At 41.7% G+C, this 72,089-nt stretch overlaps 2 protein-coding genes across 3 annotated transcripts in view; both read right to left on the bottom strand.

Moving 5' to 3' along the window:
* Positions 1-309, bottom strand: part of LOC143038758 (uncharacterized) — a 1,346-nt gene extending 1,037 nt beyond the window's left edge. The window contains exon 1 of the mRNA XM_076208287.1: positions 1-309. This exon is cut by the window's left edge and continues 434 nt beyond it. Within this exon, the coding sequence (XP_076064402.1) occupies positions 1-198 (198 nt within the window). The 5' untranslated portion in view covers positions 199-309.
* A 13,331-nt stretch (positions 310-13,640) lies between these two features.
* Gcn2 (eukaryotic translation initiation factor 2 alpha kinase Gcn2) lies at positions 13,641-69,506 on the bottom strand. 2 transcript variants are annotated; one of them, XM_076208574.1, is made up of 22 exons: positions 69,408-69,506; positions 62,777-62,859; positions 61,938-62,107; positions 56,464-56,605; positions 55,917-56,176; positions 54,989-55,751; positions 54,571-54,744; positions 50,478-50,663; positions 49,936-50,103; positions 48,203-48,335; positions 40,926-41,055; positions 39,193-39,390; positions 37,797-39,045; positions 37,457-37,705; positions 32,863-33,017; positions 23,668-23,816; positions 23,211-23,341; positions 18,897-19,003; positions 18,624-18,769; positions 16,606-16,697; positions 16,177-16,352; positions 13,641-15,529 (listed from the first exon to the last, which is right to left on the bottom strand). In XM_076208574.1, exons 2-22 carry the CDS (start codon positions 62,828-62,830, stop codon positions 15,391-15,393), a joined length of 4,971 nt encoding a protein of 1,656 aa, XP_076064689.1. In that variant the 5' UTR covers positions 62,831-62,859; positions 69,408-69,506; the 3' UTR covers positions 13,641-15,390. The 2 variants fall into 2 exon arrangements, with proteins under 2 accessions (XP_076064689.1, XP_076064690.1); XM_076208575.1 differs by lacking the exon at positions 69,408-69,506 and adding an exon at positions 68,935-69,026.
* Positions 69,507-72,089: the final 2,583 nt, after the last annotated feature.

The raw sequence follows: 72,089 nt of genomic DNA, 5'->3' as shown, positions 1-72,089 counted from the left end.
ACCAAGTGATGGTGCATCGCAAATATTAACCCATTCACCAAGACGTTCTGGTGGACGTCTATCTCTATTGGACCGCCTAACATGCATTTCAGGAGCTTCATTTTCATTTTTCTCATCCTTATCTACAGGAATGGAAATATCAACTTTTTCAACTGAAACAGAATCAACATTAGCACACTCCATCTCAAGAAAATACATTTGAGATTCATTGAAAATTACATCCCTGTGCTTACCTACCAAGTCGCAAGTTCACTCCAGGGCACATCTCCAAGCAGCAGTCCTCTCTAAGCTTCAAGTTCCCCTTCGCTCTCAAACTACAACCTTCCCTCGAACTTAGTGTTCATTAAAAACCCGAGTGCCATAGTGTTATTGTGAATTTCATTTCCCTGGCTTGTCCGAACCATATCACAACAAAGTGGTGACCCTGGAGTGACGATGGCTGTCTTCTGGATGTCCTCTGGTGCCACAGGAATCTGGTGGAACACCCTAACAAGGTCGATATTGGAGAAGACTTGCTTCCCGGAGAGCTTGAAATAGAAGTCTTGGGAGTGCGGTATGGGATAGCGGTCAGCCTTGGTGATGCGGTTAAGTTGGCGATAGTCACCGCAGGCCCACCACTGGTTGGGTGGTGGAGGTGTCTTGGGGACCATGTGGAGTGGCGATGCCCACGCAATCTCCCATGGGCGGATGATGTCTTGGACCAGGAGGTCTTGGAACTCTTGTTTGGCGGCGACCAACTTCTCTGGGGAGAGGCGTCGAGGCTTGCTGTAGACCGGTGGACCAATTGTTTGAATATGATACACAATGTTGTGGGGACGGGTAGTGGTGGCCTTGCATGGAAACGTCAGATGGGGAAAATCTTGCAGGATACGTGCGTATTCGCCAGCTGGCTGAAGGGAAGATACTTTAGGAGAAGTGGCGTTGGTGGTAGTTCCTGGTATGCGTCTAGTTGCATGGTACAAACAGTTATCCTTGGCGCTGACTGCCATTTTATAGCATTGTGGGAAGTCGTAGCCAAGAATGGGTTGACGGACATCTGGGATAACAAAGGTCCAAGGAAATTTGCCATTCTGGAGGTTCAGGATGCTGTAGTGGCTGCCGTACGTGGCGATGGTTGTACCGTTGGCTGCAAGCAGGTCGTACGACGGAAGTTTTGTACCTTGGCTCGGGTCTTCCGTCGGAGGCATGATGCTGACGATTGAGACCGTGTCCACCAGGAAGGATAGGCCAGTATGGCTATCACGCACTGAGAGGAGGATGTGGACATGGTTAGCGGGGTGGGAGTGCTTACCGACCCCCGCGTCTGGAGTTTCCCGACCAACTACAAGGTTGTGCATACTTGAGTGCCTTGTTGCCGAAACGGGTATGGTACCAGCAGGGGCCACTATTCTGTCCCGGGATAGTGTTTCGTGGTATTTGATGGCGTTCCTTTTCGTCCAAAAACCGACTCAGCAATTTCTTCATGTCGGTGATTTCCTGCTGTAGCTGCTGCACACTTTGGTCGTTGGCATTGTACGATGGAAGAGTGGTTTTGCTCACTGTACTAACGTCTGGGGGACGGCTGGTTGGGGGGTTGTAACAGTAAATCCCGCGATCACTAGCACCTGGTTTCTCACTGCACACTTCACTTATATTATTTTTCGCATCATCACTGTAAACGATGCTCCTCGCAGAGAGCGTGGCGTGTGTCGTAGTTTGTAAGGACCTATGGCGCTGGTACATCCTGTCGGCGATGGAGCAGTAGGCGTCGTCGTCCTTGTCGGCAGCTAGGGCTTCCAGATTTAACTGGAGGGCCTCCGGCATCTTGGCGAGGTGTAATGACCGGAGGAGTTCCTTGGGCAACTGTACCTTTGCCCGTGCGTTAAGGGTAGCAATTTTCCTGAAGAGTTGTGATGGTCGGTCGTCTCAGAGTTCGCTGTGCTGGATTTCCTTGTACAGCTCGTTATCGGGCATGGCGTAGTGTTTCCTCAAGGCAGTCTTGAGGGCTGCATACTTGTTTTCCTCCGGGGGTGAACTGACGACGTCACGGACGAGAGCAATGACGTCCGTCGCTAGTGCGGCGATGTATGCTCCGAAGGCTTGCTGGTCCGGCACGTCGTTCTGGGTGGCTAAGTACGCCTCGGTGTGAACTAGCCAGCTTTCCAAGTCATGAGAGAAACTTGGAAGTTTAACCTGTGAGCCTTCCATCTTCCTGGTTGTCCTCACTCGGGGTCACCACTTTGTCGCGATATGGTTCGGACAAGCCAGGGAAATGAAACTCACAATAACACTATGGCACTCGGGTTTTTAATGAACACTAAGTTCGAAAGGGAAGGTCGTAGTCTGAGAGCGAAGGGGAACTTGAAGCTTGAAGAGGAGTGCTGCTTGGAGATGCCGTGCCCTGGAGTGAACTTGCGACTTGCAAGGTAAGACCACCTGCTTGCGCGGGATCGGTTTTTGTGGGAGGGGAAGAATGTCTGTAAGAAAATGAAAAGATAGCAGTGTATAAAAGAGGGCTATTGCCACCGGGCGATTAAGCGAGCGATCAGGGGCTGTTGGTGGTCGTGGCTCGGGAGAAATGGACAAGGAACTCGGACGGCGGCGCCGATGCCGGGATTACAATCACCAAAAGTTCAGAAAATGGTAGGAGGCGTAGTAGTAAAGGTGGAAAAACGGAAAAAAAAATTTAGTGGGAGGTAAACTGAAATGAGATGTAGTATAAGAGAAAGTTAGAAAGGAAGCGAATTTTAGTCGAAGAAAAAGTGTAGATGTTTGTGGGTGGGTCGTGGCTATGTTCGTGAGAGGTGTGTGTATCTTACGGGAAGTGAGTAGAGTTCACTTCCCGCGTGTAAAGCGCGTTCCTGTTTAGCCCCAGGTAAGGCCTGAGCTGTTCCTGTTTTTCCCCAGGTTGGGTTTGAGAATCTGTAGAGTTGATCTAGTGGCGGTGCGAAGGGGGGCAGGCGGGTGGGTGTTGTATTATCTTTCTCCTTCCAATCACAACTCTGAAAGCAGAGAATTACGTGATTGGGAATTGTGTGTAAATGTCAAAAGTGTAAACCCGCTCGCCAGCGTCAGCGAAGAGGCCAGCGTTAGGTTGTGGGCCGGTTGGTTTGATTTGATTTGATTTTATGAGTTTTTGGCCGACGGCCAGGCACTGGGACCAAAATGATCATTCAGCGCCATGTGGGCCGGTTGGACAGAGAGGCTTCCCAATTCCTCTCTGTCGACCAGCCGACGATTAGATAAGGGTTCTGATTAAGAGTTGGGTTGGGCCTCTGCTAAGCCAGCGAACAAGTGTGCGTGTGCCTCTTTTTTTCAAGCACTACTTTGGGAACAGAGAATTACGTGACTTGGGAAATGTGTGTATTTGTCTTGGTGTAAACCCGCCTGCCGACGTCAACGAAGAGGTCGGCCTGTGCCAGACCGGCAGCAGTAAAGGAGATATATGTCCTCGCCACTACCGGCCGGCGAAGATTGCTGGGCGCTTGTTGAGTAAGCTGGAGTGGAGAGACGTCCGACCTCTAGGATCACTGCTCGTCTCGGCTAGGCGCGGACATTTTAAAGGAGGCTGGTGGGAACCCGGGCAGCTTTTCCGAGTTCCTGATTGGCTGGCCTCTGGCTGGCCGGGACGTCTTTATGAACTATGCTTGCCAACTACAGCGAGTATAAAAGCCTAGCTCGAATTGTGTGACAGCCGGTCTGGTTTTGAGCAGCGGCGCGTCACTACACCAGTTCAACTAATATGTGGTCACTTTTACTTATTGGTGTCATATATTCAATCTTGTCCACTATTTCAGGTTCTGATGTGATTACTAGGTCTAGTCTCGATGGTTCTTCCTCATATCTATACCTAGTATTCTCTTGTATCCATTGTGTCATTGTATGTTCTATAATCATATCAAATAGTACATTTCCCCATAGGTCGTCTCCCCCTTTCACTGTCATCTCTTCCCATCAAATTTCTTTACAATTAAAGTCACCAGGTTCCCGACATGGGTAAGTGCCACCCCGGGGCGAGTCGAAAAATGCCGCCCCTGGGCGAGTCGAAAATACCGCCCCCCCCCACCTTCCACATCTGATGGTCACTAGCACGATTCACATGTAACATTCATCCACAAAACAACGTTTATACACACATCATTCATACACAGAACTCATGATAAATAAAGCATGCATTAAAAGTATATAAGGGGGAATTTGCTTGACCTTCTTTTCACCAAGAGTGCCGTCTCCCAAAACGTGCCGCCCCAGGGCATTGCCCCCCCCCCTGCCCCTCCCCTTGTCGGGGCCCTGAAAGTCACCCATTATAACTTTTCTTCCATCTTCCATTATCTTATTTAGTGTTATCCTTGTGTTTTCCAACATATTTTTGTGTTCTCTCTCTTCCCACTAAGCCGTCTTAGGAGGCACATAATTTACCACAAACTTCCTGCTCTTCTTGTCCCTGTCCTCTGTTTCCATCATAATAATCTCCACTCTATTCTTTCCATATGTAACATTCCTCACATTTATATCCTTCTTAATTAGTCAGGAACATAACCCCACCCCCTTGTTTTACTTTGTTTCTAATCCAATAATTATATATGCCATGTCCTACATTGTTGGGAAGTAATGAACCTTTCAATTTTGTCTCCACAATTCCCATTATGTCCGGTTCTTTTTCCTTCAGGTAATCATTCAGTTCATTCCTGTTATTAAGCCACCTATATTTGTGAAAGACACTTTTAATTTTCTGTTACCTCATCCTGTGTTCTGTTTCCCTTCCGTTTTCTCTACTATGAACCATTTCCTCACTTTCATATCCACTATCCAATAGAATTTCTCTGTTCTGTTCTCTTTTTTCCTTAGCTTCTATTCTTTTTGTTTTCTCTTCCTCTCTTTATTCATTTCTTTTTATCCATACTTGTTTATTCTGATAACTTTTTGCTAGTTTCCCTGTTTTTGATAAGATATTCTCTGCTGCCGTTTGTTACCTGAATTTAACCTTGATTGGTCTGGTCTTGTCTATATTGTATTTCCCCAATCTATATATTTCTTCAATTTCTCTCCCTATTTCTTGTTCATCTTCTTGAACTACTTTTAATACTTTATTTATTTTTTCCTTCTTTACTCTTGTAGTCCTATTTGGATTATGCTTCTCTTCCATTCCTAATATAATTATACATTTCTTTTTATCTGCTAGGTCTCTTAATATTTTCTCCTCTCTCATAACTGTGCCCTTAGTATGCTCTTTCATCTGTTGCTTCACTATATCTCTAAATTCAATTTTGTTATTCTTTTGGACTTTTTTCCAACCACTTACCTCTTTTGCTTAGGAATCTTTATTCTCTTTATTATTCCTCATTCTCATCTTTTCGCTTAACTGTCTTTATAATTCTTCTATTTCTTTAGTTAGGTTTTGATTCTCCTTCTTTAGCTCTTCCAGTTTATCAATTCGTTATGTAACTAGCGCTAGTTGGCTAAACCTAACCTCCCATGCATCATTTGTTTTTGTCAGTTTCTCCTCTAGACTTATTAGTTGGGGAAGGTTGTCATCTCCTCCCTCATTAAATCCATAGAAGTAATTATCTCCTCTTTCCATTGAGCTGCTATTATCTATAGTCCTACTTTTAATACCTCTGCTCACCTGTTCGACCTTGGCTGTGTCATCTACACACCTTTTGTTGACACGCCTTCTGACGTCCAAGGCCCGTTCCTCATCTTCTTCCATTTTCCTCAATAATGTCTCCCCTTCTTCTTTTTTCTTCACCTACCCACTACACCACAAGCTTTCCCCTTCCCCACTAATACAACACTCATTGCTGAAATCCATGAAAATTTTGTTTTTTCTGGAGTTCCAATCTTTGCTGTCAATCTGATGTGTGTGTGTGTGTATATATATAAATACATACAGTCATCCGTCCCCAAATGTGGGTATTTTATTCCTGGAGGACAGTGTTAACTGCAGAACTGCAGTTGAGGAAGTTATAGCTTGGTGGTCGAAAATGTTCACCAATTTGCAGCAACAAATTATATTACCACACATAGAGTGCATATGTTCGCTCATGAATTACAAAAACCTGTTGGCAACAATACAGTCCTGAAATGCTGGCATATTTCACTATAACTTATCAAAAATGCACAAAGTAAAACAGTGGCATTGTGTGGCAGGGGCCTCTTATCTCTGGGAAGTGGAAATGTGAATACGTGCAGGCTGCACAGTAACAGCGGTGCCATATCTCAAGTGTGGTTCTGCCACAGCACAATGCAATGATGCCACTGCTCATTGCAGTGTTGCCATGGATATGTACATAACTCGCAGATAAATGAAATCTTATCCCCCCATTGGCGAGTGTCTCAGTACATGAACCACTAATATGCAAAACTGCAGTTCGTGAAGCCAAGTTGGGGTAGGGGTGACTGTATATTATATATATATATATGCATACACCGAATGGTTCCCAGTGAACAGATTAACATCTTTTCAACCACAATTCACTTTTAATTCCGTGCCATCGCACTCAAGACTGACAAGCTCGAAGGAGGTACATATTGGAAATTGAAACGTGGTCGAGCTGAGGACTCGAACTCAGCTCGGACATTACAAAGTGTCATTGACTAAGCTCTGTCTGGCTATTTTTTTTTTTTTTCATCATTCTTGCATGACAAATTAGTTTCAATGAGCCTACTATGACCTACCTGTGGGCCCTAGGTCAATGGCCTACTATGCCTATTGATAAATCTAGCCCTGTTTGTAGGGTGTCTGTTTTCCTGATCATTGGGAATAGGTGGCCATTGCTGGTTACCTAGGAGACATCTGGGGCAACAGATTGTTTGATTAATTTACTGGGAGCCATGCTGAGGAAACATTGTTGAATGTGGTTCTTGGGAATTTTGTGTGACTGGAGTTTCCTTTTGGTGACCAAACCCCATGCTTGCTTCTGATCTTGGTACAAAAGGGATGAAAACACAATTATATGGTAAATTCATGTTTATTACAATACTTGTGTTTTTATAAATGTGAAATGACTAGTATCTTTTCAATGAATACTTTCAATAGCGCTACATGTTCTATAACTCATAGTATACTCACCATTTGTTAAAAAAACTTGTTGATAATACAAAAATGATCAGAAATGTATTCAAAATTAAGGTATAGCTTATGGAAAAAATGTCTTTAGAATATGTCTCCAAACTTTTGCCTATCAATGACTGAAAACAAAACAACAAAATCTCTAAAGGGCTTACTGCCTTGAAAATTATACAATGAAGATATTACACATGTACATGAAAAAAGTAATAGCAGAAACTTTTGCACCTTAAAGCACACTAATTCACAGCCAAGGAAGATATCAATTTATGGAGTAATTGAACAAATGAGACAATTTGTAATATTGCACCTCTACAGTGAGCAATGTAAACAGGGTCATCATTTCATCTAGACAAAATTATGCTGAATACACCCTTCATAGGATAACCATTAACATGCCATCCTACTTTTGCAGTTCGCCTATTCCTTTCCTCAATTTACACAAAAATGACAAAGAAGATATATCATTTGGGATGGAAGGATGTCATGAAGTCATGGGAACAAATTGAAGAAGACCACATGTCTGATAGATGTTAAGAAACAGTTTTCCACAAAGATGCATTAACTCATGAATTAGCCTACAAAATGATATAGCCAAAGCTAAAAACATGAACAAATTCACAGGTAGGTACGATATATGGAGAAAAAGAGATGGGGCCCCATGAGCATAACTCCATTCCTGTATAAAAGGAAGTTGAAGATAAATGTGGGTAAAATAAAGGTGATGAGATGTACAAGGAGAGAATGTGGCTGCAGACTGGAAGTGAATATTAAGGGAGAGAGACTGGAGGCAGTGGATAGTTTCAGATAATTGGGTGCCAATGTGGCAGGAAAGGGAGGAGTGGAGGTGGAGGTAGAATGTAGATTGAGAGAAGCAAGTAAATGCCTTGGGCGATTAAAAGAAATAGATATTTGGGAATGGATGATAAGAGGAGATTGTATGAGTGATTGTGTTGACAGCATTGTATGGGGCAGAAACATGGAACATAAGAGAGGAGTTTGAATGTGTTTGAGATCAGGTGACTGAGAACTATGATAGGGGTTACTAAGTTGGATAAAGTGAGAAATGAGGTGAGTGGGGGTGGAAAGGGAGTTGGGAGATAATGTTGATGAAAGAGTATTGGGATGGTTTGGACACATGAAAAGAATAAGTGAAGAAAGATTAGTAAAAGAGGTGTGGAAAGCAAAGGTGGAAGGGTTGAACATGTGGGTGTGACTAAGGAGATGGATGGATGGGGTAAAAGGGGCATTGAGAAAGAGGGGAATGTCGGTTAAGGAAGAAAAGGGGAAGACAGAAGATAGGGGTGAATGGAGAGTGGCTGTGTATGGATGATGCTGTGATACATGTAAGGGAGTGGTTTGGGGGAGTATGTGTGAATAATTCTTTGATGCAGCCCAAAGGGATTTCTCCCCATCTTCTCTTTTTCTGCATGAGGGGACAGAGAGGGGGGTTGCCAATTAAATGAAAAGGCCTTGCTGTGGATGTGTTGTGTCTTGCTACACTCCTTCTGACCCAGGGCAGTGGGTGAGATGCAGGGATGACCCATCATCCAGAAGGAGCCAAGATAAGAGGAGGGAGGGAAGGGGGTGAATGGGAGTGGAGTCCATGGGGATGGAGTCCATGGGGATGGAATGGGTAGGAGTGGATTTTATTATACGTGTGTATATATATATATATATATATATATATATATATATATATATATATATATATACATGTACACACACACACACACACACACACATATATATACAGTAAGACCTTGTTATACGGTACATATGCTTTCCTGAAAACCTTACCGCAAATTGAATTTACCGTATACCGAACCCATTATAACATGTAATAATAGGATATGGTGGACGTACCTTCTCTCTGCTCTTTCCTCAAAATATCTAGCGGATAACGTATCTGTGAATTTTTCGTACCATAAATAGAATCAAGGGTAGTGGTAATTACCAAATACTGTAACTGTGAATTTACCGGATAAAGAATTACTGAATAAGGAGGACTCACTGTATATATACATATATGTAAAGGAGGCAAACATAAATGAGAGATTTAAAATGGGGGAGAAGTATGACAGAAAATTTTGAAATTAATAAAAAGATGTTTTGTACTGAAGTTGAGAGAGAAAGGGGAGGTGAGTCAAGTTGAGAAGAAAAGGTAAAAGGTGCAGATGGATTGATATTAATAGAAGAGGTGGTCTTTCACCTTGGTCTTTGGATCATGTGTTGGACTCGTGATCGACAGCTATTTCCCTCCCGGAAGAGAGCTCAGAGCTCGTATGACCGATCTATGGGTAATGCTATGACCTTTCTCACACACACACCCCCCCAACTCCCCGCCCACGAGAATCAGAGTAATGACCCGAAGCGCAGCGATACCGAAATAATTTCGGCCCTGGGCAGGATTCGAACCAGGTACTGCAAGCACCACCGTACTTCCCAATCCAGCGCTTTACCAACTGCGCCACCGAGTCGTGTATAGGGGGAAGATGGGCAGAGTATATTAGAAAGCTGTTGAATGTGGAGGAGGACTGGGAGGGATTGGTGGTAGCAGTGGGAGGTGCTACGAAAATTACGGTGATGGGTGAGGAAAATGGAGGAGAAATAAAAGATGAGGTGGAGGTAGTTTTAAAAATGATGAGAGCAGGTAAGGCACCTGAGTTAGATGGGTGTCATGTGGAGTTTCTAAAGAAGGGAGGTACATTAATTGTGGACTGGCTAGTGAGGTTGTTTAATGTGTGTCTAAGGGAGGGTAGAGTGCCAGAGGACTGGAGGAGTACCTGTATAGTTCTGCTTTACAAGGGAAAAGGGAACAAATGTAAGTGTAGTATTTCAGAGATATCAGTTTGTTGAGTGCAGTTGGGAAGGCATATGGTAGGGTTTTAATTGAGAGGATTTGGAGAGGAACAGAGGGAGTAACTGGTGAGGAACAGTGAGGGTTTAGGAAATGTAGGGGCTGCATGGATTAGATTTTTGTGGTAAGGCAGATATGTGTGATATATGAGAAAACTTTAGGAAAAGGTAAGGATGTTTTTTGGACTTTCATGGATCTGGAAAAGGCTTATGACAGGGTAGACAGGAAGGCACTGTGGGAGGTATTGTAGATATATGGGATAGGAGGAAAGCTTTTAAGAGCAGTCAAGAGTTTTTACGAGAGTAGTAGAGCTTGTGTTAGAATCAGAAATGGAGAGAGTGAGTGGTTTGAGGTAAAGGTGGGACTACGACAGGGATACATCATGTTGCCATGGCTATTCGATGTGTACATGGATGGGGTGGTGCAGGAGGTAAAGGTGAGAGTATTGGGCATGGGAATGGCAATGGTTAAAGAAAATAGAGAAAAGTGGGAGGTGAGCCAGTTGTTGTTTGCTGACAATACTGCACTTGTGGCAGGGTCAGAGGGATCAAGGGAGTTTGAGAGGGTATGCATTAGGAGAAATTTGAAGGTAAAGTGGGTTAAAGGTAGGGTAATGAGATACACAAGGGGAGAGGATGGCAGCAAACTGGAAGTAAGCCTTAAAGGAGAGAGTCTGGGCAAGGGTAATGAGATACACAAGGGGAGAGGATGGCAGCAAACTGGAAGTAAGCCTTAAAGGAGAGAGTCTGGGCAAAGTAGATAGCTTTAGGTATTTGGGGTTGCATTTGGCAGAAAAGGAGTGGAGGTAGAGGCAAATTGTAGGATGAGAGAAGGAAGTAAATGTCTTGGGGGATTAAAAAGTGTCATGAGAAATAGGCATTTGCAAATGGATGCAAAGAGGAGACTATATGAAGGGGTGATTGTGCTGATGGCACTGTATGGAACAGAGACCTGGAATTTCAAAGAGGCACAGAGAAAAAGTCTAAATGTGTTTGATATGAAATGTCTGAGAAGTATGGTAGGGATTACGAGGTTGGATAGAGTGAGAAATGAGGGGGAGAGCAGGGGTGGAGAAGGGGATGGGAGATAGGGCTGATGAAAGAGTATTGGGATGGTTTGGATACATGGAAAAAATGAGTGATGAAAGATTAGTAAAAGAGGTGTGGAAGGCAGAAGTGGATGGAGTGAACTTGAGGGGGCAACTGAGGATGAGATGGATGGATGGGTTGATAGGGGTGTTGAGCAAGGAAAGGAAAAGGCAGGGGATGGGGGTGACTGGAGAATGGCTAAGTATAGATGATACCATGATGCAAGGGAGGGGGTGGGGCATGGGGGGGGGGTTAGGGAGTGGTTATGAATGAATATTTTGATGTAGCCCGAAAGATTTCTCCCCATCTTTTCTTTTTTTCTGCATGAGGGGACGGAAAGGTGGTCACCAATTGAGTAAAGTGGCCTTGCTGTGGATGTGCTGTATCTTGCTACATTGCTTCTAACCAAGGGCAGTGGATGGGATACAGGGATGATCTGTTATCCATGAGGAGCTAAGATGAGAAGGAGGAAAGGATGGTGGATGGGAATGGAATGGGTGAGAGTGGGCACTTGAATTTTGACTTGGCTACCTCCCTTATTAGGGGGAAAAAGCCCTTGGTGTGTGTGTGTGTGTGTGTGTGTATATATATATATATATGCTAATAAGAACACGGGTACATGTGTTCACTTATGCAAAGTAGACCACTTGGAAAAAGAAACTAACTGCTACGTTAGTTTCTTTTTCTAAGTGGTCTACTTTGCACACACACACACACACACACATATATATATATATATATATATATATATATATATATATATATATATATATATATACATAGATATACATATATATATATTCATGAAGAACCCACAGTTAGAATAAAAAGGAAACTTTAGAAGAATGTGTAACTTCTATATTTCGGCTAATAGCTATAGCCCTCTTCAGGAAAGTACTTTCCTGAAGAGGCTATAGCTATTAGCCGAAATATAGAAGTTACACATTCTTCTAAAGTTTCCTTTTTATTCCGACTGTGGGTTCTTCGTGAATACAGTATTAATTACATATGTCCCGCAACATTTTGTCAAAGTGATATATATATACACACACACACACACATATAAATATGTACATACATATACCAAAGGCTTTGTCCCCCCTAACATGGGAGGTAACTAAAGTCAAAAGGCATAGCTCCATGCACACACACACAAATACATATATATATATATATATATATATATATGGTATACAGATTTTTTCTTTCTTCTGAAAGCACTTCAATCACTTGTCATTTGTAACAAAAGGTCCATTCCCGTGTATTAATGGTGGCCGAGTTGGAGCACACACCCACTCCATATGCAATTAAAAGCCAATGAATCATCTCTTCCATCTCAGCACCTCAAGGATGAAAGGTCATCCCTTTACCCTGCCACACTGTTAGGGTTAATGTAATGCAGTGAGATACAGCTTGTGAATAGAAGAGCTTGATGGCCATAGCTGGTTTACCCCACCATTTCATCATGTGACAACTACACAACTAGTCATTCACTTGGATAAGAGTCCAAACTTCTCTAGTCATGAAATGCTTTTTGTCCACACTTGTTAACTTATTGCATATTTTCCTTCAAAAGTTACTTATAAAAGTCACAAAACAAATATCACAGTTCCTACATCCGTATGAATATTAGTTACACGTCTCTCATGTGATCACATCAAACACGAGTTCTTACTGATGAAGTGAAATTCCCTTAATCTGAAGAAATAGTTAGCCGCAACCTGTTACACTATACTGCAGACAATCCCCAGAAACCTTGGGGCTGCAGGTTTGTTATTTTCTGTCATACAGGCATATCCCTCACACCTTCACCCAGGCATACAGGTCCAAAGTAAATGTCCATATTAAATATCTGAATGGTTCAAAACATTGACCCATTCTCTGCTGTCGCATACTTTATAGATTTTCTTTCTGGCTATTCCATTGACTGCTGACAATTTCCAATTTATATGTCATGTCTGCACTGCTCCTCAACCCTTGATCAAAATGGTAAGAAGTACAGGTATTACATAATAGGCAATCATAATGTGCACAAATTTGATAATGTAACATATCCCCATACTTATTACTATGGTAGTGCCCTTGAATAGACACTCTCTGGCAAATCCATGTCACCTTGCATGTTAACATTCAAGCAATTCCATGGCATCCTAATTATTACATGTCAGAAATATAATAAAACCCAAAACGCATACTCAACCATCCAAATAAGCACTCAAAATTCTATAATCAACCATGCTTCCTCACACATTAACCAAACATAGAAATTGTTCCCAAGACAAGAATTAAACTGTCATGACTGTTCAGGCCACCACCCCACCTTAAAATATCACCAACACAGAACTGGCCTGGCTACTGAGTTGACTGTCCCAGAAAATGCAGAACAACACATTCTACACTGCCCTACTCTTGCTCTATCCAAATAAAAACACGAAATATCTTCTCCGATGCAAAATATGCAAAATTCCCACCTGCATACAGGAACCAAAATCCACCCCACAGTAGAACACATGAAAATGAGAAGAACACAGTTTTATGTTAGAACCCTTAACACCACACACCCATTGTGCTACATCTCTCAAGCACCACCAACAGAATGAAAAAACTTCTACACCAGCAGCAAACATTTATGATAACCTAGATTACCTCACCAGGCGAGAAAGAAAGGTGACGGAGTCCATATTCATCACCAACCAGAAAAACATTGATAAGAGGACTGGGGATTTAGTATGGGGTAAGGCATCAGCATGCCTCATCATCTTGGACAAAATGTATAAACCCCTGATCCAGGCAGACAACTTATCCACGCGACAACTAGTAGGTGGATAATTTGTTCACTGGCAGCGGCGACTGATTGGTGGACAACTCATCCCACCAGCATACAGGTCTGGCAAGACATGTCGCCTCGTCCCTTCCTCTCCCTCTTTTGTTTTGTATAAACTGGCCAGCTTGACTTCAAGCACTATTCCTCTGTAGAAGCCACTCAGGCAAAACTAGTTAGGAATAAAAGTATTTTCCTCAGCCCATGTTCCCTTTACCACTTATCCACATTCGTCACAATGTTCACACAATAATAATAATAATCTAAGAACCACACTGGTACACTTGCATTCAGGACACCATCCAGGATTGAAACAGTATTAACATAGAATAGGTCTGTCTAAAGATTCAAATTGCCCCTGGTGCAACCACCACACAGGGGACACAGAACACTTCATAGTACAGAGCCTACACTAACATTTTCTAAACAACAACACATATTTTCCTAGAGTGACTTGTGGACCCACCCAGAGTCTTCTGTAAGAGAGTCCAGAGGCTATGGATTGATGGACACTTTAAACATTCTCTTCTCCCATACCTTCCTGAACTACATCACTGCATCATCATATCTCAGTACAGAGGATACACAGGTCACTGAAATACATCATCAGCACTTAACATGGATGGTGTCCAGATCATTTATGTGCATCCTTAGTGGTCACTGGGGAAATACCAGATAACTCTATTCAGCTAGGGAGTAGAATGTTCCAAATTCAATCCTCACCTAAATAAAATTCTGGTGTAACCAGAAAAAAGTAAATCTATGAAGTAAATTACAGGTGATGGTGTTCAAAGTGATATACATATACCAAAGGCCTTTTCCTCCTTACAAGAGAGACATCAAAAAAACAAAGGCAAAAAAAAAAAACACTCCCACCCATTCCATCCTCATATACTCCACCCACTCTCCTCCCTCTTAACTTGGCTCCTCCTGGATGACAGGTTGTCCCTGCATCTCACCCACTACCCTGGGTCAAAGGCAGTGTCTCAAGACAGCATGTCCACAGCAAGGCTGCTTCATTAAATTGGTGACCCCCCCTCTCTCTGTCCTTTCATGCAGAAATGGAGAAGACAAAAAGAAATCCTTTCGAGCTGCATCAATTTATTTTTTTTACACATATTCCCTCACCCCCCATCCATCCACTCCCCTTCATGCATCACAGCATCATCCATACACAACCATTCTCCATTCACTCCTATCTTCTGTCCTCTCCTGTCCTTCCTTGAAAGACATTCCCCTCTTTTCCAATGCCCCTTTTACCCCATCCATCCATCTTAACCTTGGTCGCCCCCTCATCACTCCTTCCGCATCTTTTACCAATCTTTCTTCACTTATTCTTTCCATGTGTCCAAACCATCCAATACATATACCAAAAGGCCCTTTCTCTCTTATATGTGAGGTGGCCAACCATGGAGATAATCTAATAAATTATGCAAGACTTCAAAAGCAGTTTGTTTTGATACAGGATACTTTGTACTAAAATTCTCAGATTAAAGAGATCTCACTGAACCTCATTTCTGTCCCTGCCCTGTGGCCAAGCCACATTACTAGTCTTACTAGTGCAAGATCTAACCTAAATTAACTTTTTCATGGCACCACAAACTGTACTGTAAAGTACTATACTGCATGGTCTGTCCGACTTCTTCCGATGAAATATCTTTCGCTGCAGAAGTTTACATATTTCCTCAAGGTAATCCTTTTGGTTTGAAAACCTGAAATATTAGACAGAAGAATGGATAAATACCTTTTATTTTTATGTGACCTCATTTCCAACACAATAATTTTTACCCTGTTTCTCTAATGGGTCTACTTGCTGCCTTAATATAGGTGTATCAATATGGTACCAAGCTCACTTTGGTATTCAATTTCAAATTAACAAAGGTTTGAACTCTGGTTGAACCAACTCATAAAATTCAGACAAGGGTATTGATGTAACCCAGGTGGGAGTGTTATCCATAATCTGGAACAATTTTCCTAACTTGTGGCAACATTTGTGAAATGTTGTGACTGGGAACAAAGGGAGAACATCTTCAACCAATTCACTCCCATCTCACTCATTCCTTTCAATCCTTCCTGGCTCTCAAGGCTGCACCTCTTTGTGGAGGTGGTTACCTAGGAGTCATGGACCTCCTGCATGAGACCTGCTTAGACCACATGAAGATGTCCCCTTCCTATGCCTTGCTAACTTGCTTTACAGGCACTGACATACAAGTTCTAAGACAGATTTGAAAAAGGTGATATGTACATGACACTGCTGGAGTAAAAAAAAAAAAAAAAAAAAAAAAAGAGAGAGAGAGAGAGAAAGAGAGAGCTAGCACAAACAAGTCATCTGAGGGTTTGTGTTCCCACAACAACTTACGCTGCTTTCAAGTCATTAGTACTTTCTGTGAAAGCCTTGAATGTTGTGTCTGTGTCCAGCTGGGCTAAAGCAAGAGTTGTGCGTCGGTCCAATTCCACGGCCCAAACTTCCACGGTTGTGTTTGCTACGAGATTTGGCCAGCGTTGAGCAAAGGCACTACTCACATCTTTGATAATCTGATGGATGGAAAATTATGGACTGGTTATATTCATAAATATTGAAATATACAAATTTATCTGTAAAATCATTATTATGCTACAATATCCACAGCTATTTTGTAATTTCCTATAATTGTGTTCTTATCTTACTATTGTCAATCCATAATATTAATGTCAACCTCAGCTACCAGTGTTAATTTCTACACCTGCAGTCATATTCACTAGTTTCAATATGCAAATATTTCACAATATACTACAACAAGTGGCTTGCCTGATTGTCCTTTTTGCCACTATCTTTGAGATTGGAATGTTTTTTTGTGATGTACTGCACATTAATATCCAGGTCATCTGGGACTGCATTACCTATGGAATTTGCAGGCAAACATCAGATACTATCTAACATGCAAAAAAAAAAAAAAAAAAAAAAAAAAAAATAAAAATATATATACACATATATATATATATATATAGATATATATATACACACACACGTACAGATATATCCACACATTATTAAACAATTACTAATTATTTCCAACTTTGTCAAAAGTACATTTAGGTGTGTTAACTTCTGGGGTCACCGAGAGGGAGGAGGGGGGGTCGCCGATTTAATGAAGCGGCCTTGCTGTGGATGTGCTGTGTCTTGCGACACTACTTCTGACCCAGGGCAGTGGACAAGGTGCAGGGATGACCCGTCATTCAGGAGGTGCTAAGATAAAAGGGAGGGTGGAAGGGTGTGGAGTGTATTCAGGGATGGAATGGGTGGGAGTGATTTTATGCCTTTTTCTTTTTGGCTACCCCCCTTGTAAGGGGGAAAAAGCCTTGGTATATGTATGTAACTTCTGGGGTAGTGCGAGAGGTAAATGCAAGGGTAGTGGGTCAAGGATTGGAGATGGTTAAAGAAAATGGAGAAAAGTGGGAGGTGACCCAGCTGTTGTTTGCGGATGACACTGCGCTTGTAGCAGGATCGGAGGAGGGATTGAGGAAGTTGGGGACAGAGTTTGGGAGAGTGTGTGATAGAAGAAAGCTGAAGATAAATGTGGATAAAAGTAAGGTGATGAGATGTACAAGGGGTGAAAGTGGCAGTAGTCTGGAAGTGAGCATTAAGGGAGAGCGACTGGAGGAAGTGGATAGTTTTAGATACTTGGGTGCAAATGTGGCAGGAAAAGGTGGAGTGAAGGTGGAGGTAGAATGTAGATTGCGAGAAGCGAGTAAATGCCTTGGTGGATTAAAAAGTGTAATGAGGAATAGACATTTGGGAATGGATGCTAAGAGGAGACTGTATAAAGGAGTGATTGTGCCAACAGCACTGTATGGGGCAGAAACATGGAACATAAGAGAGGAAGAGAGAAGGAGTTTGAATGTGTTTGAGATGAGGTGTCTGAGAAGTATGATGGGGGTTACTAGGCTGGATAGAGTGAGAAATGAGGAGGTGAGGAGGAGAACAGGGGTGGAGAGGGAGTTGGGAGATAGGGTTGATGAAAGAGTATTAGATTGGTTTGGACACATGGAAAGAATGAGTGAAGAAAGACTAGTAAAAGAGGTATGGAAGGCAGATGTTGAGGGAGTGAACATGAAGGGACGTCCTAGGATGAGGTGGATGGATGGGGTGAAGGGGGCTTTGGGGAAGAGGGGAATGTCTGTTGAGGAAGGATGGGAAAGGACAGAAGACAGGGGTGAATGGAGAATGGTTGTATATGGATGATGTGATGCATGAGGTGGAATGGGTGGGGGGATGGGGGGTGAGGTAGTATGTGTGAGCAAAATTTGATGGAGCCCGAAGGGATTTCTCCCCGTCTTCTCCTTTACATGGGGGGACGGAGAGGGGGGGTCTCCGATTCAATGAAGTGGCCTTGCTGTGGATGTGCTGTGTCTTGCGACACTACTTCTGACCCAGGGCAGTGGACAAGGTGCAGGGATGACCCGTCATCCAGGAGGTGCTAAGATAAGAGGGAGGGTGGAGGGGTGTGGAGTGTATTCAGGGATGGAATGGGTGGGAATGATTTAATGCCTTTTCCTTTTTGGCTACCTCCCTTGTAAGGGGGAAAAAGCCTTGGTATATGTATGTACATTTACTGCAATTTTTTTTATTAATGTAAAGCTAATTCTATCTGTTTAACCAGTAAATGTCACACTAAATTCAATGTAAATCAACTGAGAATCCCTTGGAACTTAAGGTCCACCTCTCAACTGAATAAAACTCTGGCAAAAAAACAGAACATAATCTAAAGTAGCCCACTCCACAGAAGTTAACACACATAAAGTAAAAATATTTAGTAACAGATTTACTTTGAGGCTTGGAGTCACAACGAGTCAGTGTTGCTGTTGATCCTGTATTATCCCCAGAAGGATGTAAATGTTTCAGAAGAGCCTCCACCACATCCACCTTCGGAATTTTGCGCTCAGTGTACCTCCTCACATAGTCATTTGAGTTGCTATGAAGGAAGGTGTATCTACTTGAACTACATCTGTATATATATATTCTTTTGGTATTCATCATTATTATATCAAACTAACATGCTTGCTGATAGGCAAAAGTGAACTGCAAGTTATTTCACTTACCAAAGTCTATCACAAAATTTGACAGTTGCCTTCTCCATATCATGGTCAAGCAGGACTAGATTTGGCACCCAGATGTCATCAACACCTACAGATAACTCATCCAATGTCTTTTCACGGAGGGAAAAAAATAATGAAAATGGAAAACAATTAGTACTCACTTCTATAAATTCATGCTGTAAATTAATTGCACTGCATCCTTGTGGATGAAAGGCCATTCCTGACCCCTGCACACTGCCTCCCTCTCTCTCTCCTGTCAAATCAAACCACTTTTGTCCTACTTTTTCACATAGGGAGAGGTGACAAACAGCAACTACTACCTCATTTCCTCTTCTTATTAGCTTGTGACAAAGAAACACCCACACTGATACAATAAAAACAAGATTCCTGTATTTCTTCCCAGAGAGACCTGTGGGAGGGTCCAAGGACCTATGATAGGTACTATGGAGCTGAAGATTTCGTCAGTGAAATATGAGGCAACTTTTATTATTTCTGTTACTGTCAGATCCTTTCAACACTCTCACCTTCTGGAGGGAAGCTCTTCAGGCAGGCACTCTGTCTCTGGACAGGGCCATAATCTGTATCAACTTGGACTACCTTTCCTCCACTTTTTTTCCTACAAGGAGATCTGCTGACCACCAACTGTTTCCCTTCTCCAACCCAGTGGTAACACAGAAACAGATCCACACAAATACAACATAGACAACAGTTTAAGGTTTCTTCCCAGAGAGATCTATGGGAAATTTCTGGTCAAAATAACTCAAAGTAGAAATGACCAGGTCTTTTGTGGTCCCCATACAGATAAAAAATTGAAAGCTTCATGCTGATTAAGCTACTAATATGTTTCACATATGTTTCATATGAGGTACAAAGAAAAGAAAAGAGAAGTAAAACAGAAGATATGGGCGGCAAAGAGGAGAGCGGATGTGAAAAGGGATAAGAGTATGACAGAAAATTTTGAAAGTAACAAAAAGATGCTTTGGAAGGAAATTAAGAGGAAGTGGAGGCAAATTAAGTAGAGAAGAAAAGGTAATAGGTGCAGATGGAGAGATGATAATGGAAGAGAAGGCAGTGAGAGGAAGGTGAGCAGAGTATTTTAGGGAGTTGCTAATTGTGAAGGAGGATAGAGAATGAAAGGTAGTTGCAGTGGGAAGCGCTAAGAAAATCACAGTAATGAGTGAGGAAAATGGAGGAGAAATAAGGAAAGATGAGGTAAAGGCAGTTGTTAAGATGATGAGAGCAGGTAAGGTACCTGGGTTGGATGGGTGTCATGCAGAATATCTAAAGTAGAGAAATACAGTGATGGTGGACTGGTTGGTGAGGTTATATAATGTTTGTTTAAAAGAGGGTAGAGTGCCAGAGGAGTGGCGGAGAGCCTGTACAGTTTCACTTCACAAGGGAAAGGGGGACAAGTGTGAGTTTAGTAGTTTCAGAGGGATCAGTTTGTTAAGTGTAATTGGGAAGGCTTATGAGGGTTTTTTGATTGAGAGGATTAAGAGAGGAACAGAGGGAATAATTGACGAAGAACACTATGGGTTTAGGGCAGGTAGGGGTTGCATGGATCAGATTTTTGTGGTAAGACAGATATGTGAGAAAGATTTGGGGAAAGGTAAAGATGTTTTTTTTTGGGCCTTTATGGATTTGGAAAAGACTTACAACAGGGTAGACACAAGGACACTGTGGGAGGTATTGCAGATATATGGGATAGGAGGAAAGCTGTTAAGAGCAGTCAAAAGTTTTTTATGAGAGTAGTAGAGCTTGTGTTAGAATCAGAAATGGAGAGAGTGAGTGGTTTGAGGTAAAGGTGGGACTTTGCCAGGGATATGTTATGTTGTCTTGACTAATCAATTTATACGTGGATGGGGTGGTGTGAGAGGTAAACATAAGGATAATGTGTTGGGCATTGGAGATGGTAAAAGAAAATGGAGAAAAATGGAAGATAAGCCAGTTGTTGTTTGATGATTACACTGCACTTGTGGCAGGATCAGAGGAAGGATTGAGGAAGTTAGAGACAGAGTTTGGGAAGGTGTGCAAAAGAGGGAAGTTGAAGATAAATATGGGTAAAAGTAAGGTGGAGTTGGAATGTGTTTAGGGATGGAATGGGTGGGAATGGTTTTTATACCTTTTTCTTTTTGGCTACCTCCCTTGTAAGGGGGAAAATCCTTGGTATATGTATGTAAAAGTAAGGTGATGAGATGTACAAGGGGAGATAGTGGTAGCAGACTGGAAGTGAGAACTAAGGGAGACAGACTGGAGGAAGTGGATAGTTTTAGATACTTGGGTGTGAATGTGGTGGGAAAGGGAGGAATGAGGGTGGAGATAGAATGTAGATTGAGAGAAGTGAGTAAATGCCTTGGGGTCAGGGATTGGAGATGGTTAAAGAAAATGGAGAAAAGTGGGAGGTGAGCCAGCTCTTGTTTGCAGACGACACTGCGCTTGTGGCAGGATCGGAGGAGGGATTGAGGAAGCTGGTGACAGAGTTTGGGAGAGTGTGTGATAGAAGAAAGCTGAAGATAAATGTGGGTAAAAGTAAGGTGATGAGATGTACAAGGGGTGAAAGAGGCAGTAGACTGGAAGTGAGCATTAAGGGAGAGGGACTGGAGGAAATGGATAATTTTAGATACTTGGGTGCAAATGTGGCAGGAAAAGGTGGAGTGAAGGTGGAGGTAGAATGTAGATTGAGAGAAGCGAGTAAATGCCTTGGTGGATCAAAAAGTGTAATGAGGAATAGACATTTGGGAATGGATGCTAAGAGGAGATTGTATGAAGAGTGATTGTGCCAACAGCACTGTATGGGGCAGAAACATGGAACATAAGAGAGGAAGAGAGAAGGAGTTTGAATGTGTTTGAGATGAGGTGTCTGAGAAGTATGATGGGGGTTACTAGGCTAGAGTGAGAAATGAGGAGGTAAGGAGGAGAACAGGGGTGGAAAGGGAGTTGGGAGATAGGGTTGATTAAAGAGTATTAGGATGGTTTGGACACATGGAAAGAATGAGTGAAGAAAGACTAGTAAAAGAGGTATGGAAGGCAGATGTGGAGGGAGTGAACATGAGGGAACGTCCTAGGATGAGGTGGATGGATGGGGTGAAGGGGGCTTTGGGGAAGAGGGGAATGTCTGTTGAGGAAGGACGGGAGAGGACAGAAGACAGGGGTGAATGGAGAATGGTTGTATATGGATGATGTGATGCATGAGGTGGAATGGGTGGGGGGATGGGGGGTGAGGTAGTATGTGTGAGCAAAATTTGATGCAGCCCGAAGGGATTTCTCCCTGTCTTCTCCTTTTATGCATGGGAGGACAGAGATTTAATGAAGCGGCCTTGCTGTGGATGTGCTGTGTCTTGCGACACTGCTTCTGATCCAGGGCAGTGGACAAGGTGCAGGGATGACCCGTCATCCAGGAGGTGCTAAGATAAGAGGGAGGGTGGAGGGGTGTGGAGTGTATTCAGGGATGGAATGGGTGGGAATGATTTAATGCCTTTTCCTTTTTGGCTACCTTCCTTGTAAGGGGGAAAAAGCCTTGGTATATGTATGTATGTACTGAGAAATAGACATTTGGGAATGGATGCTAAGAGGAGATTGTATGAAGGATTGATTATGTTGGCAGCACTGTATGGGGCAGAAACATGGAACATAAGAGAGGAAGAGAGGAGGAGTTTGAATGGGTCTGAGATGAAATGACTGAGAAGTATGATAGGGGTTACTAGGTTGGATAGAGTGTGAAATGAGGTGAGGAATAGAACAGGGGTGGAAAGGGAGTTGGGAGATAAGGTTGATAAAAGAGTATTGGGATGGTTTGGACAAATGATAAGAATGGGTGAAAGAAGATTAGTAAAAGAGGTGTGAAAGTTAGAGGAGGAAGGAGTGAACATGAGGAGGTGACCAAGGATGTGATGGATGGATGGGGTAAAAGGGGTATTGGGAAAGAGAGAAATGTCTGTTGAGGAAGAGAGAAGGCAGAAGATAGGGATGAATGGTTATGTATATAGATGATGCTGTGATGTATGAAAGTGAGTGGGTGGGGATGGGCAGGGGGGTGGATAGGATGAGGGGGTATGTGTTAAAAATAATTTGACGCAGTCCGAAGGGATTTCTCCCTGTCTTCTCTTTTTCTGCATGTGGGGACAGAGAAGGGGGGGTCACCAATTAAATGCAGTGGCTTTGCTGTAGATGTGCTGTATCTTGTGACACTGCTTCTGACTGGTTATGCAGAAACCTTGACAATAATACTATACTTTAAAAAAAACTGCAATCAACTAAATGTGCAACATTAAGCTTTAATAAAACTAAAATCAATTAAGTATGTAATTATCATATTACCTGAACATGGCAGTGGTCTGCATGAATTCCAGCTTCTCGAAGCTTTGACACAATATGAATGCGATCTTTGAGTTGCTTGTGTCCAACTGCACACACTTGTACACTGATCAATGTCCCACCACACCCAATTCCTGATGTAGCATATGTGTAAAACATTTATTATATATTTATTGTACTCTTAATCAATGTTAGTTAAATATCTCATATTATATGCCAGGTACAGGAATATTTAAATGAGCATTAGTTCCTGGATTAACAGTTGATAAAGCACAAGTAGCTTTTCCTGGATTTGTTCAATAATGATTGGTTTAACATCACATACTGTCCGTTCCAGACAGGACCAGGATAATGCCTGACTTCTTGATTAATAATATTATCTCATATTAGCAAGTCAAAATTTGGTTACACATTATTGCTATCCAGTCTGTTATTAATTGTAAATAAAAGAATACCCAACCTGAACTGATGACTTTTGAACCTCCTGTAGGGGAGCTGCTGGCAAGAGCATGCTTGACATTCAAGAGGGCAAGCAACTTCTCAAGAGATAAACTTATGCCCACTGCTGCAGGGCAGTCCCCTACTTTGACTCCTGCTACCAATCTACTCCTGTAGGGAATTCACTATGCATTAGACTGACTTTCTTAGCAAATATATGACATACAAATTCTTTGAAAGTTACATCATACATATACCAAGGCTTTTTTCCCCCTTACAAGTGAGGTAGCCAAAAAGGAAAAGGCATAAAATCATTCCCACCCATTCCATCCCTAAATACACTCCACTCCCCTCCACCCTCCCTCCCATCTTAGCACCTCCTGGATGACGGGTCATCCCTGCACCTTGTCCACTGCCCTGGGTCAGAGGCAGTGTCGCAATGCACAGCACATCCACAGCAAGGATGCTTCATTAAATCGGTGACCCCCACCTCTCTGTCCCCCCATGCATAAAAGGAGAAGACAGGGAGAAATCCCTTCGGGCTGTGTCAAATTTTGCTCACATCCCCCCACCCATTCCACCTCATGCATCACAACATCATCCATATACAACCATTCTCCATTCACCCCTGCCTTCTGTCCTCTCCCGTCGTTCCTCAACAGACATTCCCCTCTTCCCCAAAGCCCCCTTCACCCCATCCATCCATCTCATCCTAGGACATCCCCTCATGTTCACTCCCTCCACATCTGCCTTCCATACCTCTTTTACAAGTCTTTCTTCACTCATTCTTTCAATGTGTCCAAACCATCCTAATACTCTTTCATCAGCCCTATCTCCCAACTCCCTTTGCACCCCTGTATACCATACATACATATACCAAAGGCTTTTTCCCCCTTACAAGGGAGGTAGCCAAAAAACAAGGGCATAAAAATCATTCCCACCCATTCCATCCCCAATACATATACCACAAGGCATTTTCCTTCTTTTAAGAGGAGCTGGACAAGTCATGGCATACACCCACCCTACACCCTTCCCACACATTCTTTGCACCTCATGTATGAATGGTCATCCCTGTCCCCCACCACAGTGCTTGGGTCAGAGACAAAGCAGCAAAACTTCCAAGTTATCAATCTTAATTTCATTCAAGGTTACTGATTTGGCATTCACATACATACATACATATATAAAGTGGTGATATCATAGACTCAGAGGTTCTGAGAACAGTCCATACCCACAGCTTGAAATGCATCACAACATTGCATGACTCCTCACCCTCAAACATGGAGAGTGAGTGAGTTTGAGTGTGACAGTGTGCATATGTGTGTGTGTATATTTATCTAATTGTAGTATACAGGAAAGGAACAACGTTCGTTGGGTCCTGTCTCCTATCCTCTAATTTTCTAACATACCTAGATTCAAATTCATGTACAGTTCCAACTTAATCTATATCCTTGATTTCCAATTATCATATCTAGTTTTGAATTCATATATTGTATGATGTTGGACTATATCACCTTCTAAGCTATTCCACATATTTAAGCTTCTATATGGAGAACTATTTCTTCACATCCTTTAGACATGTGGTGTTTCTTAATTTACTTCCAAGATCTCTTAAAGCCCTCCCATCTTTAATCTGATCTCTTCTGTCAATGTGATCTATCTCCATTAGTGACCTGAACACTGTGATCATTATCACTGCTTTCTCTTTGATCTTTCAAAGTTGGCAGAGCAAGTACTTTTAATGTTTCCTCATATGGTATATCTGCCAGGCTGGGGACCAGTATGGTTGTTGCCCTTTGTATTCTCTCAATCTTGCTTATATCTTTCACTTTGTGTATGGACCATATTAATGACACATGTCCCAGTCTTGGATATGTCAGGCTTTTGAGGAGTTTTTTTCATCATCCCTTCATCTATATAGTGGAATGGCATTTTGATCTTCTGCAGTAGTTTGTATATCTCTCCCACAATCTTGTTGACATGTCTGTCAGGTAAGAAGTTATCTTTTATCAAGACTCCCAAGTCTTTCTCCTCTTTTGCTTTTGTAATGAGTTCACTTCCCAAGGAATAGTTTAAGGATGGCCTTTTGCTGTTATTGCCCATTTCCAGTCCTTTGAATTTCTTAGTACTGAACTTCTTTTCCCATTCTTGACTCCATGCATAAATAGTATCTAGTTTTTTTTTGCAATAGTTTACCATCCTCCTCATTTTCCACTCTTCTCATGATTTTTGCATCATCTGCAAACATGGTGGCATAGATTATTGTTCCTTCCATCATGTCATTGACATTGACAAGAAACATTATTGGTGGAACTCCACTCATTACTGCTCTCCAGCTTGACATCTTCTTTTACTACTGTCCTTGTGTATCTTTCCTTCAAGAAATCTTTCATCAATTCTAGCAGTTTATCATTCAGTCCTCTAACATGCTCCAATTTCCATATAAGTCAATTGTGAGGTACATGCAGTCCACCTACCCCTTTCTCTCTTGCAGCACATCAATCACTCTCGAGTAAAAGAATAAAAGGTTTGACACACACGATCTTCCAGATCTGAAGCAAAAGTGACTGTCTGTCAGAATGTTCATCTTATCAAGATATTTGGTCCATCCATCTTTCACAATCCTTTCACATAATTTCACTATTATGCTGGTTAGTGATACTAGCCTGTAATTTAGTGGTGCCTCCCTCTTTACACTTTTGCAAATTCACACCATGTTTACCCTTTTTCAATCAAGCGGTACAATGCTTTCCTTCAATGAACATGTAATAAGACAGTTGATCTTGTCCACTAGTTGTTCCCTAATTCTTTAAGTATCCAGTCTGAGATCCCACCAAGTCCTTAAGCTTTTGTCACATACAATGATCCCAGGAGATTGAGCATTTCCCTCACTTCTACATTTACATCTGCTATACCTGTTTTTTTTTTTTTTTTTTGCTTCCCTTGCTTTCCTACAAAAGATTGCACTCTTTTGTGAAATCTGATTGGAAACTTTCATTCATTATTTTTGCCTGCCTGAGCTGAGGTCTCTTCAAAGACCTAATCACCTACAATTAACTTAGTGATTTCTTCCTTGTATCTCAAGATACAGCATGGCCTTGCTGTGGATGTGCTGTGTCTTACTGCATTGCTTCTGATCCAGGGCAATGGGTGAAATGCTGGGATGACCCATCATCCAGGAGCCAAGAAAAGATGGAGGGACAGAAGGAGGGATGGTGAATGGGAGTGTAATGGGTGGAGATGAAGTGGGTGGGAGTAGAATTATGCCTTTTGACTTTAGTTACATCCCTTGTATGGGGGGAAAAATGCCCTTGATATATGTTTATATACCAAGTAAAGCAAAAGGTAAAGGAGGCAAAGAGGAGAGCAGAAGTGAAGTGGGGTAAGAGTATGACAGAAAATTCTGAAAGTAATAAAAAGATGTTTTGGAAAGAAATTAAGAGAGGAAGAGGAGGCGAATCAAGTAGAGAAGAAAAGGTAATAGGTGCAGATGGAGAGATGATAATGGAAGAGAAAGCAATAAAGGGAAGATGGGCAGAATATTTTAGGGAGTTGCTAAATGTGAAGGAGGATAGGGAGGAAAAGATAGCTGTAGTGGGAAATGCTAAGAAAATGACCGTGATGAGTGAGGAAAATGGAGGAGAAATAAAGAAGGATGAAGTGAAGGCAGTTGTTAAGATGATGAAAGCAGGTAAGGCACCTGGTCTGGATGGATGCCATGCAGAATGTCTAAAAAAAAAGGAGGTACAGTGATGGTGGACTGGCTGGTGAGGTTATTTAATATTTGCTGGAGAGAGGGTAGAGTGCCGGAGGACTGGAGGAGTGCCTGTATAGTTCCACTTTACAAGGGAAAAGGGGACAAGTGTGAATGTAGTAGTTTCAGAGGGATTAGCTTGTTAAGTGTATTTGGGAAGGCTTATGGGAGGATCTTGATAGAGAGGATTAGAAGAGGAACAGAGGGAGTAATTGATGATGAACAGTGTGGATTTAGGACGGGTAGAGGTTGTGTAGGTCAGATTTTTGTGGTAAGACATATATGTGAGAAAGCTATAGGAAAGGGGTAGGATGTTTTTTGGGCCTTTATGGACCTGGAAAAGGCTTACGACAGGGTAGACAGAAAGGCACTGTGGGAGGTTTTGCGGATATATGGAATAGGAGGAAAGCTTCTAGCTGTCAAGAGTTTTTATGAGAGTAGTAGAGCTTGTGTTAGGATTAGAAATGGAGAGAGTGAGTGGTTCGAGGTAAAGGTGGGACTTCGTCAAGGATGCGTTATGTCGCCCTGGCTGTTCAACTTATACATGGGTGGGGTAGTGCGAGAGATAAATGCAAGGGTAGTGGGTCAGGGAATGAAGATGGTTAAAGAAAATGGAGAAAAGTGGGAGGTGAGCCAACTGTTGTTTATGGACGACAATGCGCTTGTGGCAGGATTGGAAGAGAGATTGAGGAAGCTGGTGACAGAGTTTGGGAGAGTGTGTGATAGAAGAAAGCTGAAGATAAATGTGGATAAAAGTAAGGTGATGAGATGTTCAAGGGGTCAAAGTGGCAGTAGTCTGGAAGTGAGCATTAAGGGAGAGCGACTGGAGGAAGTGGATAGTTTTAAATACTTGGGTGCAAATGTGGCAGGAAAAGGTGGAGTGAAGGTGGAGGTAGAATGTAGATTGAGAGAAGCGAGTAAATGCCTTGGTGGATTAAAAAGTGTAATGAGGAATAGACATTTGGGAATGGATGCTAAGAGGAGACTATATGAAGGAGTGATTGTGCCAACAGCACTGTATGGGGCAGAAACATGGAACATAAGAGAGGAAGAGAGAAGGAGTTTGAATGTGTTTGAGATGAGGTGTCTGAGAAGTATGATGGGGGTTACTAGGCTGGATAGAGTGAGAAATGAGGAGGTGAGGAGGAGAACAGGGGTGAAAAGGAGGTTGGGAGATACGGTTGATGAAAGAATATTAGGATGGTTTGGACACATGGAAAGAATGAGTGAAGAAAGACTAGTAAAAGAGGTATGGAAGGCAGATGTGGAGGGAGTGAACATGAGGGGACATCCTAGGATGAGGTGGATGGATGGGGTGAAGGGGGTTTTGGGGTAGAGGACAGGATGGGAAAGGACAGAAGACAGGGGTGAATGGAGAATGGTTGTATATGGATGATTTTGTGATGCATGAGGTGGAATGGGCGTGGTAGTATGTGTGAGCAAATTTTTGACGCAGCCCGAAGGGATTTCTCCCCGTCTTCTCCTTTATGCATGGGGGGACGGAGAGGGGGGGTTGCCGATTTAATGAAGCGGCCTTGCTGTGGATGTGCTGTGTCTTGCGACACTACTTCTGACCCAGGGCAGTGGACAAGGTGCAGGGATGACCCGTCATCCAGGAGGTGCTAAGATGAGAGGGAGGGTGGAGGGGTGTGGAGTGTATTCAGGGATGGAATGGGTGGGAGTGATTTTATGCCTTTTCCTTTTTGGCTACCTCCCTTGTAAGGGGGAAAAGCCTTGGTATATGTATATGTATGTATTTATGAATGTCTCAATTTCCCATTTATACATATATACATGTGAAGGAGGATAGGGAGGGAAAGATAGTTGCAGTGGGAAGTGCTAAGAAAATGACTGTGATGAGTGAGGAAAATGGAGGAGAAATAAAGAAGGATGAAGTGAAGGCAGTTGTTAAGATGATGAGTGAAGGTAATGCACCTGGTCTGGATGGATGCCATGCAGAATGTCTAAAAAATGGAGGTACAGTGATGGTGGACTGACTGGTGAGGTTATTTAATGTTTGCTGGTGAGAGGGTAGAGTGCTGGAGGACTGGAGGAGTGCCTGCATAGTTCCACTTTACATGGAAAAGGGGGACAAGTGTGACTGTAGTAGTTTCAGAGGGATTAGCTTGTTAAGTGTAGTTGGGAAGGCTTATGGGATGATCTTGATTGAGAGAATTAGGAGAGGAACAGAGGGAGTAATTGGTGAGGAACAGTGTGGATTTAGGACAGGTAGAGGTTGTGTAGATCAGATTTTTGTGGTAAGACAGATATGTGAGAAAGCTATAGGAAAAGGTAAGGATGTTTTTTGGGCTTTTATGGATCTGGAAAAGGCTTATGATAGGGTAGATAGGAAGGCACTGTAGGAGGTTTTGCAGGTATACAGGATAGGACAGCTTTTAGGAGCTGTCAAGAGTTTTTGCAAGAGTAGTAGAGCATGTGTCAGGATTATAAATGGAGAGAGTGAGTGGTTTGAGATAAAGGTGGGACTTTGTCAGGGATGTGTTGTCACCCTGGCTATTCAACTTATACATGGATGGGGTGGTGCGAGAGGTAAATGCAAGGGTGGTGGGTCAGGGATTGGAGATGGATAAAGAAAATGGAGAAAAGTGGGAGGTGACCCAGCTGTTGTTTGCGGATGACACTGTGCTTGTAGCAGGATCAGAGGAGGGATTGAGGAAGTTGGTGACAGAGTTTGGGAGATGTGTGTGAAAGAAGGAAGCTGAAGATAAATGTGGGTAAAAGTAAGGTGGTGAGATGTACAAGGGGTGAAAGTGGCAGCAGACTGGAAGTGAGCTTTAAGGGAGAGCGACTGCAGGAAGTGGATAGTTTTAGATACTTGGGTGTGAATGTGGAAGGAAAGGGAGGAGTGGGGGTGGAGGTAGAATGAAGATTGAGAGAAGTGAGTAAATGCCTTGTACGATTAAAAAGTGTAATGAGAAATAGACATTTGGGAATGGATACCAAGAGGAGATTGTATGAAGGAGTGACTGTGCCAACAACACTGTATGGGGCAGAAACATGGAACATAAGAGAGGAAGAGAGAAGTATGATAGGGGTTACTAGGTTGGATAGAGTGAGAAACGAGGAGGTGAGGAGGAGAATGGGGGTGGTAAGGGAGTTGGGAGATAGGGTGGATGAAAGAGTATTGGGATGTTTTAGACACATGGATAGAATGAGTGGAGAAAGATTAGTAAAAGAGGTATGGAAGGCAGATGTGGAATGAGTGAACTTGAGGGGGTGACCTAGGATGAGATGGATGGATGGGGTAAAAAGGGATTTGGAGAAGAGGGGAATGTCTGTTGAGGAAGGATGGGAGAGGACAGAAGACAGGGGTGAATGGAAAATGGTTGTGTATGGATGATGTTGTGATGCATGAGGTGGAATGGGTGGGGGGATGGGGGTGAGGTAGTATGTGTGAGAAAAATTTGACACAGCCTGAAGGGATTTCTCCCCATCTTCTCTTTTTCTGCATGGGGGGGATGGAGAGGGGGGGTCACCGATTTAATGAAGCAGCCTTGCTGTGGATGTGCTGTGTCTTGCGACACTGCTTCTGAGCCAGGTCAGTTGACAGGATGCAGGGATGACCCATCATCCAAGAGGTGCCAAGATAAGAGGGAGGGTAGAGGGGGAGGGGAGCAGAGTGTATTAGGGATGGAATGGGTGGGAATGGTTTTTATGCCTTTGTTTTTTGGCTACCTCCCTTGTCAGGGGGAAATAGCCATTGGTACATGTATGTACATATATACATACATATATATATATATATATATATATATACATACATACATATACCAAGGCTTTTTCCCCCTTCCAAGGGAGGTAGCCAAAAAGGGAAAGGCATAAAAACACTCCCACCCATTTCATCCCCAAATACACTCCACACCCCTCCCACCCTTCCTCTCATCTGAGCACCTCCTGGATGACGGGTCATCCCTGCACCCCGCCCACCGCCCTGGGTCAGAAGTCTGTCTGGGATATTGGCTGCTTGTTATTGTGGCAAAGTAACATGCAGTCGATACTTTAGGGTCTATATGGGGCGCCCCTACGGACCAGAGCCACACATCATTTTGTCTATGATAGAAGAAATTCTGTTAATAGAGAAATGATGACACTTTTATACTACGACTGTCCCTCCGTTATGCTGTTCCCCAACCCCTTGTTGCTGTCCTGTACCATTTCTCTGAGTATTCTCTTTCTGATTGGGGGAATTCCCTGTGGTGGGGGAAAAGAATACTGCCACCAAGTTTTCCCACTTGGATCGTAAGAGGCGAGAAGAAAGGGACGGGGAGAGGGACTAGGCATCCTTCTCCCTGTAGCCCCAAGGGCAACTTCCTAAATCGAAAAGAAAAGTGAATATATATATATATATATATGTATATATATATATATATATATATATATACATATAATTACATATATATATATATATATATATATATATATATATATACATATACCAAAGGCTTTTTCCCCTTTACAAGGGAGGTAGCCAAAAAACAAAGGCATAAAATCCACTCCCACCCATTCCATCCCCACATACTCCACTCCCATTCACCCCCTTCCCTCCCTCTTATCTTGGCTCCTCCTGGATGACAGGTCATCCTTGCATCTCACCCACTGCCCTGGGTCAGAGGCAGTGTCACAAGACACAGCAAGGCCACTTCATTAAATTGGCAACTTCACCAATCCATCCCCTCATGCAAAAAAAGAGAAGGGGAGAAATCCCTTTGATCTGTATAAATATATTTTTCCACACATACTCCTTCGCCCCCCATCCCTCACCCACTCCACCTTATGCATCACAGCATCATCCATACACAACCATTCCTCATTCACCCCTATCTTCTGTCTTCTCCCTTCCTTCCTCAACAGACATTCCCCTCTTTCCCAAAGCCCCTTTTACCCCATCCATCCATCTGATTCTTGGTCACCCCCCCATGTTCACTCCTTCCACATCTGCCTTTCACACCACTTTTACTAATCTTTCTTCACTCATTCTTTCCATGTGTCCAAACCATCACAATACTCTTTCATCAACCCAATCTCCTAACTCCCTTTCCATCCCCATTCTCTCCTCACCTCCTTGTTTCTCACTCTATCCAGCCTAGTAATCCCTATCATACTTCTCAGGCGCCCCATCTCAAACACATTCAAACTCCTCCTCTCTTATGTTCCATATATCTGCCCATAGAGGGAGAGGGATGTAGAGAGAATGAGAGAATAACAGGGAAAAAGAAAGATGAAATGAGGCAGAGTGGGAATGAATGAAGAGGAGACAGAAAGGGGGAGAGGGAGGCCAAGTGACAGATAGGGAAAGATGGAGTTAAACATTGATTAAATTCTAATTGTAGATTACAATTTCCAAATCTGCACTCCTCATTCGCACAAGTGCCTGAATGCATTTATAGTGAACAGTAAAAAACACATTACCAGTTTGAGCAAGCATGCTGCACCTTTAATTACCTGTACTGGGTGATCAGGTGATCATAGGATCCACCCTGTGCCAAGATATCATAAGTTTTGTTCCTTTTGCGTTGTACTTCTTGAAGAAACTGGCATGTAAATCCACTGTAAAGCTGGGTGTCAGTGATCAGAAGAGGTCGAACAATGATGTCATACTGGAAAGAACAAATGATCAATAACTTCAAGTGACACCTGAGGCAACAGATTGATACTGATCTGAACAGGGTTTGGGAATGGAGTCAGAAGTGGGAAGTGGAATTCAATATTAAGAAATGTAGCATAATGGAATTTGAAAAAAGTAAAAAAGGGATATCAGGACAATACAAAATTGGTGAAAAAGATGTAACGAAAGAGGGATCTGAAAAAGACCTGGGAGTGATCATCACAAAAGATATGTCTCCAGACAAACATATAAACAAAATTGTTGGTGAAACCTATAACTTGTTAAGATCAATAAAAGTGGCTTTTACTTACTTGAATGAAGAAATGGTAAAGAAAATATTAGTCATACTGATAAGGCCCAAATTAGTATATGCAGCAATACTATGGGCACCCAGTACTAAAAACATATATATATACATATATATATATATATATATATATATATATATATATATATATATATATATATATAGATATATATATATATATATATATAAAGAAGATTGAGAGAATCCAGAAAGCAACTATGAAGATGGCCCCAACACTATCAAAACTCTCATATGAAAAAAGATTGTTAAAACTGGAGTTGCCAACTCTGGAACAAAGAAGAGAAAGAGGTAACTTGTTGACCATCTGTAGAATTATGAAGGGCATGGAAGCCCTTGATAGACAAGACTTACTAAATTGGGATAAGATAAACATGAGAGGACATGGAAAGGAGCTCAAAAAGAGACCTGAAAAAGAACAGCTTTCCCCACAGAGTGGTGGATGTATGGAACATATTCAACAAAACAACAGTGTGTGCAAAAACAATACAAGAATTTAAGAGCAAACTAGATATGGAGTGGATAGGAAAAAATGTATTGTGGTATATGTATTAAAGGAAAAACATGGTCTGGTGAGGTACATGAAGGAAAAAGCAGAAAAAGAAACAGCAATATCAATTCTAAAAGAAATGTAAGATGGTGACCAGGAAGTAGAGAAGATATAGAAGTGTACAAAATGGGACAATATTCTAAGGAAAGAAATTGACCACTAAAGATAAAACTAAGATAACAAATGGTCGTAGAAGACATATTAGAAAAAGCAAGTAAGTTGGCAAGGAGTGAACATTACAAGATATGGAGAAAAAGAGAAATGAGTGCTGAGGAAATAGAAAGAGAGAAGAGATTAAGAGGTGAATATAAGGGAAAAAAGTGCAAAAAGAACAGACACTGAAAGTAAGAAGTTCTATTGGAGGCATAGACATAAGGCTGAGAAAATGGTACATCAAAGCAAAACAAAAACAGAAAACAGGATGGAATAGGAAAAATATTAAAAGTGGCCTATACTAACATTGATGGATTAATCTCAGGACTGAAGGAACTAAATGATTACCTGTCAGATAAAAAAACCAAACATAATGGGAATTGAGGAGATGATATTAAGGGGTCCAATACTACCTAATAGTACTGGACATGGGTTACACAATTACTGGATTAAAAACAGAAACAAGAAACGAGGAATCATATTCTTGGCCAAGAAAGACTTAAATGTGATGAAGGTTACTGAGGATAAAAACAGTGTGGAAACGATCATGATAAAAGTCAGAGACAGAGCATGAAAAGTAGAGCGTTTGTGGTGATTTATGTGTCCCCAAAAATGAGCTCTTGTAAAGAGAACAAGCATTCAAAAATGTTAGATGATACAAGGCATCCATTAAATGAGATACTAAAGGATGAGGTAACCTGGTAATTATGGGGGATTTTAACTGCAAAGAAATCTATTGGGAGGTGATAAGTGAAGGGCAAAAAGGATCAATGGGGAAATGTGTTACTGGACATGACCATGGAATATACAATGACACAATGGGTCAATGAAAATATCATATACAGAAGTAATGAAGAACCATCAAGACTGGATATACTATTTACAACAGAACCTGAAATTGTGGATAAAATTGAATACAAGACACCATTTGGAAAGAGTGACCACATTCTAAAAGAGGCTGAACTAAAGGAAGAAATATATATGGAGAGAAATGAAAAGTACAGAAAAAGAAGATTGATGTACAACAAAACAGACTTTGGAAAACTAAAGAAATTCTTTCAAAATGTAAATTGGGAAAAATTCTACATTGAAGAGACAAAAATGGAAGAGAAATGGGTGATCTTGATGGAAATCCATAATGAAGAAGTGTATAAATACATACCAAGACAGAAACAAGAGGTGCACATTAAATGTTGGTTCAACAGAAGAAGCAGTGAGGTGAAAGATAGAAGAGACCAAGCTTGGAAAAGGTGGAGAAAAAAAAAAAAAAAAAAAAAAAAAATGGAAAATGGCAAATATACTATAGAAATGAGTATGTAAAAGTCTGAAGAGAGGAAAAAGAAACTACGAAAAAGACATCACAGAAAAATGTAAAGATCAACCCAAACTATTCTAGACATATGTGAATGGTAAACTTAAAAATAAACAAGAAATGGGCTGAAGTAGAAAAAAAAAAAAAAAAAAAAAAAAAAAAATCAGTATTGGGTGTGTGTGTGCATGTAGTCACAGCATTACCCATAGATCGGTCATATATGAGCTCTGAGCTCTCTTCTAGGAGGGAAATAGCTGTCAATCACAAGCCCAACACATGTGATGACAATGGTGAATCACACTGGATGTAGGCAAGATCAAGAAAATACAAAGGGCATCAACCAAACTGGTCCCCAGCCTGGCAGGTAAATCATATGAGGAAAGACTAAAAGTACTGGGTCTGCCAGCTTTGAAAGATCAAATAGAAAGAGGTGATATGATTACAGTGTTCAGGTCACTAATGGGGATGGATTCCACTGACAGAGGAGATCTCCTGATTAAAGATGGGAGGTCTTTAATCCCTTTCACACTATCACATAGGGACAGAAAAAAAAAAAAAAAAGTCACCAGACAAGCGCATAAAGAAAATAGTCGAAGAAACCTACAACTTACTAAGATCAATAAAGGTGGCTTTTAATTAGATGAAGTCATGATAAAAAAAATATTAGTCACACTGATGAGACCAAGATTGGAGTATGCTGTGACACTATGGACACCCAGCACAAAAAAGAATTTAAAGAAATTAGAAAGAATCCAAAGAATAATGAGAAAGATGGCTCCAACACTTTCAAAATTGACAAACAAAAATTGTCTAAACTGGAACTACCAACCCTGGAACAAAGAAGAGAAAGAGGAGATCTATTGGTCATTTACAGAATCATGAAAGGCATGGAAGTCCTTGACAGAGAAGACTTATTAAAGTGGGATAAAAGAATAACAAGAGGGCATGAAAAAAGGATAGTTATAGAAGATATAAAGAAGAAGAAGAAGAAGAAGAAAAAAAAAGGTTTCCACATAGTGTGGTGGATGTCTAGAACAAATTGGATGAAATAATAGTGTGTGCAAAAACCATACAAGAATTTAAGGACAAACTAGATGCTGAGAGATACAAAGACGGGTCACTACGAGTAGAGCTCCCCTTCCTGTATAATACAACTAGGTAAATACACACACATGCATACACCAAAGGCTTTCCCCTTGATAAAGGGAGTGGCCAAGTCAAAGTACACAGCCACATCATACATACTTAAAACGCCATTCAGCAACCATCCCTCCCATCTCAGCATCTTGGGGATGAAGGGTCACCTTTTCCTCCCTCATACTGCTTGGGTCAATGGTAATGTAGCAAAGTGAAATTCTTCTGCAGCAGGATCCTAAAGCAGGAGCTGGTTTACCCCCACTGTTTCATCATATGGCAAGCCCCCTCCCCATCCACTCAAAATAATTGATGTAGTTGTTGAAAAAAATATAATTTCATCTATTCAATCTTATCTTTTGTACTTTCTCAACCTTGCTCATCAGCCTGGTAAAAAGTATCGCAGGTAAGGCACAGAATGCATTAAACTGCACTACAAACACTTTCCAGACACCAACACAAAATATCTTCACTGTGGGCTGAATCAGTGACCATGGTTGATCTTGTAAGGGGTCATGGGTTACCTGCATGAAGAAACTAGGGCTACTGAGTACCTCATACCAATTTGGAGAGTGAAGGAGAAAGAAGAAGAAGAAGAAGAAGAAGAAGAAGAAGAAGAAGAAGAAGAAGAAGAAGAAGAAGAAGAAGAAGAAGAAGAAGAAGAAGAAGAAGAAGAAGAAGAAGAAGAAGAAGAAGAAGAAGAAGAAGAAGAAGAAGAAGAAGAAGAAGAAGAAGAAGAAGAAGAAGAAGAAGAAGAAGAAGAAGAAGAAGAAGAAGAAGAAGAAGAAGAAGAAGAAGAAGAAGAAGAAGAAGAAGAAGAAGAAGAAGAAGAAGAAGAAGAAGAAGAAGAAGAAGAAGAAGAAGAAGAAGAAGAAGAAGAATACAAAACCAATAAAATATATAAATGAATAGAAAATAATAATGATCAAGCAAATACTGAAAATGAGAAAAAAATACCTTAATCCCCAAAATTATTGCTGACTGTACAATCTCAGTCAGTTCTGTGAGTATTGCTTTGACCGTGTTAGTAAAGTTGTTCCGTCGTCGAGAAGTTAGCCCTCGACTCTGTAATGTTGTCAGCATTTCCTCCAGTGGTCCTTCCATCACCAAGAAACCTTTGAGGGCTTCAACAGATGCCTTGTTGACACCAACTGCCAATAGGTACTCCCCCATCTGATCCAATAAATTGCGTTCCCCTTTCCAGTCCTTGAAAAAAGTAAATAATCAGTTGGAAAAACTCAATATATTAATTTGTTTAACTGTCTTCATTTCTTGCAGCAATGTATGCACTTCCTACCTTTAGAAGGGAAATGACTCTTGGATATAGTTCCTCTTCAACTCCAGTATGCCCTAAAATCATCTGCACTAGCTCAATGTGGCCTACTCGAATAAAGATGTTTTGGCTTTGTCCTTCTAACAATTCCTGGATAATATCATAGGCCACTTTCATCACACGTGCACAGGATTCTGAGCCTTCACGCTTAGGAGAGATAATGTCAAAGGCACATTCATATAGCTCTCTTGGATGGATTCCTGATACTTTATAAGCTCTCTGTACCCTGTCTATGCAATACCTACGTAAAGCTTTAATTTCTTTTCTGGCGACATACCTTGCGAATGGGTATCGCAGTTCAAATTGAGCAGTTATGAGTTCTCCTCTTCGAGACATTAAAGAAACGAGAGTATCTTTGTCAAGGTAAAAGGGGCTTTTGGGCAAATAAAAGTTTGTTGGGACCCACATAGCCCCATGCGCTTGAAAGACTTGAGTCACAATGGAATGTACATGTTCTTGGCACCATGAATGCCAGGGGACAAGGCTTGCCTCCTGACTTAGCTCGAATGTTGCTTCAAGCTCTGGTCTGGCTTCCGGTTTGAAAAATTTTGTAAGGATTTCTTGATAGTCTGTTGATCTTGTATTTTCAATTTTTGCTTCTAGCATGGCCATAAACTTCTGTTCCTCTGCAGTAGGTGGTGGGAGCAAGGACGACTTCAGCAATTCAGTTGTGCTTGGACGTTTTGTTGGATCATGGGAAAGTAACCATGAAATTAGTTCTGTCTTCTTGTCATTTCGGTCACCAGGAAAATCAGGTGGTAACTGAATTTCTGGTTTACGTAAATTGGACAAAATCTTCACTCTTTCCATTGCTGTTTTAAGTGGAGGGTATAACATTTCAAAGAATATCACACCAAGACTATAGATGTCAACTTTACGGTTGTAGTTCACCTTACCAATAGACTTGGTAACCTCTGGAGCAATATAGAAGGTTGTTCCAACTTGGCCAGTCAAAGTACTAGTATCTTTGCTGTCTACACAGTCAAGTTCTACAAAACTGTCCAAACCAGTTGTCTTACTCTTCATAGCAGCAGTTGCAAGACCAAAGTCACCAATCTTAACATGGTCTTGTGAGTCTAAAAATATGTTCCCAGGTTTCAAATCTCTATGAATGAGGCTCTGGGAGTGGATGTAGTCCAACCCATTCACCATCTCTCGGAAGAGTCTCCACATTCGATCGTCATCCAGATAGAGGCCTCGATCAATTGCTTGCCTAAAACAAATACATGTCAGCAAAACACTAGAATCCATTCAGTCATAACTGCATTTACAAGTACTAACACAAACATTTCACAAATTTAATCATGAGTTTAAGCCAAAATGAACCTGGATCCTCCAACACAGCTATATCTACACTTACCTTAATGTGCATTTCTCACAAAACTGCATTTGAATATAAAGGAACTGATATTTTCGAGTGGATACCCTTGTTTCTCCTGATGACCCCTGTAGGCCATCAACAACATCAGTACTTTGAGGGTTTTCATTCCCACCCATGTGCATACTGTCTTGGAATACAATGGCATCGGACTCCTCCTCTTTACATTGGAGCATTACCCTGTAACATATACCACAATCATGGTAATTAATATAGCAGTTCACAATCTATAATCTGGAATGCAAATTGGTGAGAATGTCAACCAAGACAAGAGGCAGAGTGCATCCAAATATCTGCATTACATATATCAGGATTCCTATTACCCTACTTTCACTTATGACTTCTTGACTCTCCATATTGTAAACATCAATTCACTGTATAGGCCTGATCATAGATTCAAACTACCCTAAATGCAACCACCACACAGAGGACACAAGACTACATCATACCACAATGCTCTAGACAACACAATATATCTTCCTTGAAGGCTGCAGGTCTTCTGCAACAGACCAGGGGCAACAAATTGACTGACTCCTTCCTCATTAACTCAAAACAAATTATGAAGCCGATGAGAATGATGCTTTAGGCTGTATCATTCTTTCATTAAGTCACAATCTCCATTCCCTCCTATCTTTTGCACTCTCTCTTCCCTGTTCAGGAAACATTCCTTATCTTTTCCTAAATACATCATATGATTGTCTTATAACAAAAACTTGTTTCTTCTACCTATTCATTGCTCCTCCCATCTTAGCAACTTGTGGATGATGGGTCAACTGTTTAGGTCATAGGAAATACAGTATGACTCAGCACCTCCACATACCAAAAGGGCTTTCTCCTTTACTAGGGGATTTACCAAGTCAATACATACACACAACCTACACTCAACATCCATCTTAGCTCAAAAGGCATAATTACACTCACATCCACCACCCTTTCCCCCTTCTCATCTCAGCTCCTCAAGGATGACGGGTCATACCTGCACTTCACCCATTGCCCTGGGTAATAAGCACTGCAGCAAGACACAGTACATCCACAACAAGGCCACTTCATTTAATTACTGATCCCACCTCTCTGTCCCTTCATGCAGAAACATTGAAGATGAGGAGAAATCCCTTCAGGCTGCGTCAAAATATTATTCACACATAACCACTCCCTAACCCCCCCTCATCCCCCACCCACTCCCTACCATGCATCACAGTATCATCTATACACAGCCATTCTCCACTCACCCCAGTCTTCTGCCCTCTCCCTTCCTTTCTCAAAAGACATTCCTCTCTTGTCCAGCATGCCTTTCACTCCATTTATCCATCTAATCCTTGTTCACTCCATCCACCTCTGCCTTCCACACTTCTTAATACATATATACATACATATACCAAAGGCTTTTTCCTCCCTTACACGGGAGGTAGCCAAAAAGAGAAAGGCATAAAACCATTCCCACCCATTTCACCTCATGCATCACAGCATCATCCATATACAACCATTCTCCATTCACCCGTCTTCTGTCCTCTCCCGTCCTTCCTCAACAGACATTCCCTTCTTCCCCAAAGCCCCCTTCACCCCATCCATCCATCTCATCCTAGGATGCCCCCTCATGTTCACTCCCACCACATCAGCCTTCCATACCTTTTACTAGTCTTTCTTCACTCATTCTTTCCATGTGTCCAAACCATCTTAATAATAATAGATTAATAATAATAATAATAATGGATTACCCAAGACTTCGTCCAAGCCAGTCTTCATCCTCATCATCACTTTCCTCGCTGTCATCCGCAGCCATAAAATCCAAGTTATTCAAACTTGTATCAAATGAAAAACTGCAATTTCCTTCCACAGTGTTCATACCTGTAAAACCACAAGTGCAGTCAGTTCTGAAAAGAACTTTGTAAATAAAACCTACATATACTTAAATAATCTCTCCTCATCTACTAGACATTTATATACAAATCAGAATGATACATCTTTACTACTTTTTTCATTTTTTCATCCATTTTTCTTTTTTTTTCTTTTTTACATTTACTTAAATACATTTTCTTTGCTCCTCTGCAACAGAATGTGACTATAGGAGGCAGACTGAGAGGACTGCAGATTCCCTTTTAGTATTGGTCTCACATGGAGAGATCAGTGATGGTTACCTGCTAGTGGTGGTCCTACAAGAGAAAATCATCTCCATATGGCCCATTCTGAAAACCCATCAACCAACCCCCTCACCACCATCTAGGCACATATATCCAGACTCAAGATATCTCTCTATCAACTTCAACTGTACTTCCTCCACTTTTTCACATAAGGAGAGCTGACAAAAGGTGACTGCTCCCCTCCTATTACACTACAACCAATGACAGAAGGCATCTACTACTGGTGGCTCTTTAAAATGAACAGCAAAGAATCATCTCCCTGCTGCTCATTTTCAAATCCCATCAACCCCATCACTTTCATCTGCAGGTACATACAAGATGATGATGATGATGATGATGATGATAATAATAATAATAATAATAATAATAATAATAATAATAATAATAATAATAATAATAATAATAATAATAAAAAAAAAAAAAAAAAAAAAAAAAAACATAAATTGGGAGAAGAAATAAAAAAAAGTAGAAAATGAGAAGGACCTGGGAGTCATTATTATGAATAATATGTCCCCTGAGAAACATATAAACAAAATTTTTGGAGACACTTAAGAACAATCAAAGTGGCATTTATATACCTGGATGAAGAAATGGTGAAGAAAATACTAGTCACTTTGATAAGACCAAGATTGGAATATGCAGCGACGACGTGGTCACCAAGTACAAAAAAAATGTATAACAAAACTTGAAAGAATACAAAGAGCAATTACAAAATTGGCACCAACACTCTCAGAACTATCATATGAAGAGAGACTAGCAAAACTTGAGCTACAGACATTAGAGCAAAGAAGAGAGAGAGGAGACTTGATAAATATTTATAGAATCATGAAAGGTATAGAAACTATTGATAGAAAGGATCTAATAAAATGGGTTAGTAGAAATACAAGAGGACACCGAAAGAAAATAAAGAAAGACATCTATAGAAGAGATCTGAAAAAGAACACCTTTCCCCACAGAGTAATAGACATTTGGAACAAGTTAGATGAGAAAGTGGTGAGTGTAAAAACAATACACTAAGTTAAAAACAGTCAAGATAAAATGAGATATGAAGACGAGACACCACAAGCATAGCTCCCCTTCCCGTAAAATACGACTAGGTAAATACACACACCAAAGGCTTTTCCCCCTTACAATAGATAAACTGCACACCTTGTGACTCCCTCTTTGAACCATCCCCATTCCTCCTCCACTCCTAGTTCTACATTCTATCCTTCACTCCATCCCACTCCTCTCTCAGCTTCTTCTTGTACTCCTCCTTTACTTTCTCGTTTAAGCAGTTTACTTTAAGAACCTCCCTACCTTCTGTCCTTTTCCTCTTTCTTCATCTATCCTCCACTCTCAATTTACCTAGTCCTATCCCCGTCCCATTTTTGTTGCCTTTTACGACTCAAGCAAAAAGACTTGGTGGCAGTATTCTTTTCCCTCACCACATGGTTCAGTGAAATGACACAATTAAAATTCAGAGAAGTGGTACAGGATAGTAACAAGAGTTGGGGGACAGCATAACAGAGGGACAGTCGCAGTATAAAAGTATCATCATTTCTCTATGAATAGAGATTCCCTATACCACAGGTAACATGACGTGTGGCTCTGATTCATAGAGGCACCCCATATAGACCCTAAAGAATCAGCTACATGCTACTGAGCAGCTTTTAACCACACAATAACATGCAGCCAATACCCCAGACAGGTATAAATATGTGGAATAGCTTAGAAGGTGATACACCCCAAGCTCAAACAATACATAAGTTCAAATCTAAATATACATACATACATACATATACCAAGGCTTTTTTCCCCCTTACAAGGGAGGTAGCCAAAAAGGACAAGGCATAAAATCATTCCCACCCATTCCATCCCCGAAAACACTCCACACCCCTCCACCCTCCCTCCCATCTTAGCACCTCCTAGATGACGGGTCATCCCTGCACCCTGTCCACTGCCCTGGGTCAGAAGCAGTGTCGTAGGACACAGCACATCCACAGCAAGGCCGCTTCATTAAATCGGCGACCCCCCCTCTCCGTCCCCCCATATAAAGGAGAGGACGGGGAGAAATCCCTTCGGGCTGTGTCAAAATTTTTGCTCGCACACACTACCTCACCCCCCATTCCACCTCATGCATCACAACATTTTCCATATACAAACATTCTCCATTCACCCCTGTCTTCTGTCCTCTCCCGTCTTCCTGCATCCTGTCCAATGCCCTGGGTCAGAAGCAGTATCGCAAGACACAGCAAGCCTGCTTCATAAATGCGGCGACGCCCCCTCTCTGTCCCTTCATGCAGAAAAGAAAACGGGGAGAAATCCCTTCGGGCTGCGTCAATTTTTTTCTCATACATACTTCCTCACCCACCCATCCCCCACCCACTCCCCCTCATGCATCACAGCATCATCCATACACAACCCTTCTCCATTCACCCCTATCTTCTGTCCTCTCCAGTCCTTCCTCAACAGACATTCCCCTCTTCCCCAAAGCCCCCTTCACCCCATCCATCCATCTCATCCTAGGACGTCCCCTCATGTTCACTCCCTCCCTCCACAAATCTAGATATGATAATTGGAAATCAAAGATACAAATTAACTTGGAACCATACATGAATTTGAATCTAGGTATCTTAGAAAATTAGAGATTAGGAGACTGGACCCAATGAGCATTACTCCTTTCCTGTATACATTTGGGTAAATACACCCTGCCCACCCCCACATCCCCTGCCCCTAACTTCCTTGCATAATAGTATCATCTATACACATTCACTTTCCACTTGTACCTATCTCCTGCCTACCCCCTTCCTTGCTCAACACTTTCCCCTCTTGCTCAACTTCCCCTTCACCCCATCCATCCATCTCATTCTCAGTTGTCCCCTCAAGTTCACTCCCTCCATCTCTGCCTTCCATATTTCTTTCACTAATCTTTCATCATCCATATTTTCTGTGTCCAAACCATTCCAATAATCTTTCATGAATCCTATCTCCCACCTCCTTTTCCACTCCCGCTCTCCTCCTCATTTCTCACTCTAACCTAGTAATCCCTAACATACTTCTCAGACATTTCATCTCAAACATATTTAAACTTTTCCTCTCTACCTTTCTTAAATTCCAAGTCACTACCCCATACAATGCCATCAGCACAATACCTTCAAACAATCTCCTCTTTGTTTCCATTCCCAGATGCATATTTTGTATCCATCCATATACCAAGGCCTTTTCCCCCTTCCAAGGGAGGTAGCCAAAAAGGGAAAGGCATAAAAACACTCCCACCCATTTCATCCCTAAATACACTCCACACCCCTCCCACCCTTCCTCTCATCTGAGCACCTCCTGGATGACGGGTCATATTTTGTATAACACTTTTTAATCCCCCAAGGCATTTACTTGCTTCTCTCAATCTACAATTTACCTCCACCTCCATTCCTCCCTTTCCTATCACATGCAACCCCAAACACCTAAAGCTATCCACTTCCTCCAGCCTCTCTCCTTATAAACTTACATCCAACTCACTGCCATCCTCTACCTTTGTACATCTTGTCACTATGCTTTTACCCATATTTACCTTCAACTTTCTCCTATTGCATAGCTTCCAAATCTCTGTCACTAACTCCCCTAAACTCCTCTGACCTTGCAACAAGTGCAATATCATCAGCAAACAACTGGTTCACCTCCCACTTTTCTCAATTTTCTTTAACCATCTCCAGTCCCTTGCCCATTACCATTGCCTTACCTCTTGCACCACCCCATCCATGTGCATATTGAACAGCCATGGCAACATGACACATCCCTGACACATACCCACCTTTACCTCAAAACACCCACTCTCTCCATTTCCCAATCCCATATATCTGCAAATCCTCCCATAGTGCCTTCCTGTCTACCTTGTCATAAACCTTTTCTAAATCCATAAAAGCCCAAAAAACATCCTTAGCTTTTCCTAAAACTTTCTTATATATCTACCTTACCACAAAAATTTGATCTATGCAATGCCTACCTTTCCTAAACCCACACTGTTCCTCACCAATTACTTCCTGTTTCTCTCCTCATACTTGTAATTAAAACCCTCCCATAAGCCTTCCCAACTACACTCAACAAGCTGATTCCTATGAAACTACTCCACTCACATCCCTTTCCCTTGTGAAGTGGAATTATAGAAGCACTTCTCCAGTCCTCTGGCACTCTACTCTCCTTTAGACACATATTAAATAATCTCGCTAGCCATTCCACTATTACTGTGCCTCCCTTCTTTAGACACTCCGCATGACGTTCATCTAGACCAGGTGCCTTAATCTGTTCTCATCATTTTCAGAGCTACCTATACCTCATCTATTCTTATTTCTCCTTCATTTTCCTCTCCATCACCATCATTTTCTTAGCACCTCCCAATGCTACCCCCAATCTCTTTCTATCCTCCTCCACATTGAATAGCTCTCCAAAATAATCTGCCTACCTTCCCCTTATCACCTCCTCTTCTGCTAAGATCTGTGCATCTATGCCTTTTACCTTTTCTTCTATAATTGACTCACTTCCCCTTCCTCTCTTTATTTCTTTTCAAAACATCTTTTTATTGGTTTAAAATTTCTCTCTCTCTCTCTCACACACACACACACACATATATATATATTTGACGCAGCCCGAAGGGATTTCTCCCCGTCTTCTCCTTTTCTGCATGTGGGGGATGGAGAGGGGGGGGCGCCGATTTAATGAAGCGGCCTTGCAGTGGATGTGCTGTGTCTTGCATCACTGCTTCTGACCCAGGGCAGTGGAGAAGATGCAGGGATGATCCGTCATCCAGGAGGTGCCAAGATAGGAGGGAGGGTGGAGGGGAGTGGAGTGTATTGGGGATGGAATTGTTTTTTTGTTACCTCCTTTGTAGGGGGGAAAAAGTCCTTGGTATATGTATGTATGTATGTATGTATATGTGTGTGTGTGTGTGTGTGTGTATATATATATATATATAATACACAGGAATACCTCACTATACAACAGAGTGCTATAAAGTAGGTAAAACAAATGTTGGGTGTATGAGAAAGCCCAAGGCAAAAATTGAGGAGGGGGTTGACAGGGTCCATGAACACAACCCCCCTATTTACATGTAAAACCCACTTCAATATACGAATTTTCACGTTGCGACCAGTAATCTGGGAACACAACTTTGTTGTATAGGGAGGTATTCCTATATATATATACATATATGTACACATATTTATACATACATATACAAATGGCTTTATCCCCCTTACAAGGGAGGTAGCCAAGAAAAAAAGGCATAAATCCACTCCCACCCATTCCATCCCCACATACTCTACTCTCATTCACCATTCCTCCCTCCCTCTTATCTTGGCTCCTGGATGATGGGTCATCCCTGCATTTTGTCCGCTGCCTTGGGTCAGAAGCAATGTAGCAAGACACAGTACATCCATAGCAAGACCACCCCCTCTCTGTCCCCTCATCCAGAAAAGAGAGGATGAGGAGAAATCCCTTCGGGCTGCATCAAAATATAATTCACACTTATTCCCTCACCCCCCATCCCCCACCCACTCCTTTCCATGCATCACAGCATCATCCATACGCAACCATTCTCCATTCACACCCATCTTCTGTCTTCCCCCCTCCCTCCCCAACAGACACTCCCTTCCCTTCCAATGCCTCCTTTACCCCATCCATCCATCCATCTCACCCCTGTTTGCCCCCTCATGTTCACTCCTTCCACATCTCTTATACCAATCTTTCTTCACTCATTCTGTCCATGTGTCCAAACCATCCCAACATTCTTTCACCAAACCAATCTCCCAACCTCCCTCCACCCCTGCTCTCCTCCTCACCTCCTCATTTCTAACTCCATCCTACCTAGCAACCCCATTTAGGCACCTCATCTCAGTCAAATTCCTCTCTTATGTTCCATGTTTCTGCCCCATACAGTGTTGGCACAATTACTCCTTCATACAATCTCCTCTTTGCATCCATTCCCAAGTGTCTATTTCTCATTATACTTTTTAATCCACCAAGGCATTTACTCGCTTCTTTCAATCTACATTCTACCTCCCCCTCCACTCCTCCCTGTCCCATCACATTTGCACCCAAGTATCTAAAACTATCCACTTTCTCCAGCCTCTCTCCCTTAATACTCACTTCCAATTTTCTGCCATCCTCTCCCTTTCTACATCTCATCACCTTACTTCTACCCACATTCATTCTCAACTTCCTTCTTTTGCACACCTTTCCTTAATCCCTCCTCTGATCCTGCTACAAGTGCAGTGTTGTCAGCAAACAACACCTGGCTTATCTCCTATTTTTTCTCCATTTTCTTTAACCATCTCCAATCCCTGACCCATTACCCTTGCCATCCCTGACAAAGTCCCACCTTTACCTCAAACCACTCAGTCTCTCTATTTCTAATTCTAACACAGGCTATACTACTCTTGTAAAAACTCTTAACTTCACTTAATAGCTTTCCTCCTATCCCATATATCTGCAATACCTCACACAGTGTCTTCCTGTCTACCATGTCATAAGCCTTTTCCAAATCCATAAAGGCCCAAAAAACATCCTTAGCTTTTCCTAAAGATGTCTCACATATCTACCTTAACACAAAAATATGATCCATGCAACCCCTACCTGTCCTAAACCCACACTGTTCCTCACCAGTTACTACCTCTGTTCTGCTCCTACTCCTCTCAATTAAAAACCCTCACATAAGGCTTCCCAACTACACTCAACAAACTGATCTCTCTGAAACTACTACAATCACACTTGTCCCCTTTTCCCTTGTAAAGCAGAGGTATATAGGCACTCCTCCAATCTTCCAGCACTCTACCCTCTTTCAGACATATCTTAGATACACATTAACAATTCCCAATTATTACCAGTAGCAAAACTTGAGTTTTCCTTTTCCATTAAAGCTGCACTGGTGGTTTCACTCTCAGCTTGGATCATTGAATAACTGTCCTCATCTTCCTCAGAAGACTTTGGGATGGATAAAGTTGCTTCATCAGCATCCTGATAAGAAAAAAAAAAGTAAATCTTTGTGTGACCATGTAAATAATACAGTTAAAATATCAATGAAATTAACTTATGTTTTCCAAACTGTCAATACAATAATTACACTGAGGGGAAAAAAAAAAAAAAAAAAAAAAAAAAAAAAATTGTGAACATAGAATAGAAAACATGAACTATGCTAATAGAATGTATTAAATGCAGTATTGAAGTGCCTTTAAAATTACCCCCACCCCCCACCCCCCACTGATGTTCTCAAGTTGAAGTGATAAAAATATTAATAACAATGCTAAAAAATGACCTAACCAGCAAAGCAACATCTGAATAGATAAACACCATATGAGGACGGAGCCTTTATTTGTACGACGTTTCGCTTATTACAGCTTTTTCAAGTACAAGTTGAGATACAAATGCTTGAGATTAAATAAGGGGAAAGGAGGGAACGGGGAGAGAAAAAGGGGGGGGAAGGAAGAGGAGGAGGAGGAGGAGGAGGGTGGGGGGATTGGACACTGGGAAAGGATGAGAATGCTGGCCCAAACGTCCGTGAGCGAAATGTCCACAAAGGGTGGTTTAAATATTTAATATTTTGCTGGCCATGGGTATTAGGGGAATAATGTGAGGAGATATGTTAAACATGCCCCTGTTTTGTTCAATAGTGTTCGTTCCTTGAATGATTGCTGCTTTTAAACACTTCCTGCGGATTTTGTCTGGTTCCTGCATCAGCAGCTCTGCATTCTTCCAGTCCATAAGATGGTTTTCCTTGTTTCTATGTGTCACACATGCATTGGTGGTGACATCATGCCTGACGTCGTAACGCTGTTCACGTATTCGTGTATTCAGGTCGCGTGACGTTTCTCCGATGTAAACTTTATCACATCGTATTCCGTGTTCAGGATGTGATAAAGTTTACATCGGAGAAACGTCACGCGACCTGAATACACGAATACGTGAACACCGTTACGACGTCAGGCATGATGTCACCACCAATGCATGTGTGACACATAGAAACAAGGAAAACCATCTTATGGACTGGAAGAATGCAGAGCTGCTGATGCGGGAACCAGACAAAATCCGCAGGAAGTGTTTAGAAGCAGCAATCATTCAAGGAACGAACACTATTGAACAAAACAGGGGCATGTTTAACATATCTCCTCACATTATTCCCCTAATACCCATGGCCAGCAAAATATTAAATATTTAAACCACCCTTTGTGGACATTTCGCTCACGGACGTTTGGGCCAGCATTCTCATCCTTTCCCAGTGTCCAATCCCCCCACCCTCCTCCTCCTCCTCCTCCTCTTCCTTCCCCCCCCTTTTTCTCTCCCCGTTCCCTCCTTTCCCCTTATTTAATCTCAAGCATTTGTATCTCAACTTGTACTTGAAAAAGCTGTAATAAGCGAAACGTCGTACAAATAAAGGCTCCGTCCTCATATGGTGTTTATCTAGTCAATCTTGTCGGCAGACTGCCACTAAATTAAGCAACATCTGAATACATTGTATAACAATGATATGTTATAGAAATAGTAAAAACTACATTCTTGACACAAACATTTAGAGAAGGCAGTTAAATCTAATTATACTTAAGCATTCGACCACAAGTACCTGGGTAAGTGTCTCCATCCATGAAGTATAATATCGCACAACATTTTCGTGGTTCAGAGAGGATAGTAACTTGACTTCTCTGGTTATTTTTCTGCGTACTGACTCACTTTGCTGGTACATTGGAATTCTCTTCAAGGCATATATGCGATCATCAACTTTGTTGCGAACCTGCATTGAGTGCAAGAATAAATGTGCATGTCATACCTTGAGTCAGCCATCCCCTTGTAAAGGTGATAGGGTCACTGGTATTAACAAATATAAAGATTGGAGAATCAAGTAAAGAGGAGATCTGAATGATCTGAATATGGGGACTGAATCTGAATGATTCGGTTTAATGTCACAAACTCCTCCCATCAGGAGGCTAGGATGGTGCCCTTTACAGAGAACTTTGTAGAATGGAATTTAATGAACCATGCCCTTGGTCCAACTTGCTGGCAGCAGGGTTTGAACTGTCATCACCTTGACCTCCACCACAAATAATGATGTTCGAAACCACTTGGCCAACGAGCTTCCAAAGACTGAATTAAAATTATGAATATTACCTTGAAGACATGTCCGAAACCTCCTCGTCCTAACCATTCTAGTACATCATACTCCATGTTCAATCTTGAGTAGCCTTTCATGTTAGGAGGAAGATACAGGGGAACTTGAGATGCAGACTCTACCTGTCCTTCTTCAAGCTGCCTGGGGTCAACTTCTACTTCTGATTCCTTTTCTTCTTTATAAGACTATATTCCAGAATAGTAGCATAATTGTTAATCAGTATAGAAACTTTATTTGTTTTTGCAATCCACCATAGTAACTTTAAAGCATGTTAAACCTTTACTACTCATGATGATGAATTCATACCCTTTATGAATTTCATCCTGGCTAACTCCAAAATATTTTTTTTTTCAGCTTAAAGGAACTCCAGGTAAACAAAATTAAGACTTGTATCTCATAACTCTCCAAAGTCTTTCATTACTTAATACATCACGATGAGATCGTCTTACGATGGCTCTTTCGAAACCTAATGCCATCGTAAGTCGACGTTTACCTGTACATATGCAGACACTAAACTATGCATCACCAGCCTGGCTCCCCACAATAAGAGAAAAATAAATGAATAAATAAATGAATATGAATACCATAAAAAAAAAAAAATAATAAATAAATAAATAAATAAATAAATAAATAAATCTGAATAACGACAGGCTGTAAATAGGATGATTGCACATTTTGACTTGTACCCTCCTCTTCAAAGGGGAAAAGGACTTTTGATATGTATACATGTATGGATGTATGTCTGGAGGTACAGTTCTGAAGGGCTGACACTCAGTTTCTACCCAGAATCCCTCTCTACCAACTTCAATTGTTTGTCTTGCACCTTTTCACATATGGAGAACCAGTGACATGGAAACAGTCCAACACCAGTACAACACAGAAAACAGTCCAAAGTTTTTTCCTGCAGAGATCTGTGGGAGGGCCAAGGGACTGTTCCTAGTTGCTGTGGGGCTTAAGGTTTTTCACTTAGTGAAACTTGAGGTAACAATTATTTCATATCAGGGATGCATCATGTCGCCACGGCTGTTCAATGTGTACATGGATGGGGTGGTGCAAGAGGTAAAGGCAAGGGTAATGGGCAGGGGACTGGAGATGGTTATAGAAAATGGAGAGAAGTGGGAGAAGAGCCAGTCTTTGTTTGCTGACAACACTGGGCTCATGGCAGGGTTAGAGGGGGGATTAAGGGAGTTAGTAATGGAGTTTGGTTAGGTGTGCAACAGGAGAAAGTTGAAGGTAAATGTGGGTAAAAGCAAGGTGATGAGATGTACAAGGGAAGAGGATGGCAGTGAGTTGGAAGCAAGTCTTAAAGGAGAGAGGAAGTGGATAGCTTTAGATATTTGGGGTCACATATGGCAGAAAAGTGAGGAGTGGAGGTGGAGGTAAACTGTACATTGAGAGAAGCAAGTAAATGCCTTGGGGGATTAAAAAGTGTCATGAGAAATAGGCATCTGGGAATGGATGCAAAGAGGCGAATGTGTGAAGGGGTGATTGTACCAACAGTTTTGTATGAGGCAGAGACATGGAATTTAAAAGAGGCAGAGAGAAAACGTTTGAATGTGTTTGAGATGAATGTCTGAGAACTATGGAAAGGGTTACAAGGTTGGATTGAGTGGGAAATGAGGAGATGAGGAGGAGAGCGGGAGTGGAAAAGGAGATGGCAGATAGGGCTGATGAAAGAGCATTGGGATGGTTTGGACACATCAATAGAATGAGTGAAGAAACATTAGTAACAGAAGTGTGGAAGGCAGAGGTGGAGGGAGTGAACTTCAGGGGACAACCAAGGATGAGATGGATGGATGGGGCAAAGGGGATGTTGAGAAAGAGGGGAATGTCTATTGAACCAAGAGGGGAAAAGGCAGGAGATAGGGATGAGTGGAATGTGGCTGTGTATAGATGATACTGTTATGCAAGGAAGGGAGGGATGGGGAATGGGAGGGTACAGGGTGCTCATGTGTGAATGATATTTTGACACAGCCCACAGGGATATCTCCTTGTTTTCTCTTCTTCTACATGAGGGGACAGAGAGGGGGGTTGCCAATTAAGTGATGCAGCCATGCTGTGTCTTGCTACATTGCTTCTGTTCCAGGGCAGTGGGTGGGATTAAGGGATGACCTACGAGTATCATCAAGGAGGAGAAGAAAGGGTGGTGGAGGGGAGTAGAATGGGTGGAAGTAGGTATGTGCCTTTGACTTGGCTAATTCCCTTATACATAAATGCATACATATACCAAGGCTTTTTCCCCCTTACAAGGGAGGTAGCCAAAAAGAAAAGGCATAAAACCATTCCCACCCATTCCATCCCTAAATACATTCTGCTCCCCTCCACCCTCCCTCTTATCTTAGCACCTCATGGATGACGGGTCATCCCTGCACCTTGTCCACTGCCCTGGGTCAGAGGCAGTGTCGCAAGACACAGCATATCCACAGCAAGGACGCTTCATTAAAATGGCGACCCTCCCTCTCTGTCCCCCCATGCAGAAAAGGAGATGGGGAGAAATCCCTTCGGGCTGCTTCAAATTTTCTCACACATACTACCTCACCCCCAATCCACCTCATGCATCACAACATCATCCATATACAACCATTCTCCATTCACTCCTGTCACCTCCCTTGTAAGGTGGATAAAGCTCTTGGTATATAGATAGATATATGTGGATGGATGGGGTGAAGGGGGCTTTGGGGAAGAGGGGAATGTCTGTTGAGGAAGGAAGGGAGAGGACGGAAGACAGAGGTGAGTGGAGAATGGTTGTATATGGATGATGTTGTGACGACATGAGGAGGAATAGGCGGGGGGGTGGGTGGGAGTGTTTTTATGCCTTTCCTTTTGTGGCTACCTCCCTTGGAAGGGGGAAAAAGCCTTGGTATATGTATGTATGTATGTATGTATGTATGTATGCACATACTTGTATATCAAAAGGCTTTCTCTTCCTTAAACCCTATACCCATCAAAATATGTTACATTAATAAACATATACAAAAGCAGTACCCATACATTATCTACACTTCAAACTTAACCCCTTGAATATGATGATGCCTATGTAGGCATCATGAGGTGCAAGTGAGTATATGAGGATGCCAATGTTGACTTCCTGATTATATTTATTTTGTAGTTGTAGCTGAGTGACCCTCTTATTCTGTGAACAGGTTTGATCACTTTTTCAGTGGTTACAAACATTCTGGGTGAAAGAGAATGAGTATAATAAATGTAACTTTATATTTCATAATGCACATATTGTGATGCATGATCATATGTCAGGCAGCTAATGTGCACATGAATATTTGACTTATACTGAAGAGGTTAAAGTTGAAGGAGGCAGGAAGGAGGGGATGAATGTGACTGAGTTTTAGTTTTCAAGAAGTATGATGAGAGAAAGGAGGATGGATAGTAAGAAATGTGGAAGAGTGGTAGAGAGCTGGGGTGGAAAGAAAGCTGGCAGATAGGGTTGATCAAAGAATGTTTAAATGGTTTGGTTATATTGAAATAATGATTAAAAAAGGCTTACAAGTGGGGTGTGGAAAGTGGATGAAAATACCTTAAGGGAAAGACCAAGAATGGGGTGGATGGAAAGGGTGAAGGGGGCATTGGATGCAAGAAGAATGTCTGCCAAGCAAGGAAGAGCGAGTACAAAAGACATGATTGAATAGAGGGGTTGTAAATGGACAAGAAAATGATGCAATCCAAAGGGTTTTCTTCTTGTCTGCTCTGAATATTCTAAAGTGGATGAGGGGGAGGGAGGCTTTATGTAATGAATTGGTTCCAGCTCTGGCTGTCAGGGCCTGCTGTGGAGGTGCTGTGTCTTGCTGCATTGCCCCTGACCCAAGCAGTGTGGTGGAGCACAAAGATAATCCTTCATATATGAGCAGCTATGATGGAAGGGACAAATAATGGATTTTTGGATGGGTGTATGCTTTGACTTAGTCATCCCCTTTAAAAAGGAGGAAACAGTCTTTTGCTACAAGCAAATATATATATTTGGAAACCTTTGCACAACCACAATCAGCTGTGTAAAACAAAAATACCCCCTCCCCACCTGAACATACTACTCTAGAAGACAACAGTCAAAGTAATAGTGGTAATACTAGTAGTAGTTACCATTTGTGTCACAGAAAGAGATGGGTCACATTGGTCCCTCTGTTTTCCAGCCTGTAGGAAAGAGTGAGTGAGGAGCTTTTCTGCAGTCCAGCGCTCTTGTTCATTCACCTCTAAACAGTTCTGTAGAAATGACCGCAGCTCTGTGCTTAGAGATGGTGGAAGTGTTGGCACAACCTGGAAAATTTTGCAGTAGTCTAGATGCCACAGACAAGGTTTAAGATATCTGTTAAGACTCATTTTCCTCCACTTTTTCATATTGACGTTCTTCCTCATGCAAGCCAATGACACAGAAGGAGACCCACACTAATACTATAAGGAAAAGCTCTTAGGCAGTCCAAAAACCACTGTAGGCTGTGGGTTTCCTGTCTGTGAAACTTAGACCAGTTACTGTTATTCATAGAGACTAATATTCAGTTACCTGTGTAATATGTTTCCCTTGGTACAGGGACAAGAGCACCAAGCCTAGACGATATATGTCCCCTTTCTTTCCACCACGCCCTGGGGATGAAGGGTATAAACTGGGAGGATCTTGGCCTTTGAACTCCATCACTGCTTCAATTAAACGTCTTTCCACACCATAATCTGCTAGACGAACTTTTCTCGTTATGTTATCTAAATAGATGGACGAGTCTCTTAAATATCTGTGTACAACATTATTTTGGTGAAGGTATGCCAAAGCTGTTAATGTTCCTTTTGCTATGTGTTCTAAAAGTGATTCACTAACATTAACTTTCAGATCCAGTACATAGTTCATGGAGACTCCTTGTACATATTCTTGAAGAACACTTACACTTATATGATCAGTGTGTTTATTTATTCTTAGCCCTAAATAATTCACTAAATTTTCATGAGAAAGTCTTAATAATGAGCTCATTTCCTTTTCTAGAGTACAAAATTTGTTCATGAGGTCCTCCATGTGTGAATTCTGTCCAATTTTCTTATGATTTCCTTTCCTTCCTGTTTTCAGAGCAAAGACACACCACTGAAACACAACACTTCTTTCTGAAGCCCCTTTTTCTTGAGCTGCGAAAACTTGGCACCCTTGATTTGGCCGTTCACCCAGACACTCTTGAAGTGTCACAGTCCGTTCTTGCTTACCACTAAACTTTATGGTGGCATGATGAATAGTATCCCCTGAGCTACTTTCTGAGCTGCATTCTGATATTGTTCTTCCCTTCAGCCTGGAAATAATAACAAAATATCTTCAGCATTTAAAACAGAGGTTCAAAATCAAAGATTCTTTATAGGGAATGACCTGCAAAAATTATATGGAAAGTTGTCCATATATATTAGGCATCCAAACTTTCAGTAGATGTATCACACTTTGAACAAAATGTTATTCTTACTTTTTAACCTCCACTTGATCACTAAACTGGACAGGCCTGAACCGGTGTTCTTTCCTTCTTCTGTTTTCCTCTTTCAGCTCTTCCTGTTTTTTGGCAACTTCTTTCTGCATAATACTCCTCTGTTTCTCATGTTGTCTCTCCATCTCACGTTGAGTTTCTTCTTGTGCTTTGTGGTGAGCCTCCTCTCTTGCAGCATGGCCTGCAACCATTTCAGCATAGATGCTTTCGTTGTATGGGCGAGCATGTTCACTTAAGAAATTCTGAAATTGTAAGTATCTATTAGTGCTAAGACCATCCAATGCTAATTTTCCATTGAAATTCAGTTTGCTTACAGGAAGTGTAGATACAGAAAAGATTCCAGATAACCCAAATAATTGTATAAACATGCCAAAGAACCTTTTCTCTTTTATGGGGATGGGGGTTGTCTAAATCAAAACATACACTCACCCTAAATCATCTTGTGTTCTCAAAATCTATTTGACTCCTATCAAATCAACTGTCTTTTATTTCCCCAAAATTTCATACTTTACAGTTCCTGTATTCATACCTGAGTATACTGACAAAGCTCAAGCATAACAACCATTTTGTTACTGGCAAACTCGGTGGAAATTTCTTCTAACGCCTTATGCAATTCCTGAACTTCACCATCAGCTAAGCCTTCATATGACTTCACAGTCACTTCTGCTGGCCTGAAATTACATTTAAAAATATATAAAGCGCAATCCTACTTAAGATCATATGTATATGCCCCATTTGGGTAATGTCAGTGTAAGTTTTATGGAGCCAATACTTCAGGAGGATAGGGAGGATAGGGAAGGAAAAGTAGTTGCAGTGGGAAGCACTAAGATGGTGACAGTGGTGGGTGAGGAAAATGGAGGAGAGGTGAGGAAGGGTGAGGTGGGGGCAGTTGTTGGAATGATGAGAGCGAGTGAGGCAGCTGGGTTGGATGGGTGTCATGCAGAGTGTCTAAAGGGGAGGGGTGCAGTGATGGTGGACCGGGTGGTGAGGTAGTTTGATATTGGTCTGGGGGAAAGTGAATGGTAGGAGGTTGAAGGTAGATGTGGGTGAAAGTGGGGTGATGGGATATACGGGAGGAGAATGTGGTGGCAGATTGGGGGTGAGTGTTGGGGAGGGTGACTGGAGGAAATGGATGGCTTTGGATACTTGGGTGCGAATGTGGTGGGGTGGGAGATGGGGTGGAGTGTGGATTGGTGACGGGCAGCTGGATACCTTGGGGGATCAAAAAGTGTGATGGGGTAGACATTTGGGAGTGGGTGCTGGGGGGAGGTTGTGTGCGGGGGTGATTGTCCTGACAGCACTGTGTGGGGCAGAGGCATAGAGCATGGGAGGGGAAGAGCTTGAATGTGTTTGGGATGAAGTGCCTGAGAGGTGTAGTAGGGGTTGGTGGGTTGGATGGAGTGAGAAGTGGGGAGGGAAGTGGGGGTGGAAGAGGGGTTAGGGTTGATTGGGGTGGTGTTGGGATGGTTTGGATGCATGGAGGGAAGAGGTGGGGTGGGCAGGTGTGTGTGGAGCACTGAGGGAGGAGAGTGCCTGTTGGAGAGCACTGGAGAGGGCAGGGGGGTGGGGGTGGGTAGTGCTCTAGTGCATGGGGAAGTGTGTGTGAATGATATGCTAACACAGCCTGAAGGGATTTTTCCCCATCTTATCTTTTTCTGCAAGAGGGGATGAGGAGGGGGAGGTCACCAATTAAATAAAATGGGCTTGATATGAATGTGCTGTGTCTTGCTACATTGCTTCTTACCCATGGCAGTGGGCGAGATGCAGGGATGGCCCATCATCCAGGAGGGCCCAAGATGGAAGGGAGGGGGGGGGGTGAATGGGAGTGAAGTGTGTAGGGATGGAATGGATGGGAGTGGATTTTATGCCTTGTTTTTTTGCTACTTCCCTTGTAATGGGAAAAAAAAGCCATTGGTATATGTATGTATGTAATACTTCATGGGCTTTAGTAACATTCCTTTTGACCAGTCATGCAGCATCCTTTTATAATTGGAGACTACTCTTCACTCAATGAGGAATGCTGATTGCTTTTAACCTCCACTATCCCTTATTCCTGCTACTCTTTTTAAGTCTCTCCTTCACAACCTCTATGATTATAGCTCTTCAGTAACACAGTTCAATGTTTTATTTTTTTTTTTTAACTTTGTTATGGACTGTGGTGGGGTAGAAAGAATACTGCTACTGAGTGTTCCCATTTGGGTCATAAAAGGCAATTAAAACAGGACAGAGGATAGGACTAGGCATCCTACTCTCTGTAGCCCTAAAGGTTATATTCATAAAAAAAAAGCAAAGGCATAAGTTGGTCTGAGAAGAGTTTTCCTACCAAAACCCTAAGGTTTGGGTCTTTTAATGTGCATGGGTGTGATACAGATGAGAATAAAAGGGAAAAGATAGGCAGTATGTTTGTGAGATGAAAGATGAATGTGTTGGCACCGAGCAAAACAAAGGTGAAAGGGAGGGGTGAGACTGAGTTTGGGAGTGTACTGGAAGGTGTCAAGAGTGAGGAGAGGATGAGGGAAGTAATGGGTGGCTATACTAGTACATGAAGACATAGGCAAGCATGTACTGGAGTGGAAGGATATTTCTTCAAGGTTAACATAGATGGAAGATGTGGGTCTGGTAGTGAGAAGAGTGTAGAGTAAAGGGAGGCTTTTTGGATAGATGTAAATGAGTGCATAGAGGGATTAGGGAGAAATGTCAATGTAATGGTATTGGGAGATCTAAATCCTAAAGTAGGAAATGAAGCAATAGATGGAGTGGTTGGGAAGTGTGGAGTGTCACGAAAAAATCATAGTGGAGAGTTGATGGTAGAGATGTGTTTAGAACGAGTTGATGATAGTTAACACAATATTTACTAAGAAAGTCAAGCATAAATACATATGCGAGACGGTGGTGGAAGAAAGTGTTATTGATAGAGTTTTAATGGACATTATTGTGGTACCCAGGAGAAGAGTATGAAGAGTTTTGGATGCAAATGTTCTTAGGGGAAAGAGTGGGGGAATATCAGATAATTTTTTGGTGGAAGACAAGATGAGAATTGAGGATAGATGGGGAAAGAGGAAAAGTACAGAATGTAGGGAGGTGTTTAAAATAAACTGCTTAAATGAGAAGGAAAAGGAGGATTACATGAAGAAGTTGAGAGAAGAGTGGGAGGAGGTGAAGGATAGAGTAGAACTAGGAGTGAAGGAGGAATAAGGGTGTTTCAAGGAGGGAGTAGCAAGGTGTGCAAAGTTGGTGTGTGGAACAAGGAGGACATGAGGGAATAGAAGGAAGGGCAGTGAGTAGTGGGATGATGAAATGAAGAAGGTTGTTGAAGAGAAGGAATGAGCATTCATGGACTCGTTACAAAACAGGATGAGAGTAACTTATGAGAGGTACAAAGAAAAAATAAGAGAAGTAGAAAGATAATAGAGGCAAAACAGAGAGCAGATTCAAAATGGGGGAAGAGTATGACAGAAAATTTTGTTAAGTAATAAAAAGATGTTTTGGAAGAATTAAGAGAGGAAAGGGAGGCAAATCAAGTAGAGAAGAAAAGGTAAAAGGTGTAGATGGAGAGATGATAATGGAAGAGGCAACAGTAAGAGGAAAATGGGCAAAGTATTTTAGGGAGTTGCTAAATGTGAAAGAGGATAGGGAGGAAATGGTGGTTGCAGTGGGAGGTGCTAAGAAAATGACAGTGATAGATGAGGAAAATAGGGAAGAATAAGAAATGATGAGGTGAAAACAGTTATTAAAATTATGAGAGCAGGTTTGATTTGCATCATGTGGAGTGTCTGAAAAGGGAAGTACAGTGATGGTTGACTGGCTGCTGTGGATGTTTAATGTTTGTCTAAAGGAGGGTAAAGTGTCAGAGGACTGGAGGAGTACCTGTATAGTTCTCCTTTCAAAGGGAAAAGGGGACAAATGTGAGTGAAGTAGTTTCAGAAGGATCATTTTGTTAAGTGTAGTTGAGAAGGCTTATGGGAGGGTTTTGATTGAGAGGATTAGGAGAGGAACAGAGGGAGTTATTAGTGCAGAACAGAGTGGGTTTAGGAAAGGGGGTTGTGTGGATCAGATTTTTGTGGTAAGACAGATATGTGAGAAAGCTTTAGCAAAGGGTAAGGATGTTTTTTGAGTTTTTATGGATCTGGAAAAGGCTTATGATAGGGTGGACAGGAAGTCACTGTGGGAGGTTTTGCAGATATATGGGATAGAAGGAAAGCTGTTAACCACTTCCATTCGGTGACGCCTACGTGGGTACGCGATGATGCCGACGTTGGCATCTTGATTATATTTATTGTAGTCATACCTGCGTGACCCTCATTCTCTCTAAACTGGCTTCATCATATTTTCTATGGTTATCAAAATTCACGGGTGAAAGAGAACGAGTGATTGAGCAGTGACTTTATTTTTTATAATGCGATTATTATGACACAACATCGCACGCCTGGCAGCTAATGCTGCCAGACGTGCGATGTGCCCAGGAGTGAAGAGGTTAAGGGCAGTCAAGAGATTTTACGAGAGTAGTTGAGCCTGTGTTAGAATTAGAAATGGAGAGACCAAGTGGTTTGAGGTAAAGGTAGGACTTTGCCAGGGATGTGTCATGTACATGGACAGGGTGGAGGATAATGGGCAGGGGATTGGAGATGGTTAAAGAAAATGGAGAAAAGTGAGAGATAAGCCATTTGTTGTTTGCTGATTACTCTGTGCTAGTAGCAGGATCAGAGGGGGGATTAAGGAAGTTAGTGACAGAAGATGTGTGAAAGGAGAAAGCTGAAGGTAAATGTTGGTAAAAGTAAGGTGATGAGATGTACGAGGGGAAGGATGGCAGCAATTTGAAAGTGAGAAATAAATGAGAGAGCCTGGAGGAAGTGGATAGCTATAGATACTTGGGGTCACATGTGGTGGGAAAGGGAGGAGTGGAGGTGGAGGTAGATAGTAGATTGAGAGAACCAAATAAATGCCTTGGGGGATTAAAAAAGTGTAATGAGAAATAGACATGTGGGAATGGATGCTAAGAGGAGGTATGAAGAGATGATTGTGCCGACAGCACTGTATGGGGCAGAAACATGGAACATAAAGTCTAAATGTGTTTGAGATGAAATGTCTGAGAAGTATGGTATGGGTTACAAGGTTGGAGAGTGAGAAACAAGGAGGTGAGGGGGAGCATGGTAGTAGAAAAGGAGTTAGGAGGTACGGTTGATGGAAGTGTATTGGGATGGTATGAATACATGGAAAGAACGAGTGAAGAAAGATTAGTAAAAGATGTGTGGAAGGTAAAGATAGATGGAGTGAACATGAAGAGACAACAAAGGATGAGATGGATCAATGGGGTAAAAGGGGTGGTGAGCGAGAGGGGATGTCTGTTGAGGAAGGGAGAAGGCAGAAGATTGGGGTGAGTGGAGAATGGATGTGTATGGATGATACATGGATGGGAGTGGGTGGGGGATAGGGGGCTAGGGAGTGGTTATGTGTGAATGATATCTTGATGCAGTCAGAAGGGATTTATCCCTGTCTTCTCCTTTTCTACATGAGGGGACAAAGAATGGGGGGGTCATCAATTTCATGAAGCGGCCTTGATTTGGATGTGCTGTGTCTTGCAACATTGCTTCTGACCCAAGGCAGTGGGTGAGATGCAGGGATGACCTGTCACCCATGAGGAGCCAAGATAAGAGGGAGGGAGGGACGGGGGTGAATGGGAGTAGAATGGCTGGGAGTGGAATTATGCCTTTTGACTTTGACTACCTCCCTTGTAGGAGGGAAAAAGCCCTTGCACATGCATGTATGTATGTTATGGACCAAAAGGTTTTCTCTCAGCATGCTTTAACATTGTAACTCTCTTGCTATTAAATCAAATTACAATGATAAAGTAAGCTGACAAACGACCTTTTGGCCCAAACCAAGATAGAGCTATAGAGAAGTATAAAGATTGAGAAATTGAGATAGAGAGAGATAAGGAGAGAAAGGGAGAGACAGAGAGAAACCCCACACACTGTTAACTACTGTACAGAGAAAGATACCTACTCTCTTGGATACTGAATGGTGGTTTTGATGTGAAGGAGAACAGACACATGAGTATGAAGTGTTCCACCAAAAGAGTGTAAAGGCCCAAGCTGAAGCTCCACATCAGGGGGTCGGTACACATTCCAAGCATCTTCTTCGCGTAGGTCCTTAAACTCATTGCTGTAAGCACTCTAAAACATATGGAGCTCATTTAAACAAAAGCATATGCAGACTAGAGTTAAAAGATTACTTCAATATGACAAGAATAGAAAAGTCCATTACAAAATGTCTAAAAATGTGACACCTGTGTTTACAGAAAACAAATTTGACTACAACTGAAAAGTTCATTACAAATTTGCAAGTGTAAAAATATTGCATTTAAGTAAACAAAGATCCATTTCTGATTTATATGGAATAATATAAATTGTTGCATTAAGTTTCACTGACTGGAAACCTGCAGCCCCACAAAGACTGGCAATGTTCCTGAGGCCCTCCCATAGATCTCTCTAGGAAAAAACTTTGGATTGTTGTCTGTTATAACAGTAAAGGACAGTTCCTGTGTCATCAGCTCATACTAATAGGAGGAGGAGAGCAGTCACCATTTTCAGCTCTCCTTTCATAAAGAGGTGGAGAAAATACATCTGAAGTTGACAGAGAATGATCTTGGGCCTGGTTCAGAGACTGTGTGAAGGTGTTGACAGGTTTTGAAGATGGGTGGCAGGGAGATGATTCCCTTTGACGTTCATCTTTCAGGACCACCATTTGCAGGTATCTGTTACTGGCCCCACTCAAGTGGAAGGAAAAGTAAAATTGTAAGAAAATGTGAAGTCTAGCACAACTTAAGTTTATTAGCTACTTGCCCTCATGAACTCAATTTCCCCCTCCACCACTTCTTTCATGGACGATTCCTCCATTCTGCTGCTTGGGCTCCCACTTGCCACACCTGAAAGGTTTGAGCATTAAGAAAATGAATTTCAAATATCTATAATACATGGAATTATTTTATTTGAAAAATTTATTGGGATATTGCCAAACTTAGCTGTAATATGTCTCACACATTTCTTGCAAAACAAAACTCAGTCTTGCTAATAGTAAGATACATTATGAATTCTTTTTGAGAGAGAGAAAGAGAGAGAGAGAGAGAAAAGGATGTATCTACAAAAGTGTTGCATTACACAAAACACTTTACTGTACGGGATATAAAAAAGAAGGCTCTTTCAAATTTGAATGATTTCAGTACTATGTCCAGATGGTATGCCACCTACTATGCTGAAGAAATATATGTGCCAAACCATTATGGTTACTGTACCATTAAAAACCCCTTCTGCCACTCATATAAGATGGATATACTCCTGAATCTATGAAAACAGCAACTATACTAATGTACAAAGGTGGAAACAAGATAATCCTTATAAATTACCATCCTGTATCTCTAACACCATACATATGTACCTCTGAAAGGGTTGTGAAATGTTTAATGGTTAAACATATCAAAAATATGGCTCTAATGAATGAAACACAACACTGCTTCTCAGAGGACAAATTATGCCTATCTACCCTTCTCAATACCTATGCTACAATCTTGTCAAACAATGTGAACTCCCCAGAAACTAGGGTTGATGCAGTATACCTTGATTTTAATAGTTTATCAGAGAGGGGGAATGGATGCAAGAAGTATGTTTTTCAAACAAGGACATGGGAGTGAAAAAATACAGGAAAGACTGGAGAATGGTTGTAAATAGATGAAGAAATGACACAGTGCCATGGAATGTTGCTTCTGTCTGCTGCATAATTTTAATTTTCAAGTGAATGGGATGGGTGGGGGATCACCATATAATCATACAATGGGGGTACACCAGCTCTAACTAAAAGAACCTGCCCTGGAGGTGCTGTGTCTTATTGTATTGCCTTACACCTGAGCAGTGTGGAGGATATGGGGATAACCCTTCATCCACAAGGTGATAAGATGAGAGAGGCAATGACTGGATTTTGGATAGATGTGGGGTGGGTATATACTTTGACCTGGCTAACCCCTTTATAAGGGGGACAAGGACATTTGGTATATACCAGTATGCATGTATGTATGTATGTGTATATGTATAACAAAGTGGGCCATTAGATTCTATTCTACACACTGTGATCTGAATACATCAGAGGAAGTTGGATCATGATAGGCAGGAAAATAATGTGAGTATGGGGCTTAGTGCAGGGAGCAGTGCTTCTCCTTTCTCATATGCCTGTTACCAATGTTAATACATATATACATACATATACCAACAGCTTTTTACCCCTTAAAAGGAATAAATCCACTCCCCCCGATTTCATCGCCACATACTCCACTCCACTCCTAATCACCACCCCTCCCTCCCTCTTTTCTTTGCTCCTCCTGGATGATGGATTATCCCTGCATCTTGCCCACTACCTTGAGTCAGAAGCAATGTAGCAAGACACAGCACATCCAAAGCAAGTCCACCTCATTTAATCGGTGACCCCACCCCTCTCCATCCCCTTGTCCAGAAAGAGAGATGGGGAGAAATCCCTTTGGGCTATGTCAAAATATCATTCATGCATACTCCCTCATCCCCCACCCACACCCTTCCAAGCATCACAGCATCATTCATACACAACCATTCTCCATTCACCCCTATCTTCTATCTTCTCCCTTCCTTCCTCAACAGACATACCCCTTTCCCAATGGCCCTTTTATCCCATCCATCCATTTAATCCTTGGTTGTCCCCTCATGTTCACTCTCTCTACTTCTGCCTTCCACACCTCTTTTACTAATCTTTCTTCACTCATTCTTTCCATCTGTCCAAGCCATCCCGATAATCTTTCATCAACCCTATCTCCCAACTCCCTTTCCACCTCTGCTCTCCTTCTCATTTTTCACTCTAACCATACTTCTCAGGCATTTCATCTCAAACACATTTAAACTCTTCCTCTCCTCAATTATGTTTCATATTTCTGCCCCATACAGTGCTGTTGGCACAATCACTCCTAACAATCTCCTCTTAGGGTGATGGATACGGAGCTGCCTAGTGTAGGCCTTATGGTCTCTTGCAGTCTCCTTCATTCTTATGTTCTTAGCAATCATTCCCAAATCTCTATTTCTCATTCCACTTTTTAATCACCCAAAGAATTTACTTGCTTCTTTCAATCTACATTCTACCTCCACCTCCACTCCTCACTTTCCTGCCATATTTGTACCCAAGAATCTAAAGCTATCCACTTCCTCCAGCCTCTCTCCCTTAATACTCACTTTCAATTTGCTGCCATCCTCTCCTCTTGTACATCTCATTACCTTACTTTTACCTACATTTATCTTCAACTTCCTTCATATGCACATCTTCTCAAACTACATCACTAGCTTCTTCAATCCCTCCTCTGATCTTGCTACAAGTGCAGTGTTGTCAACAACTGGCTTATCTCTCACTATTCTCTATTTTCTTTAACCCTCTCTAATCCCCTGCCCATTACCCTTACGTTTACCTCTTGCATCACCCTATCCATATATAAAGTGAACAGCCAAGGTGACATGACACATCCATGGAAAAGTCCTATCTTTACCTCAAACCACTCTCTCCATTTCTAATCCTAACACAAGCTCTACTGCTCTTGTAAAAACTCTTTGACTGCTCTTAACAGCTTTCCTCCTATCCCATATATTTGCAATACCTCCCACAGTGTCTTCCTGTCTACCCTGTCATAAGCCTTTTCCAAATCCATAAAGGCCCCAAAAAATCCTACTTTTTCCTAAAGGTTTCTCATATATCTGCCTTACCACAAAAGTCTGATCCATGCAACCCCTACCTGTCCTAAAACCACACTGTTCTTCACCAATGACTCCCTCTGTTCCTCTTCTAATCCTCTCAATCAAATCTCTTCCATAAGCCTTCCCATCTACACTCAACAAACTGATCCCTCTGAAACTACTACACTCACACCTGTCCCCTTTTCCATTGTAAAGTGGAACTATACAGACACTCCTCCAGTCCTCTGGCACTTTACCCTCTTTTAGACAAAAAGTAAACCTCACCAGCCAGTCCACCATCACTGTACCTCCCTTTTCTAGACACTCTACATGACACCCATCTAACCCAGGTTGCTTATCTGCTCTCGTCAATAACTGCTTTCACCTCATCTTTCCTTATTTCTCCTTCATTTTCCTCATTCATCACTGTCATTTTCTTAGTGCTTCCCACTGCAACCACTATTTCCTCGCTATCCTCCTTCACATTTAGCAACTCCCTAAAATACTCTACCCATCTTCCTCTTACTACCATCTCTTCCATTATCATCTCTATCTGTGCCTTTTACATTTTCTTTTATACTTTATTTGCCTACCCTTCCTTTTAATTTCCTTCCAAAACATCTTTTTATTATTTTTAAAAATTTCTGTCATAATCTTACCCCATTTCAAATCTGTTCTCTTTGCCTCCTTTATCTTATGCTTTACATTTCTTTGTACCTCTCATATGATTTTCTTGCCCTATTTTGTAACTAATCTATGAATACTCGTTTCTTCTCTACAACAACCTTCTTTGCTTCATCATCACACTTCTCACTACCCTTCCTTCTCTTCCTTCATCATCACACCACTCACTACCCTTCCTTCCCATCATCCTTGTTCCACACACCATCTTTGCACACCTTGTGATTCCCTCCTTGAAACATCCCCATTCCTCCTCCATTCCTATTCTACTCTATCCTTCATATCTTTCCACTCTTCTCTCAGCTTCTTGTACTCCTTTTCTTTCTCATTTAATCAGTTTACTTTAAGCACCTTGCTTCCTTATGTCCTTTTCCTCCTTCTGCATCTATCCTCCACTCTCAACTTTAGTTGCATTAAAACAATACCCAAAGACCTTTATCACGCACAGATACTCTCTTCTCTTCCTCCACAACCACCAAATACCAGCCTCCGGAAATATATTCATAATCATATCACTCACCGCTCCATTAACACACTGAAAGACAACACACTGCTGCATGCCAGACCCCCTGATATCCACCCTTCTGAATCCTCTCTCCCACGAAAGGACAGAGTCCACTTGGCCAGACTGCGGTGCGGTCACCACCCAGCACTTCTAAGCTACCAGAAGAGGCTGGATGACCGCATTGTGAACAGCTGCCCAGGATGTAACACTTCACCCCATACCATACAACACATAATGGAAGACTGCATTATACACAATCATGCACGCAAACAACACAACATACGCTCTATAAAGGATTTGTGGGAAAACCCAGTTTCGGCTATGGCCTTCCTTGGGGAGACGGGACTGCTCGGACAGACAGTCTAGGGAACGACAACAACAACAACAACAACTTACCTTCCACCAAAAACTGATCTGATATTCCCCTACATGTACATTCAAAACTCTTCCTACTCTTCTCCTGGTTACCACTATATAGTCTACCACCCTTCTGTTCTCCATTCTCCCATGTATACTTATGCTTGACTTTCTTCCTAAACACTATTTGCTATCATCAACTCTCTAGACACATCACCATCCTCTTTCCACTATGACTTTTTCCTGGAGCTCCACACTTCCCAACCAATCCATCTATTGCTTCATCTCCTACCCTAGCACTACATTGACATTTCTCCCTAAACCCTCTATGCACTCATTTACATCTATCCAAAAAGCCTCCCTTTATTTTAAACTCTTCTCACTACGAGGCCCATATGCACTTACAAAAACCCACATCTCCTTTCCCAGTTTCACCTTCATCCACATTAACCTTAAAGAAACCTCCCACTCCACCACACATTTACCTATCTCTTCACTTACTAGTATAGCCACCTCTTCTTCCTCATCCCCTCTTCACTCCTGAGATCCTCCCAACTACACTCCTACACTCCCAATATCAAACTCACCCCTCCCTTTCAAACTTAATTTCACTTAATACCAACTCAACCATCATTCTTCTCACAAACATCCTGTCTTTTCCTTCTTACTCTTATCTGTACCTTATCCATGCACATTAATTAAAAGACAACCTTAGGGTTCTGGTTGGAAAACTCCCAGACTCTCTTATGCCTTTTTTTTTCCAGCAAAAAATTAAATAAATATTCAGAGAAATGGTACAGGACAGTATTAAGAGTGGGGGGGGGCAGCATAACAGGGGGGCAGTCACAGTTCAATGAAGTAGCATAATTTCTCTATGAATAGAATTTTCCTCTATCACAGACAGAATGATGTGTGGCTCCGGTCCATGGGGGTGCCCCATATAGACCCTAAAGTATCAGCTGCATGCCGCTGAGCTGCTTTTAACCCCACAATAACATGCGGCTAATACCCCAATGTTGATACAAGATAATCACTTTGCTGATGACAGCAATCTTCAAAGCAATACACACTCCCTGTGATGTGGATCTTTTAAAAGAGCAATTGCAGTGCAAATAAGCTGATACCAATAACATGAAATCTAGTGGAAGCAACTTTCAAAAGAATGTAGTCCTAGAACTTCTTTAGGTACTATGCAAAATAAAATAAATCAAATTGAACATGTTCATGACCTTAAAATTATCTGCAAGCTGTGACTACTACAAGAAGCACATAACATAGTAATATATTACTAGTTATCATCCTATAGTATATCATGAGTGCTCAGATCAAGGGATCAAACTGCAATGTTAACTTTGTGGAAATCTCTGGGATTACCATGGCTAGGTTACTATTCACAGTTGCAAAACCTAAATCTTGTGATTAAAGTTTACCCACAAGATTCAGGTTTTGCAACTGTGAGCAGTAACCTAATAGTAATAGAGGTTTAACTTAAACCTCTATTCCTTGCACACTCATGGAAAATTTAAGAGAAAAAAATGTTAAACATCACAATCTTAACAAATTTGACTTTCACAAACTATATAAGGTCATAGTTATCCTGTGAACTGATTGTCAACAGTAAATAGTAGAATGTTACTTAAAAAAAAACAGTAACAGGACAGTAAGAATGTTTAATTGCATCCAAAGGTAACTCAAAGCTGTAACAAATTGTTCTATGTACAACCTTGACATCCCAGGATATACAGAGGGGCAGAACACACTGATGAAGAGAAAAGTTGTGGACGCAGACACTCCGTGTGTACCAACTGGAAGACCTCTTGATGCATGCAACCAAGTAAACCAAAGTGCGACTTTAGTTAGGTTCATGACAACTAGACCAGGTGAGAGGATACATTACCATTCTAAGATCTTCTTTCACTTATGTAATACATATAAATGACTGAATAGGAACTGTATGTATACCATCCCTCATTTACTTCGCGCAAGTAACATTTGGCACATATCTACCTAATCATAATCCTGTATCTTTTTATTCAAATCATCTTGTCACCCCTAATATATTTTACTTCGTTTACACTATGCTGGTGAACGTGCCAAAATGTTATTGTAAATATTCTAGATATAAGATAAACAATCTAGTCATTGCTAATATCACAAACAGAAGTCAATCCATGCAAATTGCAAAAGTGTATTTACCTCATCACCAATCCGCATTCATAAAGTCCTTGACATCAACGCCGAATGTTTACATCTTGGACTTGCAAGAACACGACACAAGTTGTCAAGTAGAACTGCACGTCAACTTGTTAATTGTTATACTATTTCTTGATCATTGGAATTGAATAGTAAATTAATGATAGTATATATTTTATCTATATAATGAATATCTAAACAATATAATGTCATATAACTCAGTAACACTAACACTTATATTCATACAGTCTGCACACGTTCAGTTAACCAATTGTCGCACATAAAAACTATCGTACTTAACTATATTAATAACATACTGTGGTTGACTTGTTTATCTAAAAATAATACTCTTACGCAACACTTCACTCATTGGATGCATGCATGATAGTGTTAGTCAAATTATTATACCATAGTAAATATATTTCTAAATGATCTCTTCTCTCCTGGATGTTACATCATCTGACATGCGAGGCTGGGGTCAGGTCCATAGCCATGCCTAGACTTTTGAGATAGGAGTCTTTATTTCATTATAAATTTACTTCTATGCATATTGCTACCAGAGCGTTTTGTATAAACATGTAATAATATAGGGCACATGGAAAGAATCAGTGAAGAGATGTTATCAAATAGTGTGGGAATGAAAAGTAAGTTAATGATTGTATATATTTTATCAACTGTATATTATGAATATCTAAGCAATATGATGTCATATAACTCAGTAACACTAACACTTATATTCATGCAATCTACACTCGTTCAGTTAACCTGTAGTAGTTTTAGTTCGGAACAACGGCAGGACAAATGAAAATTGACACGAATTTCCTGGACAGTGGAAGGAGGTGAAGGATGAGGGGGTGTGGGTAATACGTACCTTAAGTGAGTGATGAAGGGAGGAGGAGGATAGCTACAGTTTGGGAACCGAAGTCCAGGAGATTTGTATCACCATCCGGGACCACTCGCGCTTCCTCCAGCGAGCGTGAATGTAAATCAAAGAGGGGAGGGGGGGATGATGGGGCAACTCAAAGTGAACCGTCCTAGGCTAATGAAACCCAGAACTCCTAATGTGAGTTTTAATGGATTAATTAATTCTATAATTAGACACTAGAATTATACTACTTATCATTAACAATGTGAGTTAACAATTAACTGGATTTCACATACATCCTAACTATTCCCTGCGCGCGTTTCCTAGCTATAACTTATACTAAACCTTAACTTGTGTGTCTTGCGTGTGGAGACGTCTTCAATTGGCGCGGTCATCTGCTGAGTTACGACCGGCGCGGCTCCGCTTCTGGTGGGGGCGGGAGGCGACGGTTTTCGTGTGGATCTGAGCGGGAAACTGACCGACTTCGTAGCTTGATGGTTAAGGACGGGCGCTGAGATGGGCTTTGTAAGCGACACTTCACCGACGTATTCTTGGTCAATCGTACCGCACTTTGTAGAGTTCTGGCGGGAGGGGTCTGTACCCGAATCACTTGATACTCGATCGTCACTTAAGGATGAAAATCCTTAATAGTCACATGAGGGAGGAAAGGACACGATTGGACTTCCGAGAAAGAGCGGCCCGACCTCCCTTGTTGAACCCGGTGTGAAGACTGACCTCTGTCCCGCGGCATGTGAGGTAAAAAATGCCCGCCATTTAGCATCCAACGTTGCCAATACCTCTACGTTCCCGCCACTAGTGTTGAAGGGTACTACGAATAATGTTCATGTGGAAGATGACACAGTTCCAATTGTTCCTTGAGGTAGACACTATTCACGAGCGGGTTAGCTACGATCCTAATTATTCTAATTGCCTAGGTTAAAACAAATATGTGGCAGCGCGCAGGGGGGGGGGGTGTTTTCGCACGAAGCTGGAACAAGGTCGCTTTGTGCTTGGGTGCGGAAACCGTTGGCCTCAGTTATGGGAACACGAATCTAAAGGGAGGGGGGGGGGTTCTCTAGATAATTAGAAGTCTCTCACTTCGTTAAGGCACTGTAATTGATTGTCAAAATGGCACAACAGTTGATGAGAATGAGGAGAAGGAGAAAGGACAGGAAGTAGCTACTATAGTCAACGCAAGGAGAAATGACCGATAAGGCGTGGCTAGGAGATTTCCCGGTGTTGCCACATGTGGGCATCCATGGCGAGCACGTGCGTTTGGATGCATTGTTTTCTTATTGCTGTGTGTGGGGGGCGTGGCCAGAGATTAGTTGTTGTGGCAACGTCGCTCTCGCATGCACATATGCCATATCTTCACTTAAAGAAACGAAACCTTTGTATAGAAAACATTGCTTTGATTTTTATCTCAGTGGTGGTGTGTGACAAAAAATTATAATATAATCGTATGAGGCAACATTATAAAATTGTAAGATAGAATTATATAATAAAATAAAATTATAAAATAATAATATGTGGCACCACAGGGGAACTCCCAGTGCTCCGCCCTAACGGCCAGATCTCAGTGCATAGGGTATAGAAGTCTTAAGGACTCTGGAAATTCCCCAGAGTATAGGGAATGAATGACCGAAAAGGTGAGAAATCGGACGAAAGAAAATGGGAAGGGGAGACAGCGAGCCGGGTGTCACAATAATATTAAAAATTGTGAAAAAAATCAACACAAAATATCTAATCTCTTTCTTTTGGTAATTAGCCACAAGGTGCGACACTAGAAGTGTCACATGAGAAATATAGGTGAAGCTCGG

This window comes from Oratosquilla oratoria, chromosome 25 (genome assembly GCF_046742065.1).
Source record: "Oratosquilla oratoria isolate Oo_2021 chromosome 25, ASM4674206v1, whole genome shotgun sequence".
NCBI lineage: Eukaryota > Metazoa > Arthropoda > Malacostraca > Stomatopoda > Squillidae > Oratosquilla > Oratosquilla oratoria.
The sequence above is the reverse complement of the archived record's forward strand: the minus strand, read 5'-3'. Positions and strand labels throughout refer to the sequence as shown.

Coding starts and splice junctions, on each gene's coding strand:
- Gcn2 (XM_076208574.1), bottom strand. CDS start 62,830: ATGGAGGAATCGTCCATGAAAGAAGTGGTGGAGGGGGAAATTGAGTTC. Junction 56,177..56,463: donor AGCTTTGTCAGTATACTCAG/GTATGAATACAG, acceptor TTACAATTTCAG/AATTTCTTAAGTGAACATGC. Junction 55,752..55,916: donor GATCAAGTGGAGGTTAAAAA/GTAAGAATAACA, acceptor TATTATTTCCAG/GCTGAAGGGAAGAACAATAT.